Here is a 60,948-nt window from a genome sequence, read left to right on the forward strand (position 1 = left end):
AACGCTTCCATGGTCGTATCAGACAGAGTACGCCACATACTCAAAGGCATTGGGCCTTTCGCCTTCAATGCGTTGGCCATCAAGGATCCGGCTACCGTCGCTGACATTGTAGCTACGCTGCCAGCGCCTCGACGAACTCGAATCTGTCCGACTGCCGCCCCCGGACACCCCTGACAACAACCCTACCGCCGATCCTTCGTTGCAGCGCAATAGGTCCGCGCAATCATACGAGAAGAGCTGCAGTCTCTTGGCTTCTCGGCAGGTACCCATTCTGCCCACGCCCCCAGTACCACTTTGCGTGACGTTGTCAAGGAGGAGTTGACGTCTATGGCGGGTACTGCGTATACGGACCCTCTAGTCCCAAGGCCCCCACCAACGTACGCGCAGGTAGCCGCAGTTACCCCAGCCCTCGTGCCATCGATGCCTCCAAAACCAACGCAGACGCACTTGGCTTTGATGTCTACCAGCACACCAAACCAACCTTTCCACCATGGCGTCCAACGCGACCTATATGATACTACTGTGGATATCGTGGCCACATCGCACGTTTCTGTCACAAGCGGCAGCAAGACGAGCGGCGCGGATTTGACACCTACGAACGGGACGACTTTTGTGCTGGGGCCTCTTTTCAACGCCGTCCTTATGCGCGGCGTTCCGACCGCTCTCCATCGCCACCTGCAGCCTCCGCGACGGCTCCTAGCTACCGTCCTGCCAGACGCCGCTCGCCGTCACCCCTTCGTCGCTCTACCTCACCACTTCGACCAGCCTCTCCACTCGCCGACCGCCACCCGGAAAACTAAATTATACAGCTTTTGGAGGAAAAGCTGCATTGCTCGACGGGACAGAAATTCCTCCAGCGCGTCCGCATAACATGCTATCTGTTTTCGTAGAAGGAGTACACGTGGAAGCCTTAATAGACACTGGTGCAAGTTTATCAATTATTCACCGTGATTTGTGTTCACGCCTCAGGAAAGTTACCACTCCTTATGATGGCCCTACGCTACTCGCTGCTCAAGGGAACGCGATTCGACCTGCCGCAGTGTGCACTGTTCGTGTCTACATTGATGGAATTCTGCATTATGTACAATTCGCAGTCTCAGTTCGTGTACCCAGCAGCGGATATTAGGATGGGATTTTCTTTCTACGGCGTCCGCTTCTATCTGCTGTCGGAAACGTGTTCTCCACATGACCGACACCGCCTATTCGCTTCATACAGATGACGCACCACTTCGTTTGCTTGCTGCAGAAGACACCGAGCTACTTCCTTGCCATCAGAGAATGGTTGCAATCGCGCCGGATGTCATTGACCATGGTGACGTGTTCGTACAACCATCTGCGCACTGTCTCAGCAGAGGGATAGTCTTTGCATCAGGGCTGGTCCGGTTTGAGAATGGCTCCGCATTCGTCTGCGCTACCAACCCGTCATCCGAAAAACTTCTGATCCCTAAGGGCACTACGTTGGCCTGCGTCACTACATCCGAGCATCTCTCTGTTGTTTCTGTTGAAGTGGCTTCCTCTGAAGATACTTCTGTTGGACGTTCCGCATCTCTCTCTGCCCTTGAAGCTGCCATCAGTTCCGACCTGACCTCTTCACAGTCACAGCAGTTGCTTGCTTTGCTGAAAAAGTATGAAACTTCATTTGACGCACATTCCACTTCATTGGGACAGATTTCCGTCATCACGCATCGGATAGAAACAGATGGCGGGCCCATTGTTTGCCGTCGACCATATTGTCACGACGTCGAAAGCTCGAGGGACAAACGAACCGCACTTGTCGGCAAAGGCAGTAACAAGAACGGACGGTTTTAAAATACCGCGCGCTAGTCACTGCTTCTTCTTCTTCTTGCTATGTTTTTCATAAGTGCCGATGTGTGTTATGCCGTCGTCATCGCCGCGCCAGACACGTGGCATTTGCCTCCCTCCCAAGGGAAGCATCGTCCCGATGCGCAACTTGACTGTATGCATGTACGAGACACTAAAACGCGAGTCACGTGGAAAAGTACGGCTTCATGCGCACCACATGCACCACTTCGGGGGGTTGCTGGCGGCGCCGCGAACAAGCTTCACCATCGGGCATGACCTCTTAATTCACGTCGTTCAGTCGTCGGATAACTATGTATGGGCCAAAATATCGCCTTAGTAGTTTTTTAGAAAGTCCCCTACATCGAATGGGTATCCAAACCCACACTCTCTCGCCGGGTGTGTAGGCGACAAATTTGTGCTGACGATTGTACCACATTGCGTCCTGGTCTTGCTGGTGGTGGATGCGTACACGTGCAAGCTGTCTGGCTTCTTCGGCACGTTGACCAAATTCTTCAGCATCTGCATGGAAATCGTCGCACTCATGGGGCAGCATTGCATCCAAAGTTGTCGTGACTTCGCGACCGTGTACCAAGCTGAATGGTGTCATGCGAGTCGTTTCCTGTTGAGCGGTGTTATATGCGAAGGTTACATAAGGCAAAATCTCGTCCCAGTTCTTATGGTCCACGTCGACATACATGCAAAGCATGTCTGCGAGTGTCTTGTTCAAGCGATCCGTTAGGCCATTCGTCTGGGGATGATAGGCTGTCGTTTTCCGGTGGGCTGTGCCGCTGAGTTTGAGAACTGCTTCTAAAAGTTCGGCCGTGAACGCGGTGCCTCTGTCAGTAATTACAACCGCTGGGGCACCGTGCCTAAGCACGACGTTTTCGACGAAAAATCGAGCTGCTTCAGCTGCTGTTCCGCGCTGGGTAGCTTTTGTCGCCGCATAACGGGTGAGGTAGTCAGTGGCGACAATAATCCACCTGTTCCCTGTAGTTGAAGTTGGAAATGGTCCAAGCAAATCCATGCCAATTTTGGCAAAGGGCGTTCCCGGTACCTCTACAGGACGTAGGAGACCAGCTGGCTTGTCGGGTGGTGCTTTGCGTCTTTGGCAGTCAGGACAAGTGCGCACATGATGTTTAACATCGGCTGGGAGCTTCGGCCAATAATACTTCCGCCGCAGTCGGGACAATGTTTGTGTGGAGCCCAGATGATCTGCGGTGGCCTCATCATGACACGCTGTGAGAACTTCATTGCGAAGCGAAGCATGCACGACCAGTAAGTAGGTGCTGCCCGTCGGAGAAAAGTTCTTCTTCTAGAGAACATTGTCCTTCAAACAGAATGACGCCAGGCTGCGTCCAAACAGGCGAGGCACGTGTTTGCCCCGGCCTTCCAAGAAATCAATAAGCGGAAGCAGTTCTGGGTCGTCGCGCTGCTGCTGGGAAATGGTTAATGTATCGACGACTCCCAAGAATGCACCGTCTGTGTCCGGATCCTCGGTGACAGAAGGCTGTATAGGTGACCGAGAGAGGCAGTCGGCGTCGGTATGCTTTTTTCCCTGACCTGTATACGACGGACATGTTGAACTCCTGAAGCCTGAGGCTCCAGCACGCCAATCGACCGCAGAGGTCTTTTAATTTAGTCAGCCAACACAGAGAATGGTGGTCACTGACGACGGCGGTGAATGAGCGACCGTATAAATAAGGGCGAAATTTAATAACAGCCCACACAACGGCGAGGCATTCTTTCTCCGTAGTTGAATAGTTTTCTTCTGAGCGCGAAATAGTTCTGCTGGCGTAGGCGATCACTTTCTCGGAGCCGTCTTGCCATTGCACCAGCACGGCACACAGACCTACATTGCTCGCGTCAGTATGAAGTGCTGTCGGGGCGTCCTGGTCAAAGTGTGCCAGAACTGGGGGCATTTGCAGACGCTGACGTAATTCGTTAAATGCCATTTGCGCTCGTTCGCCCCAAACAAAGGGAACATCTTCTCGTGTTAGTCGCGTCAACGGTGAGGCAATACATGAAAAAAGTCCGCAATAAACCCGTGATAATAGGCGCACTGGCCCAAGAAGCGTCTCACTGCCTTCCTGTTAGATGGTGTGTGGAATTTTGTAACCGCGTCTATTTTGTCTGGGTCAGGCTGGACACCTTCGCTACTGACGACATGGCCCAGAAATTGGAGTTCGTTAAAGCCAAAATGACATTTTTCAGGCTTTAACGTGAGGCCTGCAGAGCGTACGGCTTGGAGAACAGCCTGCAGCCGGGTTAGATGCTCTTCAAATGTAGCCGAAAAAACGATCACATCGTCGAGGTATACCAAGCACGTTTGCCACTTTAGACCTGAAAGTATGGTGTCCATTAGACGCTGAAAAGTGGCTGGCGCTGTACACAAACCGAAAGGTAGCACCTTAAATTCGTAGAGACCGTCGGGCGTCACGAAGGCAGTTTTCTCCCGATCTCGCTCATCGACTTCTATTTGCCAATACCCGCTGCGTAGGTCCATGGAGGAAAAATAGCGTGCGTGGCGCAACCTGTCGAGTGAATCGTCGATGCGTGGTAACGGATAGACGTCTTTCTTTGTTACCTGATTTAACTTGCGGTAGTCAATACAGAAACGTAAGCTGCCGTATTTTTTCTTGACCAACACCACAAGGGACGCCCAAGGACTCTTCGAAGGCTGTATCACATCATCCTCGAGCATTTTCTTCACGTACTTTTGTATTACTTCGCGTTCCGTCGGGGCCACACGGTAGGGGTTCTGTCGAATCGGTCTAGTGGCATCGTCCGTAATTATCCGATGTTTGATCAGTGGTGTTTGCTTGACCTTGGACGTACACGAAAAGCAATCCTCAAACTGCTGTATTAGTTCCAGTAAGTGCTGCCTCTTAGCGGGCAACAGGGCCGATCAAACGTCGACGGACAATGTTGTCGGGGCCGGAATGGTCTTGTCACTCGTTCCTTGGTCGTGCACAGCGAAGCAGCCTTTTACTTGTACTATGTCATCACACAACGCAACTGCAGTGCCTTTCGGGACGTGGCGGAGTTCGTTGCTTAAGTTCGTAAGGAGCACTGATGCATGACCACGATTTAAAGCCAGAATGCCCCGTGCAATAGAAACGCCTTGTGTGAGCAATAATACGCTGATTTGTTCCGCTATCACATCACCGTGGTAAGGCCTCTCGGTAGAAACAGACACAAGGCAGCAGGTTCGCGGCGGCATCGTCACGTCCTCGGCTAGTCGCAAACGCCCGTGCTGTCTATAATAGTTGCAGTTTACATCTGGGTTCGCTGAAAATGTGACCAAACGCTCCGGGATGTTTATAATAGCTCCATAATCCCGCAGGAAATCCATCCCCAAGATGAGTTCTTTGCAGCACTCGGGGAGAATAACGAACGTGGCAACAAAGCTGGAATCACAGATGCGGAGTCTGGCGGTACATTTACCCGTTGGCGTCATTATTTGACCCCCGGTACTTCTTATGTGTGGCCCTGTCCATGGTGTTTACACCTTTTTAAGGCGGTCAACCAGCTCGTGACGCATAATCGAGAAATCAGCACCGGTGTCCACAAGGGCTGTTACGGGATGTCCGTCAACAAAAAGGCTGAGGTCGGCGCGAACACATTCGTCGCCATTACTCGTCGTCGGCATGTCGTCTTGTTGCGGCGGTTGGGGGGTCTTTTCGGCGTCTCGACAGTTGGCAACCTTCCCCCCGGAGGTCGCGGCCGTTAGTTTCCCTGGTGAGGACTGGGGGAACTGCCTCTGACGACGTCAGCGAAACTGGGACGGTTGGGGGAAGCAGAACGCCGTTGAGGTGACGGAGACTGCCAGCGACGACGTGGCGAAGTGGCTTGGGTGGTCGGCGAGTAACCCTCGTCCAGGGCACGGCGGTATTCAAAGCGCGTGGAAGCTGAACGTGGAAAGCCTCCAAACGCGACGTCTCGATGAGGGCAGTAACGGGCAATGTGGCCCGGTTCCCCACAGTAGAAGCAGAGTGGCCGACGGTCAGCACTGCGCCACAAGCCTGTTCGGAGATCTGATGGTCGTCTCCCAGGCTCCCGCTGCCACGATGGAGTGGTAACAGGTCGCTGATGGAACGGCGTGGTCGGGGGTGGAGGGGGAGGACGACGAACGGCATCGGCATAGCTCAACGGGCGTGATTCGGGGCACGGCGCGGGCCATGAAAAGGCTTGCCGCAGCTCCTGGAGGACGACTTCGGCAACAGAAACATTGCTGGCTCGGTAGAAGGAGCAACCAGGGTTTGTAGTTCCTCACGCTGTATTCTGCGAATCAGCTCTCGCAGAGACCTTTCGCTAGTGGTGACATTCTGAGCGGAGGCGCTCATCGGTGGCGTATTGGACAGGCGGTCAATGTGGCGGCATCGTTGCTGAAGCGCTCGCTCGATTATAGTGACCTCCTTGATGAATTCGTCTACCGTGGTTGGTGGGTTTCGTACCAGGCCTGCAAACAACTGTTCCTTAATTCCGCGCATGAGATGGCGCACTTTCTTAGCCTCGGGCATATCGGGGTCAGCTAGGCGAAATTGACGGTTCATATCCTCAGCATACATAGCGACGCTTTCGTTGGGTTTCTGGAAGCGCGCTTCGATTAGCCGTTGCGCGTAATCCCGCCGGTTGGAACAGGAGAACGTATCCAGGACTTGGCGTCGAAAGCCGTTACACGTTTGGAAGCACGCTTCCCGGTTCTGGAACCACGTGCGCGCACTGTCTTCTAGTGCGAAATAGGCGCGCTTTGTTCTGCGCTCCATTCGTTGACTTTGGCAACCCTCTCATACTGATCAAGCCAGTCCTCAACGTCTTCAAACGCATCGCCACGAAAGATATCCGGAACGAGAGGATGCTGAAGAGTCACCTGGGAAGGGCTTGTCGTTATCTGTGAAGGAGGAAGATTCGCCGATGTAGGAGTGTCCATGCTGGTCGGAGCTGGAACGCTGGTGAATTCTGGGCTCAGGCCTAACAGGCGGTGGCTGAATCGGTGCACTGGAGTAATGTCGAGAGGTTGATTCTCGGGACTGCGTGTACGGGTCCGAGCAGGCGTCCCGAGCATCAGGTACCCAGCACCTCCACCAGTGTCACGACGTCGAAAGCTCGAGGGACAAACGAAACGCACCTGTCGGCAGAGGCAGTAACAAGAACGGACGGTTTTAAAATACCGCGCGCTAGTCACTGCTCCTTCTTCTTCTTGCTATGTTTTTCATAAGTGCCGATGTGCCTTATATCGTCGTCATCGCCGCGCTAGACACGTGGCAATATCGTCTCTCTCTCGCCGAGCGGAAAGTCATTGAAGAAAACGTCGACGACATGCTGCAACGGAGGATAATACGCCCCTCCGCTACTCCTTGGTCATCCCCCGTCGTTCTAGTTCGGAAAAAAGACGGCTCTGTCCGGGTTTGCGTTGATTTGATTACCGGACACTCAACAAGATCACGCGCAAGGATGTGTACCCTATGCCGCGCATAGACGATTGCCTTGGATTCGCTGCAGAATGCCGAGTACTTCTCGAGTCTTGATCTGCGTTCAGGCTACTGGCAGATACCTATGCATGAGGACGATAAAGAAAAAACAGCGTTTTCAACACCAGATGGGCTCTACAAGTTCAATGTAATGCCATTCGGCCTCTGCAATGCACCCGCAACATTCGAGCGCATGATCGACACCGTTGTGCGTGGCCTAAAGTGGAAGACTTGCTTGTGTTATCTCGACGATATTGTTTTCTCTTCCACCTTCTCTCAACACCTGCAACGACTGGACGAAGTTCTCACGTGCCTTGCCAACGCTGGCCTACAGTTGAACACGAAAAAGTGCTGTTTTGCCAGCAAGACAATTGAAGGTCTTGGGTCACATTGTGAGCAAGGACGGCATTCGTCCTGATTCCGATAAGGTTTCAGCAGTTCTTCACTTCCCTCGCCCCGAACGGACCAAAGATTTCCGCAGTTTCCTTGGCCTCGCTTCTTATTTTCGCCGCTTCATACGTGACTTCGCCTCAATAGCTGCCCCGTTGCACAAACTACTCGGGTCGGGTGTTCCCTTTGAGTGGTCTCCCGAATGCGAATCAGCGTTTACCCATCTGAAAAGCTCCCTGACATCTGAACCAGTACTTTGACATATCGATGAAACCGCACCCACACTCCTACACACGGACGCTATTGGTCATGGCATCGGTGGTATTCTCGTATACAGCGAGATGAGTCTTTACGTGAGAGGGTCGTCGCCTACGCAAGCCGTGTACTAACGCACACCGAGAAGAATTATACCATCACTGAGAAGGAGTGTCTCGCTGTCGTTTGATCGGTACAGAAGTTTCGACCTTATCTTCACGGCCGCCATTTTACCATTGTTACGGACCACCATGCCTTATGTTGGCTTTCCACGCTCAAGAACTTGTCAGGACGCCTCCGTCGCTGGATTATCCGTCTTCAAGAATACGACTTCACTATTATCTACAAGTGTGGTAAAAAGCATCAGGACGCAGATGCGCTTTCTCGCTGCCTCCTTCCTACGACGCCATGCCATGGCTCTGCTCCTACCTTCCGCGACAAGCTTTCGGACCGTCCTTCCCCGCATGTGTTGTTTTTAACCGCTATTGACCAGACTCCTTCTGATGACCATGGATCGCTCATATCTCACCAACTCGCTGACTCCTACTGTCGACGCATCATAGACCGCCTTCAGGCAACTTCGCGCCCGCCCAACGCCCGCCTTCGTCGACAGCTGACGCAATTCAAGCTCGACAACTGCGCCCTGTACCGCCATATCTATCACCCTGATGGTCAACGCTGGGTGCCTGTTCTACCTCGCTCTCTTCGCGCGCATGTCCTAAAGCTTATCACGACGACATGACTGCTGGTCACCTTGGTTTCCAGAAAACGTACGACCGCATCGAAGGTCGCTTCTACTGGCCTGGCTTATCCACAAGTGTAGCGCGGTACGTCGCTTCCTGCGCCATTTGCCAGCTTCGAAAGCTACCAATATCTGGTCAAAGCGGCGAGCTCCAACCACTCCCGTGTCCGTCGGCACCATTCGAAGTCGTTGGAATTTACCTGTATGGTCCCCTTCCCACGACCCTCACCGGCAATCGATGGATAGTGACAGCTGTCGACCACTTGACACGTTACGCCGAAACAGCTTGCGTGACTTCGGCGTCGGCTTCTGAAGTGGCTGCGTTTATACTTCAAGCATTAATCCTGCGTCGCGGTGCTCCTCGTGTCATCCTTAGCGACCGTGGAAAGGCTTTCCTTTCACAAATTGTAGACGAATTGCTCCGAGCCTCCGGCACCACCCACAAGACAACCTCCAGTTACCACCGCTTGACTGAGCGCTGTCATCGCACGCTCTCCGACATGATAGCCATGTACATTCAACCAGACCACACAAACTGGGACGCAATTTTGCCATTCGTGACTTTTGCGTACAATACCGCCGTACAACGCACAGCTGGTTACTTGCCATTCTACCTCGTATATGGCCGTTTGCCCTTTTCTTTCTTGACGTCTCTTTCTTCTCCGCCCCGGTCACTCTAGCTGCATCCTCTAGTGAACAATATATATCACGCCTCCTCCACTGTCGCCAGCTCGCCCGCATCAACACTGAAGCAAGGGAACATGACCGCAAGAACCTCTATGAGGCTTCCCACCGCCCAGTGTTTTTCCGCCCGGGCGATGAAGTGCTACTGCGGACACCAGTTCGCACTCCTGGTTTATGCGAAAAGTTTCAGTTTCGGTTCATAAGCCTATACAGAGTCTTAGAGCAGACTTATCCCTTTAATTATCGCGTCCAACTTATTGTGGTTCCAAGTGACCGCCGCTGTCGCGCTGCCGAGATTGTCCACGTCTCTCGCATGAAGCCTTTCACAAGGCGTTCGCCGTCCCTTTAAGTTGCGGCCAGGCTGGCCGCTCGCACGTGGGGGAAATTAGTGTGAGCATTTCTTAGTGACTTCTTCGTTGGCTGCACATGTTCATCATCTCATCGGCTTCGTCGTCTTCATCGCTTGTGGGGACTCATCTTGAGACTGATCTGTGCCTCGAGTGTGATCGGTCCACCGGGTCTTCGGGGCATATTAAAGGTCGCGTAAACGCTACGCCGCAGTATGTATGTATGTATGTATGTATGTATGTATGTATGTATGTATGTATGTATGTATGTATGTATGTATGTATGTATGTATGTATGTATGTATGTATGTATGTATGTATGTATGTATGTATGTATGTATGTATGCATGTATGTATGTATGTATGTGCACAAAAAAGAGTGACGGAAGATGAGGACGGGAAGAAGGGGCGCATATATATGGTTTGCCTTGTGTCTAGTCCGGTGGTCTTCAAGTAGTCCAGGGTAGCCCTTGTTGCTATTGAGGCTACTGTACAGCCACAAATGGCGGACAAAATAGTACTTTCGGACAATGTATTTCTTCCAATGCCTGCTAACGTCGAAGCCAGTATCTTCCGCTGTGATGCGTAGAGAGGGCAGTCGCAAAGCAGATGTTGAAGAGTCTCCAACACTTGACAGCGATCACAGTTCGGGCTGTCCGTACGGCCTATCAGATGTGCATAGCGTCAAGTGAAGGCGACGCCCAGGCGAATCCGGTGAAGTATGCTTGCGTGGCATCGCTTGAATTTCGCTGGGAGGCGAAAAGTCCTCTCACAGTCTATTTCCTGCAGGCGCCTGTACGAATGGTCTGGTTGGGCCCAGTATTGTGCTGCGCAATCTCGTATGCGCGTGGTCAACAAAGAGTTTACATCGCTCCGCGGGTGAGGAATTTTTCTTCGACGGCTCTAGGAATAGCGGTTCTTGCTTCCGCCTCAGGTAGCTCGTTGCCTGCCAAGCCGCAGTCACCAGCTATCCAATTGGAAGGTAATTGAGTGACCGTTCCTGTCAGCAAGATCAAATATTTGAATGATGTCTAACGCTAGCATATATGTGTGTGTGTGTGTGTGTGTGTGTGCGTGTGTGTGTGTGTGTGTGTGTGTGTGTGTGTGCATGCATGCATGCGTGCATGTATGTGTGTGTGTAAAGACTTGCAAAGTTCATTCTTCGGCTTTTTAGAACTGCAATCTAGTCTATCTTAACCGAAAAAAAAAATGACTAGGCTCGAGCTGATGCCATCAAAATTGCACGATGGCAGTCTAACTGTTATGGGAACTTCAAGGTGGCGTTGATCGCCTCTCGTCTTTTGTTTTCGTGCTACTTAGGGCATACCGAGCGTCTTGTCACTGTATGAGTGTTCATTTTTTGGTAACTTACAGAAAGAGATAAAAACATCCGAGCACACCTAAGCACTTATGAGTTGTGAATGCGAAGGCATTAATCTCCAATTGAACTCCGCTAAGCGGTCCTTCGAGTTATAAGCTCCCCGTGGGTAAGCGAGCGCGTTGAGACCCTTGGTGCGTTTTGATTTGGCCTGACCTAGGTGCAGTTAGAACGCAGATGAGAGGTTGCGCGGACAGGGAACGAGCGGATAACACAGGCTTCCGAGAGCGAGGGTGACGTGGCGCCGCGGCGATGCCCTCTGCCCTCACGCAGCACCTGGCGCGCTATCGCGGCAGCAGGTGCTCCCTTGCTCCCGCTCTGCTCCGTCGAGGCCCGAGCTAGCAAGCGCGAGCCATCGTCACGAGGTGCGCTCGTGACGTGGCGTCGCAGTCAGTGGGAATTTAGGTGCCGTTTCTCTGCTCCAGATGCTGCCAGTTTTTTTTTTTTTGTTCAACGGGCCATCTGACGCTTTCGCATCAATAAGTTTTCTGTTTGCCCACCACGGCAGCTTTGTGGCTTTGCCGTTGCGCCGCTGACCATGATATATGGGGAGTCGATGGCGTTCTCTTTCAAAAATAAGATTATTAAAATTGAGCCATCAATGCATTACTCAGTATGATGCCTGCCTATGATGCCCGTTACTCAGTATGATGCCTGAACGTACATGAGCTCTGTAGATGTTTCCGCAGTTACGGCACTTTGCTTTTAGCGTAATGCCGTGGCGGATCAGCGTCAATGGCTTTGGACAGTTGAGCACAAGGTGGCTGGTTCGATTCCTGGCAGTTGCATTCTGATCAAAGTGGCAAGCGAAAGCGCTGTTGTACTGTGCAGTGGGCGCAGGTTTGAGAACCTCACGTGGTCAACGTTATTCCATAACCCTTCACTATGGCTTCCCTCATAACCCATTGCGAAGATTTGGTACATCGATGGCGTTCTCTTTCAAAAATAAGATTATTAAAATTGAGCCATCAATGCATTACTCAGTATGATGCCTGCCTATGATGCCCGTTACTCAGTATGATGCCTGAACGTGCATGAGCTCTGTAGATGTTTCCGCAGTTACGGCACTTTGCTTTTAGCGTAATGCCGTGGCGGATCAGCGTCAATGGCTTTGAACAGTTGAGCACAAGGTGGCTGGTTCGATTCCTGGCAGTTGCATTCTGATCAAAGTGGCAAGCGAAAGCGCTGTTGTACTGTGCAGTGGGCGCAGGTTTGAGAACCTCACGTGGTCAACGTTATTCCATAACCCTTCACTATGGCTTCCCTCATAACCCATTGCGAAGATTTGGTACAGCGAATTCCAGAATCGGCTAATCGTCGTGGTACAGACCTGGTACAAGGTTGGCACTAGGATGGACGCTTTTTCTTGCACGTAGGTCAAGATGTTTCTGTACTCGTAATCCGAGAGGTACAGCTCGAGGCGTGTGGGTGGGTTGGCGGCCATAACAGCGTGATGGTGCCTCAAGGCCACTACCAGGTTCTTCAAAAACGAGTCGGACTCGTCCAGCATCGGTGAGGGACCCTCATAGTTGACGCGCGAGATTTTGAAGCCTTCGCCGGCGACCACGTCCAGCGAGGTGTTGGACACCGCTTCCCTGGCCTTGACGGCGGTAGCGTTCTGCAGCGAGACAAGGTGACCATCGCAACGTTTTGTATATTTGAGGGGCTAGATGCAAACGACGATAAATTGTTTGTATAAAATGGTTTACGCCTGTGTTTTTTAACACAGGCGTAAACCATTTTATACAAACAATTTATCCTTTGTTTTATCCAATTTATCCAAACAACAGCATCCTTTGTTAAAAATTAAATTCTAGGGTTTTACTTGACAGAACCACGATCTGATTATCAGGCACGCCGTAGTGTGTGGACATGGGATTAATTACGACCACCTGGGGTCTCATAACGTGCTCACAATGCACGTTATTCGGGCGTTTTTGAATTACGTCTCCATTAAAGATGCGGCCACCACGGCCGCGATTCGCTCCCGCGACTTCGAGCTTAGCAGCGCATGCAACGCCAAAGCCAATGCGCCACCATGGTGGGTATCTTTTGTTTCACATTTGCAAGCTTATTACTTGACGTGACACCCAGTTTCAAACGGCATCAGCAGTGTCAAACAACTTAAAGAAGCTTTTGTTCCCTACGATACTTTCTTGTGCCAGAGGTTATGTCTCAGTAAATTAAAGTTAGCTTGCGAATGAGAAACAACACAGTGTGTATTTAGCACAACAATACAAAGTCACATAAGAGGCTCTCAAATTTGGTTTTCTACGTTACTTGTGGTTAACGCCATAAAATGAAAAAAAAAATCCTGGTAGATCCTATTGTCGATGAGAGTGACAGCATCTGACTTAGTTTGAATTACGATTACTCCGCCTTTTACTTCTCACTTTTCTTCTTAATTAGGGATGTCCGAATAGCAAAATTTTCTAATTGGATAGAATACGAATATTCGAGAAAGACGACCCTCGATTATGAAATCAAATATTCAATACTTGCAATGTCAAAATTGAGGTACCAAGGAGTCAAAAAATAAGATTTGCACGACCTCAAAGTTCTTGAGAAAGAAGCATATGTTGATCTTAAGCGATGTTTGTTTGCCACCCAATATGTCCTTTACACATTTTTAAATGTTCGTGTGCTCGACGTTAGCAACCGACAAAAGTTGAACAACCGGCGACGTAAACGTCGACTTGAATGATCGACATTTTGTTAAGTATATAGAGCTAAATATGATGCATACTGTACAAAGCCAACACAACGCGTATCATACCGGCTACCCGTTGTAGGTGAGGATGGAAAGCTGTTGGTGTCCCAGTAAAGCAAGTTTGGAGCCGGGCCACTCACATAGGTTTGCTACACAAAACACTACACAAAGGCATACTACATAAAATGTTCCTACCGGTTGCCCATATTCTTCAGCCTCCAATTTTTCCATTCGCTCGCCGCTTCACACACCGAATTCCGGATGAACGGACGCTGTAAAATATGGGCGAGCTCTTACAGTAGTTGGGTTATGGTCCTAAGACCTCGAAGCCATAGAAAAGAATACTAGCAAGCCTCAGAGTACTCTAAATAATTTATTATATTAGCTGCCCGATGTAGCAGCAGATGCGGCAGAGGCGACGGAGCCAGACGGAGTGAATGCGAAAACGTCCCGATGCTCCCAAGTGAATCCACACGTGCCTCCGTGATGTTCTGCGCCTGCGAATTCACAGCTTTACAGCGAAACTGTACATGGCTACCCTGGCAAATTTACTGCGTCCGTGTGCGCACACCGTCGCGTGGACCAAGAAAAATTTTCGTCTCCCGAGCTAGCGTAATTTTGAGTCTTTTTGTAACAGAATCGTGTATTCTCGTATGTTCAAATTACAATCCGATGCTACCATGTCCACAGGTTGTGTGTAAGTCGCACTTCACAAATTTTGGGACGAACTTTACTTTGAGAAATTAAATTAGTTCAATAACGCACTTGCGCCAGGCGGCGGGTCTACTAGAATGAGGAAATATGCTGCAGTCCGACACCTGCGTGCGCGAGTGACGAACGTGTGCACACGATGTATCCCTCCTTGATGAGTCGGCGCTCTACCCGTTGCACCGGTCGCGCAGTGTGTGCTGGGACCGTAATCGACATCAGGGCAATACTGCTGCAGTGACGTTCACTTCGTGAACTCGGGTTACGCGCAAGCGTGTGGACACCGCGAACGTGCACCGCCGCGTCGAAGCACCAACGAAAGGGGCGCGAACGAGGTCGTGGACGCTACAGGTGGCGCTTGCGTAACGTCGGCAACAGCTTCACTGTACATCCCTTTTCACAGGTTGCAATGGAGGCAGACATTTTTGCGTTCGTAAGAGATGTTATTCGTAAAGATGTCTTCGTTACTACGTGCAAGACCACGCGGAATCTGCTCTTACGAACAGGTTTAGCGTATGTACTATTGTGTGAATGCGGGCCGTCGTTTGTAGGAATGCTATTGTAAATAATTTAGAATTGGTTTGTTGGTTATGGTGTTTATTGCAGGTGGTGTTAGCCTGGCAGTCTGGGTTGGCACTTGCTCCGCCTGTTCTTCTATTTCGCTGCCTATGAGTTCACTGTGGCGTAGATATATGAGTAGAAGGTATGATCTTTCTTTACGAACTATCGTAGGTCCTTCCGGGGAACATTATCTGTTACGCACACTCGTTTGGAAATTCTCTTGTTTGCAGATTTCGAAGTAGAGTGTTCCTTTCAATTCTGAAGCGCTGGCAAGACCAAATGAAATGTTCCAAGTCACCAATTTACTGACATTCTGTGCAAAGCGGAGGGGTGCTTCGCCAAGTTCTGAACGATCATGCTGGAATGCAAGCCGGTAATCTTATTATTTTATAAATTAGAGTGGCTTCCCATCGGTTAAGCCTCTTGAGTACACACGGATCCTGTGGCGGGGTCTGAAGCAACAAGAAGCGGCTGCGAATTATGTCTTTTGACAGGTGATGGTTGATCGGCGCGCGGACTATCGGTTGCCTTGAGAGCGCTTCCTTAGCAATAGCCTCCGTTCTTTACTTCTCAGCAAAATCATCGTGGAAAGGTATTTAGTGGAAGACAACATTGCATCCGTTTGGAAGACAAGAATGCATCCATTGCTTCTCAAATTCTTGATGAAAGTCAGTGATTTGTGAGAAAATTTGTCTAGAGGATCGCCGCGGAAGAATTGTTAGAGTGCAAGTCGTGAGTCCGTTAAAACAACAGTTCCATTCGAGGCACCATTCGAGCCTTTATAGCTCCGCTGCAAAGCAGCACTCTTTGTAATTCTCGATAAGACCAGACAGTTTAACCGGCCTGATAATGCGACCACAAAAATGGTATCGAAAATGTAGCAGCGCAGGTGCTTTCAGCCGCGTTGACTGACCCGTCCGTGTACACTTGCAGATATAACCTTGATAAGTTCCGTCTAAGTGTTCATGCACCGAAGAGCGTGCCTCTGAAGAAGGCGTGAAGTTCGTGGAGGGTAACCCGGAGATGCTGATATAACAATTCATATAGCATCAACCATGACGAATCATTCGCTGCTCTCTATTTAAAATGATTGATACCGATGGTGCGTAGTGTGCGTAATGCCACATAAATGTAACGAGGTCTGTTGTTGATCCTCCGTAGAAGGGCTTTGCCAAAGATAGACTCGCTTAGACGAAGAAGCTTGGTCCACATTACTTAAGTCGCCAAAAGACGAAGTGAGATAGACTGAGCCTCATGCAGAACTTTTTTATATGACGCTGCATGGATGAGGGACATCCGAACATAAGCGCATGTCACTCCTGTGGAAAATATAAAGTCTTTCATACTGACTTTCCGATTAAGACAGCAGCGGCACTTGATGAAGTATGCGAGTGGTCAAAAGTGCAGCGCAAAATTTAAGCATAGAGTTTGGGTGGTTGCTAAAGCGCATGCTCATCATTCGTTAAAATGCGTGAAGCCTTTGCGATGCTGATATTGCAATACCGTCGACAGCTTGTCGCACGGGGAATCTCCTGTTTAACACAATGCCCAGGAAACAAACTCTGGTCGCTTGTCAAATTATATGGCCCCCAAAAGTCAGTTGCAGCCGTGTAGCTTTTCGTCTAACTCAGCGGAAACGAAAGAATCACAACTTCTCAGCTCATAAAGAGAGATCCAGTGTTGATAAGTAGGCTTGAAGAGAGGAAAGTTCCCCTGCACTATGTGGGCTAAGCGAGCGCGTTGGTACCAAGACAGCAATATGCAGATTTCGTCTGCCTAAATTGGCGTCATGACTTGTGAGCCCGCACACAAGTTATGACGTACAGCATGACCATCGATTTCGATGCCTTTCAGCTGGCCGATGATAGCTCCGTGAATAACGCAATAAGACACTTCCGAAATGTCCTGAAAAACTAAAGTTTCGGAAGGACCGTCATCTCTGAAGCACTCGACGCGACTTAAAAAGTCTAAGAGCTGTTTTAGGCGCACATTCTTTCCCAAAGCCCAGTAATACCAATTTGAAATTGACAAATGCGTCCTATAAACCAATTATATCTTGCGTAGAACAGTTTCTCCCGAATGTTCGCCATAGAAGATGTTAATGACACTGAGCGCACTAAAGCTTGCTCTAAGGCTGGCTAGGCCTTCGAGGTCCGTTAAACAAAGATCCTATAGGACCTTCATTAAAAAAAAATATCGGTACTCCTTTGAAAAGCTCACGCAGTGCAACGTTCGTTGTGAAGAGCACCGTCAACGCACTGATTGCGTACATTCATCCAACTGAACACGTGGTTCGTCTCCTCGACGATTTCCTTCGTGAACTTGAGTATGTTGAAGATGACGCCCGTGCTTTTGACGGGCGCAAGCAGCCGTGAGGCCAGGTAGGCCCAGGTGAGCGCCAGGCACTTGTGGGTGAAATGGATACAGTACAAGCCCTTGCTCACGTCGTGCGTGGAAATCCTACTGTGCAAGGAGAGCACGTAAACCACGTCGGCCTCAAGGATGGTAGCCAGGAAAAAGGTGGCATTCCGCAGGCCGTGCTCCACCACCACCTGCGTGGTGCGCGTGCGCGTTTTTAGAGAGAAGGCCTCACAATGAAATGGGCGCGCCTCTGATGCCGATTTGCTTATAATTTTGAAATCAGCCTCTGAATGCTGCTGTTGCAACCAAGACAAGCAAGTAAACGGAAGCCTTTAGCAGATATACAAACATTTACTAAGCCCACATCAGTGACAGCATTAATTGAGGGTACACTCCTTTTGTAAGGATTTGCAAACTGGGTAGTATGCTCCTTGCAACACTTTTAACTAAATCTGCGGATACATTTATCAGGGGTGTTGATTCTATGAAAAGTGGAAGGTATCAGTTCCCGACAATGGAAGTCCCACCTAACGGGAAAGTCTCCATCGCTCTCTGTTTCTGACGAGGAGCGCATTCGCGTCTTCGATTGCTAGCATGCAAGCGACGGATGATCCGTACCGAGAGCTGGCATCGAGATCTTCATTGGCATCGAGATTTTCGAAAGAAAATATTAGGCTAACCTCATTCGAAGCAGGGTGTTAAAAAAAAAAAAATACCGGTCGGGTGTGGGTTCAGGTTCGACGGGCTCCGATTTCTTTCCGGTGCAGTTGTAACGTTTTGGAATAATAAAAAATAATTACCGGCTCGCCGGTCGTTTGAACCTATGAACCGGTTCGAGAACCGGTTCAGATGAGTAAACTTGTACCTTGCCTTATGGCGACACGCTGCACAGTGCTATCAACTATCAGCACGGCGCATGCGCACGTTCTTTGAGGAGGTGGCAGATATGGGCTCACTGGCGCATGATAGAAGGCAGTCAATCGATGTTTTTGCATGGATATCAACGAACTTTAGTGTGGTACAGTTACTACAGGCATGCACATAAAGACATAAGTAGAAATATTTGAGAGAAACGAGCGTCGAATACCTGAATAGGATGCTGAATATTCCCAATTTCAAGCGAAATGAAAATTTCGTGCAGTCTGTTTACATAAAAAAGGACTATTTAAATTATTTTATACACGTACACCGATGCAATATGATCACGTTTGGTGCCCGATGAAAGAAAGTAATGAAAAAGTTGCAAGGGTGATTGAACGTCCAGTTGAAGTCTATAAAAGGCACCGTCTTTCTGAGCGAGTTGGGGGTGAAACAAGGGTGGGTGAATCAGGTAATTCATTGTGAGAGTCAATTGTCAACATTTTATTTAGGCGGTTGTAGATAATCGTGAAACACTTCAAAATGACATGACGTTTCCAGCAGAGTACACATCGCTTGCGTACTTTTTTCCTGCAAACAGAGAAAGCCCACGAAATATTAAAAAAAATACCACGTGACTTTACACCCGTGCGCGCTGAACAGCAGCGCAATAAAGCAGTCTCAGGGGAAAAAGCAAGCTGCTCAGGTCAGGCATTTCCGTGGTCCTAATGCGCAATAATTGCTGATAGCTGTTAGCACGTCGTGGAAGACTTTCTCTGTTTGGCGGGAAAAGTAGCATGCTACAAGCACCTTGCAGAAAACGTTCAATTTTTTTTACGCCTTCTACGATTTCTTTACCACCTCTTAACTGACATTTGGGCAGTTAGAACAACATCTGAGAAGCTAGCTAGCTTGCTGATTTTTAAAACTATTTGTATGTTCGTGACTAAAACAAATTACTGCCGGTAGCTGAAGAATCTAAAGAACATGCACTGGGTCTTATTCGCGTAGAATGATCGGCGCTTTTAAAAAATCTTCGTGCATGATAGCTGGGATACTCCGTATATCTTATTTGGTGTCAGAGATCTGACAACTCCAATCTTATAGTCAGAAGATGATAGCTGGGATACTCCGTATATTTTATTTGGTGTCGGAGATCTGACAACTCCAATCTTATAGTCAGAAGAAAAAGAAGCCAGCAGTTAACATTTCGCTCAGTTGTCTGCCCTTAAAAAATACGCGTGAGGACATTGATGCTTCCGACCATTGAACAATTACAGTTAGTGCTAAATACCGCGGCAATCTTTCTCACGCACGTGCGTGTGGCGTAGTCTTCTGCTAACTTAATCGCGGAAGAAACAGTCCGATCACGCACTGTGTGCACAGGGAATAATTTGTAAAAATCGAAGAGCGTCGTACTCTGCTTTGAGAAGCCCGACGTGTGCTGAACAATGGCAAGCAACAAAAGCCGATTCCTCGTGCTGTTTGCAGCCTTCCTTACCGCGCACTGAGAAGATGACGGCATTCATTAGCTACCGCAGTGTTCTTGTCACAAGCACAGCCACACGAACTCGTTGGTTTCTCTATTTTTCCATCTCTAGGACACCGTATTTTATTATTGCGACAGCAACTATATGGACGCTCCAAGTGCATTTCTGCCATCGCCGTCGCCGTCGTCATCGCCGTGATGTTCCGTATAAAGTCCATACACGATAGCATCGTCGCCGCGCGCCGTATACGTTGCATGTATGTACGAATGAAAGCTTGCGAGGGTCAGCCGACGATCGCGGCCCAATCTCGCGCGTGCGATCGAGGAAGGCGGGGCGGAAGCGCGCTGCCTTCTGTCTCGCGCGCGAGGCACGGGGGGGAGGGGGGTGAGGCTAGGGAGGAGGGCGTTCTACTCCGGCGGCTGCTGCTTGCAGCGCGTATCTTGAAAGCCATCTGCGACGTGGACAAAGTGCGCGCCGCGCGGACCTCATCATCAAAGCGATCTGCGATGTGGGCAAAGTGCGCCGAGTGCCCGTAGCTTCACATGCGCCGTGCTTTCGACATTTAGTTCGCGTTGAAGCGAGAGACAGCACGAATGCGAATTCGCTCGCTGCGGCCGCCGCGCTTCCTCCTCCAGAGCTTTGACAGCGAGTTTCCGCGGTCATCGAGCGAGATGTGTTCATGTTTACCAGTGCGCGCGTGACACCGTGCTTGCTAATTTAGTTAGTAAGCGAATGTTTGCAAGTTGTGTCATGCTTCGCCTTTCGGGCGAAACTGCGACTTCTTTTTCTCTCCATGTTTTGGCGTGTGCACCTTACACCTTATCTAGTAATAGCACCTAGCTGACTTAATGGCCGAATCAGGAGAGTCAACAGAACCGGTTATATTGCAGAGTCCTTGAAACAACGTTTCCGGGCTCCACAAAACTACCTTCTCCAGAGACGAGGAGTACACATATCCCTGCACGATACCGCGAAAATAAGAGACAATGACCATTATTCGGAAGCATTCGCTTCAAGAAACAATACTGCGTCATTTCGTTGGTAAACACCTCCGAACATAATGGATTTGCTTCAAGGCGTGTTTTTAACGTCTTGTCCACTAATGAGCTGCGGAATCCCTCTGGTATGGCAAATGTAATACCTCAAGGCCTTCTAAACATGCCTCAAGGAGCAATAGAAAGCAACAGAAATAAAGCAATAAAAGGAGCAGCCCCCATGTTCTTTGTTTTGTTGCCTAACCCAGAATAAAATTTATCAGTTTGCGCCATGGAAATTCGTGACTGGTAGTGTGAAACACAACGCCGGTAACAAAGACAGTGGTACTTGGCTCTGTCTTTGAGATTTGCTTTATTTTACCATTATGGCACATCAGTACATAACAAAAATGTACCTAAATGGTGAGGATAGCGAGAAAAAGCTGCATTTTAACAACTTGACTAGCCCCGCCACCTCTGCTTACAAAGGCAGCAACGGAAACGAGCTCACACAGAACAATTCAAAGCAATGATTTTTGAAGCTCATACAGAACAATTCAAAACAATTTTCATGTTTCAAAGTGCAAAATATTCAGGATATCATAATTAAAATAGCATTTTTCGATCACCTGCGTAAACTTTCTTCTGTTTGCTGAAACTTTTTTAATGTGCTCGTAAGACAACACTGTAATAGTTGCAGTCCATAATTAGTTCGCGGGTGGGGGATATACCAATGGTTGGTATGTCTTGTCAAGCGTCAGGAGGGATTAAGAGTTAAATTTGATAAAGTGCGAAGTGGCGGCATTTTTGAATTAATTCGGACCTAAAAGCTGTCAAAAGGCGGTATTCGGGTAGGGTTGTAACTTTTAAAACGATAAGTTTGGCAAATAATTCGGACGTGTGCACATTGTACGACAAACCGGCAATGCAACGCAAGAAATTTTATTGCAGTAGGATCAGGTTGTACAGAAATGCTTGGTATCAGTAGCCGAGACTAGACGACAGTATCGCAGTTGAGGAGCAAAGAGAGCATTATATAACATGTGCTTTTGCGGCTCTGGCAGTATGCACGGACATTTTCGCAGTATACCTACCAATTTGCTAAGTTTGTTTCTTATGTAGTCTGTGTGGTGTTCCTAGGACATATACTCGTGGAACACAACACCCAGTGTCTTTGTAGGCGACGAAATTTCTGTTTGAACATTATTTAAACTTAGGGAATTAAGCATTTTGCATTATGTAGATTTGGCCCCGAAAAGAACAGCTGTTGTTTTAGCACAGTTAATACATAGTGAACACTTTACTGTCCAAGTAATTATGAATTCTGTTCCAAGTCTGTTTAATGTGTCATTTACAGATGCTATGATGGTATCAACATTCGTGCCTGAAAAAAATAAACTCGTATCTGCATAAATTACGTATTGTGCTGAGGTGTCTATACATACAGTATCATTTATCAAAATATAACACAGAAGTGGACCGAGTATGCTGCCATGAGGTAAACCATATCGAACTTTTTCTAGTGCCGACAGTCCATAAAGGACTGTCGGCACTAGAAAACACACTTTGGTATCGATCGCTCAAGTAGCTTTCAATGAATTCTAGGACAACACCACAAATTCCGCAGCGATTTAATGTTTGTAATAACGTTGCATGATTTATGGTAGCGAAGGCCTTGTAAAAATTTACGTAAATTCCTAAAGTTATTCTTTTTTCTCTATGTTGTTCAGGATTGGCTTCTTTGTGATAATGTTACGCGCTTTTTGGCGAAAGACCAGGATCCTAAACCCGTACTGTGATGGTGTTATAAACGACTGTTTGTTGAGAAAATTTTCGATTACATATATATTCTAAGTACTTTTTTGAGAAAGCTCTACCAGCAACGTAGTGAACGGCACTTGCGGTCTGTGGTACACTCCCTCTATGGGTCAAGGCACCGATCTTCGCGGAATTCTGTAACTGATAAGCGCTAGCGTTTGAGAGTGCTGCGAGGCACCTCAAGGGACGGTGGGGATGATGTTGAGAACCTTCGATTGGGTATCCACTTCAAATATTTCTCTCCGAAGTTATCCGTGCGAAGAAGCGTTTGGGCAGCTAGATGACAACCAATCTCATGTGCTCAAATGACACTTGCTTCCAGGTTATCTTTTCAGACAGAATGCTAACTCAGACTCCGCAGCAGCATCTATGGTATCCTCAGTGCACGTGAAAGGCGATGCTGTGCGCCGTACGACATGCCGTATGAAATTGTAGTAGGATTTTAAAAAAATGAACCACCGGTCAATTGGGCACCTACAACGCAAGCTTGGGGTCGGCTTCACTTTCTTCAATAATCATGGTAAAAGTTTCAGAAGAACAAAAATAGTGCATCGCGCCTGTGACCTTACTCGGCTTCATTGCCCGTTGTACTGATATGACTGGCTAGTTAATTCTATGATGTACTGATTACGGCGTCAGCGTTCTGGTCACCTGCATAGCGGGCTTGTAAACATTCAAGCCGTGGGTCTTTATGTCGTCCATGGGCATGAACACGATTTTGTCGCGCTGTGAGTCGCGCACAGAGGTCACCCACTCTTCGACCGAGACTCCGGTGACCATGTCAGCGACCACATCGCGCAGTGGCAACTGCTGCTCTGCACTCTTCTTCATACTGAAGATTTTCCCAACTTTGGCGTCCATGTCCGCGAGAAGCTGCATGTGGTCATCGACGTTGGTGAGGTTCAGCCAAGCCTGGTCGAAAACAAACAAGATAGAAAGAAGGTAATCTATTTTCGCTCCCATCACTTTCGGCAGTAGAGCGGCGAACTTGTGTGTCAAGAACGCCTCATCCATCGTACGATTAGTCATAAAGGAACGAATGCCATGCAACAAGTAGGCTAATTGTAAGAGATTCCAACAGACTGAGCAGTCATTCGGTCTTGGTGACGTGAGGCAGATCGGATGATTTCAAACGCTCCACTTGTTTCCCACTTCAAGCACTATACAGGCATGGACAAGAACCATTCGCTTTCATCTATATAAGACAGTAGTAATTCCACTAACGCGTCCATCAAGTTTACGTCAAGCTTCCAATATATTCCAGCATTCCGAGCAGTCATCTTTCCTACGTTCCCAACACAGCCAAATTTTGAAGTAAGTTCTTTAATGAACATGCGAATGATAAGGGATATCAATTCAGCGGCTAGTCATACTCATAGCCGATGAATATACATAGCTGGGCTCCATAAACGAAGGAAAAAATGTCGCAGTTGCGCTCGAAAGGGGAAGCATCGATTGCGATAGCAAATTATGAGATAGCTATTCGAAGTAAGGATAGTAATTTCATCAGCCATATAAACTTGGAAACACGGCTTCAGGCCGTGTCCGCGGCGAGGCCTAACCGAGGCCTATGCTTTGAGGCCGCCTCTTGTTCGAGGTGGCACGTGAAGTTGTGGCGGTGGAAGCTACCCACCCGAAAGCTTATTAACTAAATTAACAAGCGTTATGTCACGCGCGCACAAGCAAACATGAACACAGCTCACTCGATGACCGCGGACACTCGTTGTCAGAACGCTATGAGCCCTCGGTGCATCTAGACTCTGTACTCATCGCAGATCGCTTGCAAGATGAGGCCTGCACGGCCACGCTGAGCCGAGGCATACGCAGCCGCCACTGGAGTAGAAAGCCTCCCCCCCCCCCCCCCCCTCGTGTCTTGCGTGCAATGGAAGATGGCGCCTGTCACCCCGCCTTCCTCCCTTGCGCGCGCGAGATCAAGGCCACCATCGTCAGAATACCCTCGCACGCTTTCCCTTGCACCTACAGGATACGGCGCTCCGCCAAGATGTTATCGCAGTTGGACTTTAAACTGAACATCCCGGTGACGACGACGGCGGAAATGCGCCCTGGAATATTCATAGAATTGCTATACCGCAATAAAACCTACCCAAACATTCACATAGAAAATATTAGGACGCAGGTGAAGCGCAATACAGCTACAAAATGTTAGAACCACTTAAGTCTCCTTACGTGCATCGAATGCGAAAGCATTCTGACTCTTCAGCGCGATACCTTTCACTTGGTAATGTGCTCAAATTGGGCAAAGTGAACTTTGTGAGTGGGCCATCCAAATTGTGAGGTTGAGCCAAGTCAACTATGGGCCGATCGGTTTGGAACGTGGGTCAACGCAATTTTCCAATTGGGCATAGTGAAACTTGGGATGTGGCCAAGTCAATTGTGGAAGTGGACCAGGGCATTGTTAACGCGATAGCGTTAAGGGCCTCGTGTCGCAGAAAATCGGGTGTGGCTGTCGGCGGCGTTGTCCATTAGAGAAAAATGGCGCCGGACCTCCGCGTGGCGCCGAGGCGCTACTGAACTCATTGAATTTTCCAAAGTAAAATCCGTCTGAAAATTCGTAAAGTACGCCTTACACATAACTTGCAGACATGAAAGTGTCGGATTGTAATTTGAATATACGAGAAATCGATTCTGTTGCGCGTAAACTAAAACACAAACCCCCTTTTCAGCTGCCATTTAAGGTCTGTGTTAGTGGGAGCGGAGCGCCCCGCTCAGTTCCTTGTAGCACCATACAGATGGCGCTCGCCGCTCATCCACGGTTTAATCCACGGCAGCGGTGGGTCCCGCCGTGAGGGGGAAAGCAAAAAAAAAAAAAAAAAAGAACCAGTCACCTTCGTGCATAGCGTTGGCCGCCAGCGTTTGCAGGTAAACATTTCGGTTACATAAGCTGCAGTTGCCGGGAAGCGTGAAAGGCAGTCAGACATCTTTGAATGCTATCGCGTTCCCTCTTCAAGGCGAAGCTGAAGCGTCCGCGAAGTTTTTGAAACGTGGGTCAACTCAATTTTTGAATTGGGCAAAGTCAATTTTTCGGGCGTGGGCCAACCAAATTTTGGCGGCTGGCCAACTCAATTCTGGGAGTGGACCAATTCGGCTTTCAACGTAGGTCGACTCAATTTACGAATTGGGTGAAGTAATTTTTTGGGGTATGAGCCACGGCGTCCGTTGTACGCTGAGGCTGTTCATCGTGCGATCCGCCGCAGGTCACAGTGCGAGCCGGAGCAGGTCCAGCGCCGGGCACGCGAGGTCATCATATGGTCACGTGGGTTTTCTTGCGATCGGATGTTAACGCCGGACGCTCACCGGATTTTTCGCTTCATGGGGCATATAATGCTTTTGCAATAATAAAACATAGGCGACGTTTGGGCTAGAATAAGTATGAGGTGGCCCACGCGTTCAGGAAAATAGTAATGCAGTTAGCGTTAACGTTCGCCAATGTCATTCTGTGCTTAAGGTAGAGTATGTTGGGTTGGGAAGTTCTTAGGCAGATTCACATTGGGGGTCCACTGTTAAACCACAAATTATGCATTGCAGAGCGACATAGATTGGGGCCTCTTTTAAAATCAGGAAAAAGCAGATAATGATAAGTTTTTGAAGAAATACTAAGGGGCAAGGCTGCAAAGAAATGGGTGACTAAAGAGCCCAAATATGTCTTTCTCCAAAGCATATATACACAGAATAGACTTAAATATCTAGAAAGTTAACATCCAGAAGCGGACAACTGAAAGTGCAAACAGACAAACCAGATTCATCACAACGAAACGGAGAAAAAGATACGAAAAATGAGGTGCAGAGGATGGAAACTAAGAAAAACTGTACGTAAATTCCCAAGTACAACACACTAGAAGTGAGCTGAGAAAACGTGTGCAATAACAAAGGCAGTACCTTGTAATTTGAGAACCGAAGTGGCTGCCTGATGAAAAAAAGAAAAAGAAAAAACACCGCATATCCACGAAGTGAATGATGATGAGTGGGCGAAGCACCGGGGGATCATTCGGGTAACCGTGAATCCCCCGACGCCGGCAAGCGGACCCAGAGGCGGCGAGAGCGCAGGAAGCGGCGGCAAAACGCCGGAAGCGTTCTCTACCTGAGGTTGGTGGCGCCGATGCTCGGTTCAAGCGCGAGCTTCGCGAGCCCTCAGCTCCGGGTCCGCTTGCCGGCGTTGCCGTACTGCTGCAGCTTTGCGAGCCCTCAGCTCCGGGCCCGCATGCCGGCGTCGCCATGCTGCAGCAGCTTTGCGAGCTCTCGACTGCGCTTGCAGTTGAGCGGCCACTCTCGCCTTTTCATCCATAGCGGGCGCGCCGTTATCAGAAGCGACCGTTATCATCCATTGCTGAAGAGAGAAAGAGAGCATGCGACGGGAACGAACGCCCTTGTGCACCGACCATTATCATCCATGGCTGAAGTTAGATAGCGCGCGTCGGGAACAAACGCCCTTGTGCACCGCAGCGCCCCTAGCGGACTCCATGCAAACCAGAGCTACAGACGACTACGAGGGGGCGGGGGAGGGGGGGATAAGGCTCGGCCCTAAGGTGCCTCGCCCCTAAAACATACTGGAGCAAATATTCCCAACAGAATAAGACATGTGCCTGCTGCAGAAAGACCTCGGAGGACTCGGCACATTGCAATAGAATGCCATGATACTTACCGAGCAAACAACTTAGGGCACGTCCATTTTCCGAAATGGCTGAGATTCAAAGCTGATGCGAGCACTAACTGATCAGTGGCCGAGATGAGCAAGAGATGTTTCGAGTATTGTTGGAAAGAAGGAAAAAGGTAATGGAGCTGGTGGTCAATACAGGCATAGCTAACTGTAATATAGAGATAATGACGACAGATGACGTTCTTCTGTGCAGCAACGATGGGGATCATTTACAACAAATGGCTGAGGACAGCCGAGAAAGTGTTAGAGTAGGGTTGAAGAGTAATGCGCCCAAGACAAAAATAATGTTTTATAGCCTGGCAATGGCAACGGAACAAGAATTCTTGATTGAGAGTGGGCGTCTATAGTCTGTGAAATAGTCCTTTTATCTATGTCACTTGCTCACATAGGACGCTGATCACGAGGAGATTTACGGAATAAAATGTCGCAGTTTCACCCGAAAGGCGAATGATCAATTGCGATAGCAACTTAGTAGAGAGCTATACGGAGTAAGGATAGTAGTTTTATCAGTTGTATAAACTTGGACATGCATCAGCACCAGCAACGCACAGAGCTGTTGTCGACGCCGTCGCCGTCTTGCCCGCGTTCGCACCGAACGTGCGCGGCGTTAGTGACTGTTGCCAGGACCTCTGGGGGCGGCTCGGAGGTTTTCGACGAGATCAGAACGGGAAACGCGTCGAGCAGCGTCGGAAGTCATTATACCGCATTCTCGCCTCGCAACGTTTTATTGCGATAGCAATTATATGGACACTCCAAAGCAGATTTCTGCCGTCGCGGTCGCCGTCGCCGTCGCCGTCGCCGTGAGGTTCCGTATGACGTCAATGGAGATGAAATCGTCGCCGCGCGTCGCCGAACGCTGTATGTGCGAGTGAAAGGGCGCGAGGGACGCGCGCTTTCACGGGGAGTGAACGAACGGCGGAGAACAAACGCGCGTTCTGTGCCGTGCTCCCTTAAGGGCTGCAGAAGTAGGCGTCTCTTTCCTCCTTTACAATCACCATATATGTAGAGCAAACGCGCCTTCTTCTGACGCACGAAAGGCCCTGGGGGGGGGGGGGGGGGGCAGGGAAGGGAGGCGACGTTTAGCTGCGGCACCAAGTGCCTATTTATATCAGAGGCTCCGGCAACAGTCACCAACGCCGCACGCATTTTGTGCGAACGCGGGCAAAACGCCGACGGCGTCGACAACAGTGCTGTGTGTTGCCGGTGCTGCTGCATGTCCAAGTTTGTACAGCAGATAAAACTACTATCCTTACTCCGTATAGCTCTCTACTAAGTTGCTATCGCAATTGATGCTTCGCCTTTCGGGTGAAACTGCGACAACTTTTTTTATATAAATACGCATTTGGTGCCGCAGCTAGCTAAACGTCGCCTCCCCTCACTCCCTCCTTCCCTCCCGTCCCCGCATGGCCGTTCGCGCGACGAAAGCAGTCGCGTTTGCTAACTTTCTCTCTCTCTCTCTCTCTCTCCCTATATATATATATATATATATATATATATATATATATATATGGTGATTGTAAAGGAGGAAAGAGACGCTTAATTCTGCAGCCCTTCAGGGAGCACGGCGCAGAGCGCGCGTTTTTTCTCGGCCGTGCGTTCGCTCCCCGTGAAAGCGCGCGTCCCTCTCGTCCTTTCACTCGCACATACAGCGTCCGGCGCGCGGCGACGATTTAATCGCCGTTGATGTCATACGGAACCTAACGGCGACGGCGACGCCGACGGCAGAAATCCTCTTTGAGTGTCCATATTATTGCTATCGCAATAAAAATGGGTTGGAGTTCATACGGCACCCTTTACCAAGTCGTGACCGGCATGTTACCGCTATCCTTGAAAAAAGTTGTCGCAGTTTCACCCGAAAGGCGAAGCATCAATTGCGATAGCAACTTAGTAGAGAGCTATACGGAGTAAGGATAGTAGTTTTATCCGCTGTACAAACTTGGACATGCAGCAGCACCGGCAACACACAGCACTGTTGTCGACGCCGTTGGCGTTTTGCCCGCGTTCGCACAAAATGCGTGCGGCGTTGGTGACTGTTGCCGGAGCCTCTGATATAAATAGGCACTTGGTGCCGCAGCTAAACGTCGCCTCCCTTCCCTGCCCCCCCCCCCCCCCCCCCGCGGCCTTTCGTGCGTCAGAAGAAGGCGCGTTTGCTCTACATATATGGTGATTGTAAAGGAGGAAAGAGACGCCTACTTCTGCAGCCCTTAAGGGAGCACGGCACAGAACGCGCGTTTGTTCTCCGCCGTGCGTTCACTCCCCGTGAAAGCGCGCGTCCCTCGCGCCCTTTCACTCGCACATGCAGCGTTCGGCGGCGCGCGGCGACGATTTCATCTCCATTGACGTCATACGGAACCTCACGGCGACGGCGACGGCGACGGCAACGGCGACGGCGACGCCGACGGCAGAAATCTGCTTTGGAGTGTCCATATAATTGCTATCGCAATAAAAAAAAAAGACGAGTGTACTGTAGGGGCGCGCCCTAAGCGCGCTCCCGATTGCAGCGCCAACACAGCGTTGCGCAAGACGCGCAAAATAAACACAGATTGCATCTCTGCGTTCGTTGTGTGCTGACGTGCGTCCCGCCGCTCGTATATAGGCGGCGTTCTATAGGCGTCGTATATCGTGACCACTATAGCTTGGTGACTCGGACGTGATACGGACGTGTCCGGTCCGTGTCTCCGGAGACACGGACCGGAGACAGCGGACGACGTGTGCGACTAGTCGACATCGCGGCGTCACTCCGAAGCCAAAGCAGCAGGACGACCACTATAGCTTGGTGACCCGGACGTGAGACGCTGGTCGCGGCAGCCTCCGCTCGGCTCGCCGCCTCTTGAGTAGGAACGACGGCACGGCTAGTTCGCCGCCGTCACGTTAATTCCTACATGTACAATCATTGTATTCTACCGCGACTAACATGCGTACCCAAATGCAACGTACCCAATAGGATACGTTGCAATTATTACTTTCAGGATTAGCTCGGCTACAATTAAGCAAAATATAGTCGCAACGTCAAAAACACAGGTCGCACAGCCCTGATCAAGAGGAATAGCAGCAGGTCGCTTTTTAATACAGCGCGCTACTGCGACTTCTTAACCGCGCCTGGATAGAAACGCGCATGCCTGCTCGCATAGTCCTCCTCTTCATCGGAGTACAGGCGCGGCATTTGCGTCCCTCCGAAGGAAGCATCGTCCCGATGCGCAACTTAAGCATATGATGGCGATGTACAAATGGCACAGAGCAACGCACGCAAAACAAAACCACAAAAAAGTGCAACAGAAAAGAATAAACGAAACTTAGTTCGACTGATACGGCTTCATCCGCACCACATGCACCATTTCGGGTAAGTGCTTGCGGCGACTGGAGCTACTGTCACTGTCAGGAACGACCTCGTAGGTCACGTCGCTCAGGCGTCGAATCACTTGGTACGGCCCAAAGTACCGTCTTAGCAGTTTTTCGGAAAGTCCACGACGGCGTATGGGAACCAAACCCATACTTTATCGCCGGGAGTGTAGAGAACGGACCTGCATGTGTCGAAGATCGTACAGTTTTGCATCTTGGCCTTGCTGATAGCAGATACGTACGCGGGCAAGCTGTCTGGTTTCTTCGACGCGCTGAGTAAATTTGACAACGTTGGTAGGTGTGTCGTCTCACTAGTGAGGCAGCATGGCATCCAACGTCGTCGTGGCTTCGCGACCGTGGACCGTCGGCACATGTTTGTACATGATGTTTCACAGGAGCGGGTAGCTTTGGCCAATAGTACTTGCGTCAGAGTCGAGACAGTGTTCTCGTGTAGCCTAGATGACCGGAGGTGGCTTCATTGTGGCATGCTGTTAGTATGTCTTGGCGAAGTGATGTCGGTACGACAATATGCAACTCCGACTTAAAGCCCGAAGCTTGGGGAAGTGTGTGAAAGGGGTTTAAGCACATTACTGCTGCAAGGCTTGCTCATCGGGCTGCTGTACTGACAGAACAGGGTTCAAGAAGCAACCGTCGGACCAATTTGAGTCACTGAGTATGTGGCAGTGTGTACGTATGTGCCACTCTTCAACGAATCTCTCTCCCGCCGACAAGGGTCACTGTAGATGCAGGACTGGGGTGTATGCACCGCTCTTTAACGAAACTATTTGACACCAACTTGGAGCACTGCGGATATGTGCAAATCGATTTGTGCTGGTCTTCAATAAACCTCTTCGACGCCAACTAAGGTCTCTGCGTAAGGTGTTTGCCGCTCTACATTGACCAAAGTTTTCCGATTCTGCGCGGAACCAAACCCACGCCACACGAGTACCTCAAGGACAGAAACCCGCTGCTTTGACACGCGGCTCCACACATACACAGGGTGTGTTCTCCTTTTCAATGAACGCCTTTTACAGCAACACTTTAACGAGCTGCGCTACGAATGAACTAGGAACGCTCTTCGATGAGCCTCTCGCCAATTTGGGACACTGGGTGTGCGGCAAGTGAGGGAACGATTCTCAGGGTCCACACATCGACGCACCGCGCTTCTCATCTCGGAGACCGCGCGCGGGCTTCTCAGCGGCGCCACTAGATGCCGAAGTGTGTTTAAACAGAATAAAGCCCCTGAAACTTCGTAAAGTAGCCGACTCTCTCCTGTTCCGCCTTCGCTCCTGCTCGTTTCTTCTCTCTTTCGTGCTCTTGCCTCGACCGTGGCGCCGCCTACCATGCTATAGAGCGTAAGAGACGACCTATCGCAAAGTGAATGCACGCATGACAGGGGAATGTGCGATAAGCTCTCCCAAGTAACAAAGGACCAAATAAGTAGGCAAGCTCTGCCAAGTAACAAAGGACGTAGTAAAAAAGCGACAAAGCATGAAAGTGTGAAACTCAAGAGATCAGATAGAATTCGCTGAACTGGCAAAACTGATCAACAAGAAGAAAGTAAAGGATATTCGAAATTATAACGTGGGAAAGATTGAGGAAGCCGTAAAATATGGACGCAGCATTAAATCAGTGAGAAGAAAACTTCTCACTGAGGACAAGGCAAGATGGATTGCACTGAAAGATAAGCAGTTTCGATGGCATAGTAAATGCAGAGAAAGAATTCTATACTAATCTGTACTATTGGCGTCAAATGAAAAGCGAACAGAGGAGCGCGTGGCCGAAGCATAACAGAGGGTACACAGTGCGTGCCATCCTGTCCTCACCACTCACAGGTGCGCACATCCGGTCTGACCGCACTGCGAGCTAATGCTGCCTCTTTTCGTTTCTGTTCTGGTTATCCTTTGTTATCTGGACGACATTGTCAATTTTTCATGCACATTTCCTCAGCCTCTGCAACGCTTGGATAAAGTTCTGACGTGCCTCGCCGGCGCTGGTCTTCAGCTGAACACCAAGAAATGCCGTTTCGCCAGCAAAGCCATTAACATCCTTCTTCTTTGTGGGGTTTAACGTGCCAAAACCAGTTCTGATTATGAGGCACGCCGTAGTGGAGGGCTCCGGATTAATTTTGACCACCTGGGGTTCTTTAACGCGCACTACAACGCAAGCACATGGGCGTTTTTGCATTTCACCTCCATCGAAATGTGGCCGCCGCGGCCGGGATTCGATCCCGCGATCTCGTGCTCAGCAGCGCAACGCCTTAGCTGACTGAGCCACCGCGGCGGGTACATTCCTGGGTCATGTCGGTAGCAGGGATGGCATTCAGCCGGACCCTGACAAGACTGCTGCAGTCCTTCGATTTCCTCGTCCTGACAGACCCAAAGACTTGCGCAGTTTCCTTGGCCTCGCCTCCTATTTCCGTCGCGTTATCCAGCACTCTGCTTCCATCGTAGCTCCATTACACAAGCTACTAGCTACCGGTGAACCCTTTCTGTGGTCCCAGTAATGCGAATTGGCGTTTGCACGCTTGAAGGACGCCCTCACGTCTGCACCTGTGCTTTGCCATTTTGATGAGGCCGCACTGACTCTCCTACACACAGATGGTAGGTGCTGTTCTTCTGCAACGCGACAACGCTTCGCGCGAGAGAGTCATTGCATACGCCAGCCGTGTACTCAGCGCTTCCGAAAAGAACTATACGATCACTGAGCAAGAGTTCCTGGCTGTTGTTTGGTAGATAAAGTTTCGCTCTTGTCTCCACGGCCGTCATTTCACCATCCTTACGGACCACCACGCCTTATGCTGGCTTTCCACGCTCAAGAACTTGTCTGAACGCCTGGGTCGCTGGATTTTATGCCTCCAAGAGTATGATTTCGAAATCATTTACAAGTCTGGAAGAAACACCAAGACGCCAACGCTCTTTCTCGCTGCCCGCTTCCTACGGCCCCGCTCGACGCCTCTGCAATCGCTTCCCACGTCGCCAATTCGACCGACACTGCTACGGTTTCCTCCCTGGCTTTAATGTAACAACTGCCTTTCGACGATGATCAGCCACTCGCCTCTCGTCAGCTGGCTGACCCGTACTGGCAACGCTTCATAGAGCACCTATCTGGGCTTCTCGTCCACCTAACGCACGCCTCCGTCGCCAACTCGCGCACTTTAAGCCAGCCGTATTTGCCATCCTGACGGGCAACGCTGGGTGCCAGTTCTACCAAGCTCTCTTCAACTCCGTGTCCTCAACGCCTTTCACGATGATTTGACAGATGGTCACCTTGGGTTATATAAAACCTATGACCGCATTCGAGGTCGTTTCTATTGGCCTGGCCTTTCTGCTAGCATCGCCAGATACGTCGGTTCCTGCTCTCCCTGCCAGCGTCGCAAACACATCTGTCCCTGTCGGCCAATTACAGCTGACTCCGTGCCCCGCAGCCCCGTTCGAGGTTGTTGGGATTGACCTTTACGGGCCCCTTCCGGTCACTACTGCTGGAAATCGATGGATAGTGACTGCCGTCGACCATCTGAAGCGCTACGCTGAGACAGCTTTTGTGCTTACTGGCTCTGCTTCGGAAGTTGCTCACTTCGTTCTTGAAGGCATTATTCTACGCCATGGTGCTCCTTGTATACTGCTCAGTGACCGTGGAAAGGCGTTCCTTTCACAACTGCTAAACGAAGTTCTTCGAGCCTCCGGCACTGCCCACAATACTGGTTCTAGCTATCACCCCCATTCTAATGGCCTGACCGAGCGGTTTCATCGCACAGTTGCCGACATGATCGCCGCTTATATTCAACCCGACCACAAAAATGGGATGTCCTTTTACCATTTCGCCTATAACACGGCCGTGCAGCGCACAATTGGTTACTCGCCATTGTACCTCGTTTATGGACGCTCCCCTATTTCCTTTCTGGACGTTTCATTCTTCAACTTCAAGGCTAATTAATCTCTATCATCGTGCGAAAAGTACGTTTCCCGACTCGACCACTGTCGCCAGCGTGCTCGCCTGAACACAGAGGCCAGACAAGACCGGAAAAATATTTACGACGAATGCCATCGCGTTGTATCTTTTTCACCTGGTGACGAGGTCCTGCTCCTGACTCCTGTTCGCACCCCTGGTTTGTGTGAAAAGTTCCAGCCACGGTTCATCGGGCCGTACACAGTCCTTGGACAGACTTCACCTGTCAACTATCGCGTAACTCCTCTTAACGCCCCCACAGACCACCGTTGCCGCAATACCAAGGTTGTCACCCGCATGAAGCCCTTCACACGGCGTGCCTCGACACCTTGATGGCCGGCCAGGATGGCCGCTTTCACGTGGGGGGGGGGGAGGGGGGATTAGTGTGGGCGTTTATTACGCACATCTTCCTCATCCTTATGTTATCATCATCATCCTCCTCCTCACACTTTTACCTATCCTCCTCTTCGCCTGCATATATGATGATCATCATCGCCTAGGTGCCTAGGGTTCGCTGACGAGCTCCCGGGCCTAATAAACGTCGTCCCAACCGAGACGTCAAAGTACAATCATTGCATTCTACCGATGCTAACATACGGGGCAGAAACTTGGAGGTTAACAAAGAAGCGATGTAATGAAGCGATGTAAGAAGCACAAACAGCGATGGAATGAAAAATCTTGGGCCTAACGCTAAGAGACAGGAAGAGAGCGGTGCGGCTCAGAGAGCAAACGGGGATAGCCGATATTCTAGTTCATATTAAGAGGAAAAAATGGAGCTGGGCAGGCCATGTAATGCGGAGGATGGATAACCCATGGACCATTAGAGTTACAGAATGGATACCAAGAGAAGGGAAGCGCAGTCGAAGACGGCAGAAAACTAGGTGGGGTGATGAAGTTAGGAATTTTGCAGGTGCAAGTTGGGATCAGCTAGCCCAAGACAGGGGTAATTGGAGATCGTAGGCAGAGGCATTCGTCCTGCAGTGGACATAAATATAGGCTGATGATGATGATATATTAGACAGGCCCACGTTTTCTGGAGACCCAGTTCTTGAGTGTGACCTTGGCTCCGGCTAGGCAAATAAATACTCCGTATGATTTTTTTGACAGCACAGTCCTGCTTAGACTCGCCGAAATTCTACTTACCAGGTATCACTTGGACTCGGATTCACGGTTCGGTGTGAGCCTGAATGACTTTGGAAAAGTTGAGTTGACGACCTAAGGTGCAGAGACTATCACACCCCGTCGTGCAGATTCGTTCAGTTGGACGACTAGCCTCTATCGAACGAGAAGGCTCATCGTTAAAGCAGCAGACCGTGCAACCGTTGTTGTAGTTTTTGTAATGTACTTCTTTATGTTATTGTCTATAATTGGAATACATTTCCATTTTTATCGCGCTCTTTCTGCTCTATTTCTAACGCCATCTTCCCGCATGACTGCGCAGGGTAGCAAACCGGAAACGCTCACTTGGTTAACCTTCCTGTCCCTCTTTTTTTCTCTCTGTCTCACTGCTCACGTGGGTACTTCGCGAGTGCTCCAGAGCAGCTTACCTTGAGGATTCTATCGAAGCTTTCGCGAGTCGCCCTGAACGGCTGTCCCAGCTTCCCCGACAAAGTCTGGCCCTCGGTTATGTACAGCATGGCGCGGCCATCCTCGAAGATTAACCGGATGTGGAACAGCGTGTGAACGCCAACCTGCGGCGGCATGACATAGATCGTTGAGCCAAAAGGGTGCCGTGAGTATACGTATATATCGACGGCAATTGAGATAGGCAACTCTGAAAGCTCAGCGTACTCCCCTATCGAAACAACAGTGGCAGAACGCATCTCACGATGACGGTCGACGGTCACGTGATTCACATTGAAGCAATACAGAGACCCAACATATGGCCCTCGTCGAAATGCTTCATGTGTGAGGCGAGTACTGCAGCAGGGCGACTCTCTCGGTCTTCCCTCTGAACACTGTGCAATCTAGCGGTGCCGCCGCGAATCCAGCGTGTGGCCTCCGAAATGCACGGCGCGGCTGCACGTGCCCTAAGGAAGGCACCCTCCGAGAACATACCCAGTGCATTCATTGCAAGCTCGCAAAGCATTGGTGGGAAAGACTTTCACTGAAAAGCGGCAATTACCCTGGGAATTTGTGGCGCAGCTTGCTGAAGCGTCGGGCGGCTGTCCTTGATGAATCCGCGTGAAGTGGGTTTAATTCTGCCCAGCGCGTAAGAAATTTCAGAGGTTTTTGTAACTGTACATTCGGCTGATCGAAATCGTGATTTGCCAAATTGTGTAGCTGGCCTGCTCTCCAGCTGCAGTGCTGCTATTGCATGCTGCTTCCTATTGCACATTCTGCGCCGTCTATTGGCGCCGCCGTAAAGTACGCGCTCGGTGCTGGCTCGACTCCACCGAGCATCGGATAAATTACTATGCGCGCGACGGCGAAACACCTGCTCTTAGACCACTTATTCTTACACCGTGTCTTAGACCCCTCGCCTCCTCCCTCGCCCCCGGCGCGCGCTCTGATTGGTCCCGACGGGACTGGCGCGCCCTCTGGTGGTGGGTTCCCGAACCTGCCCCTTCGTGACACCGCCGGGCAGACAGACAGCGAAGGGTCGACTTAAACCTGCTCCCCTGTTAAAAGCGGCACTTCGGTTCAGAGTGCCGTACACCCAGTGTCCCAAGTTGGGCGTATGGGCGTAAGTTGGGCGTATGGTAACAGAGGCAAACACCTTGTTTTTATAAACACCAGATGACACATTAAACAAAAGCAAATCAAATCGTCTAGTGAATTCAGCCGGTTGCATTCATTCCTGAGAATGATAGCATCCTTTCAAGTGCGGATGGTTATTGCACGTCCACAGCTTAATCTAGTCTGCAGACGTATCACGTGACATAATCCATGCCCAACAAGACAGAAGCAAAAGTGGTTATATGAGTTTGCATTTACATGTATTGCTGCGTAAACTTATATAACCATATCTGCTCATTACTGCCTCTATAAAATAAGTATCATGTAACTTGCATGATATACAAAGACAGATGGACATTTGTTGCTACACTTGCTTCCGGAGCATGCAGCCATCGAAAGCATTGCCTTCGAGATTTGTTTGTTAAAATGAGGAAGCGGTCGTTGGGCGCTGTACTTCGACACCACCTATATCAACGAAGCACTCAGTGGTCATTTCAGATTGCGGCAGCAGCTCTATTCGAACGCTTCAAGCAGCAACCTTAGGGAGGTTCCACAAGGGACAAGCTTGCGTACGCTCCGCCCACCCATGAATATGACCCTGTATATAGCTTCCAAATGGCTATATGCTACTACACAAGAAAAAAAATGGCTGAATTAAACAATGCGTCATTGTTCGTGAGTCTGCGGCCCGCAAAGCGGTGTCCCCTTTATAGACCCCCCCCCCCCCCCGCCTTTTCTGTCTTCCTTCCCCGCGCTCTGCACCGGTAGTCGAGCTCCCCTAGGCATGAACTCTCCGTGTCAGGCCTTGTGGCGAAACACCATAAAAAATAGGAGTGATTTAGTGGTAAATACGAGAGAAATGCATTCGCATTATGTCGCATCTCTTTGACGTACCGGTTCCGTGATTTAAACCGGCTGTGGGCAACTTACCCCCGTTTTTAGAAATGCATCTTAACGCCCATGCTTGACTTGGTCTAAATGAGGCCTGGCATGAACGTGCCCGCGACGCGCGTTGTGTTTCCTTCGGCGCGTTCCCGTGAGGCGTCATTTGTATCGAGTAAAGCTTGGGTTTCTAGTTAGGATGCATGTGGAATACGGGGGTTACAGTGGTCTGACGCAGACCATCGTCACATACATACATACATACATACATACATACATACATACATACATACATACATACATACATACATGCATGCATGCATGCATGCATACATACACACATACATACATACATACATACATACATACATACATACATGCATGCATGCATGCATACATACACACATACATACATACATACATACATACATACATATATACATACATACATACATGCATGAATGCATGCATGCATGCACACATACATACATACATACATACACACATACATACATACATACATACACACATACACACACACATACATACATACACACATACATACATACATACATACATACATACATACATACATACATACATACATACATACATACATACATACATACATACATGCATGCATGCATGCATACATACACACATACATACATACATACACACATACATACATACAGACATACATACATACACACATACATACACACATACATACATACATACATACACACATACATACATACATACATACATACATGCATGCATGCATGCATGCATGCATGCATACATACACATACATACATACATACATACATACATACATACATACATACATACACATACATACATACATACATACATACATACATACATACATACATACATACATACATACATACATACACGCTTTTCTAAGCTCTCCCATCACCTCTCACCTCTTCCACGTCACGAGCTTCCCACACTGCAGGCACATGCACTTTTTCTAATTTGACACTTCTAATCCTAACACATTATTAAACAACATCAGCTGCAGAAGTCGGATGGGAGGAATAGCATATAAAGTAGAGGTAGCGTCCGTTGCTATAGGCGACGGCTGGCTCAGCGGAGCATGCAGAGAGCGGGCGCATCTGGAACATACTGTAAAGAACACCTCCCAGCAGGCTGATATACGCACCTGCATAGACTGTCGCACGAGGTAGCGCACCACATCGAAGAACCGCGCTGCTTTCATCAGCTGCGCGATGTCGAGGTACTTCAGCGCTTCGCTCAGCGCGTCCTCCAGTATCACCGGCTCTGACATGAACTTGTAGCAGGCGCTGCGAGGGGGCAAGGAACGGGCGCAATAGGTTATATCGGATATTTGACGATTCACTTAAAACAGGAATAGAACCCCTATAGGGCGCCAGTTATTTATGCTTGTTGGAGATATAGTTTGAGCACATTCATTGCATCTTCAGAATCATTGAATACACACAAGACCAAAACAGGGGCCGAATTTACGAAGCTTTTCATTCGCAAGTGCTGCTTCCCATAAGCCGGGTTCCTACGCCAATACGTCCGTCATCCCGATTAGCTTTCATTTCCTTTGGCAGAAATCTTTGGCGTGCAAGTTTGTTTTTGTTGTTTTTTTTTGTGTGTGAATACGAGCGCAGATTTTCAATCACAAAATTTGTAAGCGTCTTTTTCTGCATCTGCGAATATAGACTCCACGCCTGAACATTAAGTGTGGAATAATTACCAGTTAATCGACGTGAACTGCATACTTGTACAACAGCAAGGCACTTTATGAATCTGCCATGCACAAACGATTACTGTCAAAAGCAAGAAGCGATCCCGCTACGTGACAACACACTGACGTCGCAGTAAAAAGCGGTCATTTATCTCGTAACTCTTTTGAATAGCGCACTTAGCAAGTGTTAATTTTATTATGGTTAACTGCCGGAATCGATATATAAATTCTAAGGCTCGAGGGCGCTTCTCACATGTCATCTGCAGGTCGCACGTGCGGACGTCCATTCGCCAAGCCAGCAACCAAGCTCCATTTCGGGGCGCGGGCCGCCGCCCCGGGCCGGCCGAAATAAAACGCGCCCTCCTCCCATTCCTACCTTCCCCCCGGAGCATTGCGGAGCCTTGTGTCCCAGGCGGGCGCGCGCGGCCACCCGGGCTGCCCAGATCGTGCGTTGTTAAAATATTATTAGCATCACTCAGAAGATGAATGGCATAATTAAAAGAATTACAAATGTATTTTTTTATTGGCGACGGCTGCGAGCAAATATTAGCACAAACGCTTGCAAAGGCTTGGAAATATTAAACGAAGTGCTGTCAGATTCCATGATTTCATCATTTATACGTCATCCCATGTGTCCTGTCACATGCGAATGCTCATCCATTACTCTGTAATTTATCGCACTGTAAGTAGCACCTCCAATCAAACGGCTCTGCACAAAGACCTCGCCAACGTACTAAAATGGTGTGACGATTGACTAATGATCATTAATGCAAGAAATGTAAAGTTGTGTAAATTACTCGCAGCAGTAATCCTTTTCAATGTCCTTACCAAATCGGAAGCATGCCTATGGAGCTAATACAGTCCTATAACTGCCTAGTTTTCAGTGTGTGCAATGATTGGTCCTGACATACACATACTTCTAGAAGATATCATCTGCTATAAGACACCATTTTTTTGAAGCGTAATCTCCGTCAGGCCCCACAAAACATAAAATTGCTTGCCTATAATCACTTTGTTCGATCAAAACTGGAACATGCATCTGCCACCTTCACCTTTCATGCGCCATACATCGTTCCCACGGCACGCATCTCTCACTGCACCAGTCAGCAAGTCGCACACCCGTGTCTCCGAACCACTAATTTTCCCGCCTCGTTCATTCCTCAAACTGCCAAATACTGGAACAGATTTCCTGTTGACATTGTTGACATCAATTTCCCGTCTTTGTTCCAACACCGTGTGATTGATAACTTTTCATATACCTAATAATGTGAACATAATGTGGAACTTATGTGAAACCTGCCCCTTGTGTAATACCCCCGCCGGCGGTGTGAACTGAACTTAGCTGTGCGCAATTGCCAGTTGTGTAAACTACTGCAGCTGTCGTTCTGTCACGCGGTCGCCTCACTGGCTAGCCGATCACGGGCATAATTTCCTGAAAACACTTGTGGCATTTGCCCTTTTCACTGCAACCAAAACATGATATTGCAATGACCGCGTTCCCGCATTGCGCGGTTAACCACGACGTTTCTCATCAGTTAGATTCTGCAGCGCGCTTCGTCCCGTCAAGGAGCCGCATTGAGTGAGCGCGCCTGTATACGTTGCTTATTAAAATCAATGGCTGTGTGCGTAAGGGCCACTCGATTTAGCAGACGACATGGATCGAAAGAAAGCATGCGGACAGAAAAATTAGCGATTTCACTCTGCACAGTGCGCGGCTTGTCTCATCTGCGAAATTCCCTGAAATATTTAGTTTCACGGGCTGCTACCAAGTGCTTCGTGTATTCAAGGTTGTTGCGGAACTGCATGACGCTGCAGTATATATCGTTCCAGACTTGCACAATAACGAGGTCGCACTTGGCATCGCGAAAACGCAACCGCCAGCGGCAAGCGTGCATGGGAGAACGGGCGCTCACGTGCTCCAATGCGAGGGGAACCAGGCCTGACGCGACCGCAAGCTTTCGTATCTCTTCGCTAGGGGATAAAATGACACTTGTGTTGCGGCGGAAACTTGAACTTGTCTTGCCTATTGCCAAGCACAAACATTCGGGCGCCACAGAGCTCACGCGTGAAATTTCCTTCGTCTGCACCTCTCGTGATGTCCACATCGTCCTCATGCAGCGAGGAATAGTAAGGAATCTCTAAGTACACGCTTTGATTTAAAGCAAACGACGCAAAAACCCGATGACGTGACGGGCGCCATGTTTTGGACATCACTTATGTAGAGGGGCCTTGACCAGAGAAAGTTAACATTTATATATAATTGTTCAATACCTGGCAACAAACAGCACATCGAACGGTCCCGGACAATAAAAAGGGATCTTTCTGCGAAATTTGTGCAACAGAGCAGACGTAAGCACAAGATCATTTTTCTGATGTGCAGGCAAAAGAATAATTATGGGGATTTACGTGCCAGAACCACGATCTGATTATGAGGCACGCCGTAGGGGGGGGAGGGGGGGGGGGACTCCGGAATAATTTGTATCCCCTGGGGTTCTTTAAAGTGCACCTAAATCAAAGTACACGGGTGTTTTCGCATTTCGCGCCCATCGAAATTCGGCCGCCGTGGCCGAGATTTGATCCCACGACCTCGTGCTTAGCAGCCCAACACCATAGCCACTAAGCAACCACGGCGGGTCGTGCAGGCAAAAATCACAAGTCTTGTAGTTTCCTAAGTGCTGTGCTTGGTAATCAACTGCTTAGCGTCATTTAGCGTGAGAGGAGTGCTCGCCTGTATATGGGCCTCAGGAGGTGCATGCCGTGGCGGGTCTCCTCAGCGCGCTTGATCTGCCGCATGTGGAACAGCGTCGCGTTGAGCCTGAAGAGCGCGTGCAGCTTTGCGTCGCCGAAAAAGCTGCCTCCTTTCTCGTGCCACGAGCCGCACACGTAGCCGTAAAAGTCGGTGCACGGATCCCTGGTGCGGTTCAGCAGATTGTCCAGATACTCCTTGGCGTCCACGCACTCTGCGCAAGCACCACGCAGAAAACAATTTCGCCTAATCGAAGCTAACCTAAGTCTATCAGAAGCCTACAAGAAGTCTCAAGAGGTGAGGTTTGAGACGACGTCTGGGACGACGTTTCAGAGAAGTGCATTTGAGCGGAACTTAAGGAAACCACCCATACGCTCAAAATAACGCATTATATATCATCAAAGGGTTTATCATGTCCTGCGATGGCAGTCTTTTTCTTTTTTTTTGCTCTAGGAAACGCAGTGTGAACGCACCCCGTGCAGGAGTAGTTCGTTACGTGCTATTCATTACAATGAAAAGGTTCATTTCAGGTAAAGAAACGTTTGGCGAGATAATGAAAGCTAATGAAAGCTCATTTAAGACGCGGCCAGTGCATAACTCCGCTGTTTTTTGCTAGCACGTTCGGTACGACTTCCAAAGCGTGAACCGCGGCCGGAACGCTTACCGGTTGAGTTGGGGACCCTAACAGGAGGCGCACTCGAAAAAAAAGTAGAGATAGATGGTTTTGCTTTTTTAGAAATTTCGGATGGCCCCTTTTCTCGAACCCAGATGTTCCTATACCACGAAGCGGTACAGTTGAACCCAGATTTTACAAAACCTCTTTTCACGTTTTCTTTATTTTACAAATTCGCATTCCCAAAATGTTTTTAAATGTGTTTAGTCTATTTACTAACTCAATTTTACAAAGTTGACCTAGAAGAGACAGTAAGTAAGTGAAATGCCTAAAAAGATCTGTGCGTATATGACGATCGGAGTAGTGACATGCAACCTTGTAGAAGGAAAGGCGTTCATAATCATAAATTGCTATAACCATGCGGTTTGCTAATGCTCCACAACGAAGCTAGCTCGTGTCTAGCGAGCCCCCCCGCACCAAGGTCGAACAGTCAGCTTTCAGCTTCCTGGGAACAGCTCAGCCGGCTTGACGTTATCCCGCCGAGCGGGAACTTGGCTGACTACGTAAGCACTGATGCCAGCGCAGACATGAGCGCCGCAGAGAACTTTGGAGACGGTGACCTCGTGAGGCGTGTTGCCGGCGCAGAACAAGTGTCGGGGCGATGACGACACTGACGGGAAGACGCAGAACGTGTCCCTTAAAGCTAGCGTGATCACGGACGCAGTCGACCTACTCAGGCGACATGCAGGGAGGAATCTAGGCTCGCGTCACCCTCGCGAGCTACGGCAGCTGCGTAACTCTTACTGAAAAGCCGTAGGCAAGCCAAAGTAGCACACTTTCGCTAATAAATTTGTGGTTTAACCGAGATAGTGGAGAATTTTGTTTACTTTCGTTCTGCGTCTTCCCGTCAGTGTCGTCATCGCCCTGACACTTGTTCTGCGTCGGCAACACGCCTCAAGAGGTCACCGTATTCCAAGTTCCAATTCCCAATTTTGCGAAAGTTTGATCATCCCTCGTCGATTTCGTGAAATCGTGCTTCCACTGTAATACAGAGGTCTGGTAAAGAGTTTAGCAGGGCAGATTGGCAGGCTACATTTGGCGCTGCATTTTCCTGCGCTGCAGTTTTCAACCGGCAAGGTTGAAAACAGCAGTTTGTCATGTCTTTGTCATGTGTCACCGCTGTTCTTTGGTGGCAGACTACTGCATTATCACTTCGCAGTCATGACCTCCGATATCGGAACACCAAGCTCGGAAAAAAAGGTGGACGACCGAAAGTAATGTGACGTGCATTGCTAGAACGACAGAAGCCCCCTCCACAACGTGACGCGCGCCCGAATCATCTCAAAGCGTTAGCTGCCAGGAAGGATCGAAGTAACGGTGCCAGTTATTCGCTCGCTCGGTGCCTGCGTCTGCGCCCCAATGGGTTGCACATCCCGCTATTGCGCTTGGGCACCCTGGTTCGAATCCCACCACCGGGGTCTTCTGCTTACTGAAGAGGCCCCCCACAAGCCGACAGAGCAACCTATACCTACCACGAAGCATAGAGTTTCCTACAAGAATTACAAGCCGGAACTATGACGTCAGTGTCCACAAGAGTTGCAAGTAGAGCGATTGAGACTTGGCCTTGCCTTAACTTCGTCCTTTTGGTTCCAGACGGTGTTGCGACTTTGTGACCGGAAATTAATTATACTCAAGAATATATAGCGACAGGTACGCAAAAGTTCGCCGTGACTATGCACACAAACTCGTTGCCTTCATGTATTTATTAAACTAAGATTTAAGATTTCTCGGAAAAATTGAAAGGCAAAGCGTACAAAATGACGCCACAAGAACGTCCGAAGCCGGAACTACAAGCATTAGACAAATCCCTATCTTACTCATAATTCCAACTACGGATGAACGCTGTCATTAGCGCTAGCGATCCATCTAGTAATTTTTTTAACTATTTGAAAATTAAGTTTAAATTCCCGGGATTTACGTACCAGTCACGTAGGCACGCCGTAGTGGAATTATGCGAATTTTCCGGATTGTCAGAAAGTGTTTGAGAAGAGGCAAAGAATACTTCGCAGTGAAGAAATTTGGGCAGGACCCATTTCACGATTACTGTCCACATTAATGCCATCAGTCTGCAAGCTATGCAGCGACACGCCGTATAACCACCCCCGAAACCCGTTATGTAAAAGCCATGTGCTCCAGTCGGGCTCCTATCTCGCGCTTATTCACTCTGGACACTCTGTGCCATCTAGAGCTAAAGTCGAATGTTAATCCGTGGGCATTCGTGGCGCCGCGTGCTATGGCGTAAAGCTGCTGTGCTTGAGGAACGGGTGTGACGCCGGTTTGTTTCCACTCAGCGGCGGAGGAATTTAAAGGACTCTATTCAATTAAAGAACGGCTTAAAGGAGGATAGACAGACACAAAGTGGCCGATGCAGGCTAAGGCTGCTAATAGCAAAGGATACAAAGGGTTAACAAGCCTGCTCATTATCGTAGACTGTATACGTTACAGTAATCGGGCACCAGGCAGCCTAATGTCTATCCCTGTGGCCGCACCATCGGTGATGCATGCGACGGCCTCGGGTATGGTGGTGCCGCCGAGGAAGAAAACGAAGATTAGGATGGCCATGAAGGCGAAGAGGAACCCGGTCACCGTCAGCACCACGAACAGGGACATCTGGTCCTTGCTGCTCAGCGTGGTCTCCGAGCTTTTAGAGCCGTCGCCGCCTTCTGGAATACGCGCGCGCTGTGTTACCGAGCGTCGTGCCAATTGCGCCAGGCTCTTTCGGGCATATCAGAGTCTTCTACAACGATTACTAGGAGGAACGCTTAATTGCGCTGGTGTCTGCGGGAGTTGCATGCGTGGCGGTTCGCCCAGCATGGGCTGCATCGAAGGCAGTACATACGTAATATTGACCTGGGGCGCGATAACGTAAAATGATTCCAAACTGTTTTGATTACAATTTCTGCAAGCAGCCTCCCCGATTGGTCAAAACATTTTCGGGCCAATCTCAACTTCGCCTGTCTGTCACTCAACGTTACGAAAACCGCGATAGCTCCCCATCTGATATAACATGTGTACACACTGAATATACATGATTAAACCGCACAATAGAAAAATCATCATTCCTGATTCGACGCCTTTTCACCATTAGCCCTCTGCTATTGGTCCAGTGTTTTCTGGCTGCGCCCACTTGGCCTGTATGTCACGCGACCTCGCAACACTGCGAAAACTCACCACGTCAAATGACGTGTACCGGAAAAAAAATGCATTATTATGCCGAACAAAACTGAAAATTTTTCTCAATAGCCCCAGACTGCACCGTTCCGAAAGGTATAGAAGGTGGCTGCCCGCCGATCGCTCAGGCCCTCGCTACTCGCACCTGCCGGTGAGCATGTATTTATATTTGCGCATGGTAAACCTTTTTCCGTGGCAGTAAAACGCTATAGAGCCCTTTCGGCATGCATACGACATCGCTCTGCCAACTCTTCTTGCTGAGGATCTGTTTAAGTGGCATTCTTCTCCTTCCGTTGCAAGCAGCCGCGATTTTCTACCAGCCAACGCAAGCTAAGTAATGTGAAGCGGACCAATTGGAGAAGCCGGCACCACCCTCTTCAAGCGGTTATCCATTTTCACTGTGCTGGATCGGCCCCATCGAAACCATCTCCACTAGAGCGTGCTTCTCCCCTCTTGTCAGAAAATTAGATAAGAAAAACCGCTGAGTGTAGACAATGTCATTGGTTTTGAAAGCGAACAAAGGTGACCTCCTATAAACGAGGAGAGTGTTTGATTGGGTTGTTCAGACAACGCTGCGGGTCACCGCCCGATGCTTGCGTCGGTGGTTAACGTAAATTTGACGTCAGCAGATTGGAATAAAAACAGTTTGGGGGGGGGGGGGACATCATTTTACGTTATAGCGCCGCAATGTGACCATTTTGTACAATATATTGTTATATAAATGCAACAGTGTGCTATGCATACGCATGAACGCAGAGGCCTATTGCCCTGCTGTGTTTAAGAAGAGTATAAGTGTTTGGTAATTTAGAAAGATCAAGCGTAATAACAACGTCACAGGAAGGTTTGAAACCACAAGCAGGAAGACCAGACAAATAGAGGCACTAATCATCGTAGAGCTCAATGATCGCAACGCCAGGGTTCCCTTTATTAGGGAATTGGCTGTGATAAAGTTTCTGTGCGCCTTTTCTTTCGCGATTTGTCGAACCACGTAAGCACCGACATTTATCTCGACGTAAAATGCATGGTAAAAGCGAACGATTTTTCTATGCCAAAAGGGAACGTCGACATCATCTGAAAGGTGGGCCGCGATCTTTTAGCGATGCTTTTCTGATTGAGTTCCTTTTCGCACATATCGCCCTTCGTCAGTGATCAGAGCAACACTATGCTCACGTTAGCAATAAAATTAGCCGGCGCGAACGGTATATAATAACTGTGGCATAGAACCGAGCGGAAAGCATCTTTACAAAACCGCGGCCTAGCCCGCAGCTACGAAAGAAACCTATATGGGCCCATTGGAAAGGAAGTTTCGCTGTTGAACTATGCATCCCGGTCTGAGGACTGGACCTGTTCATCGCCGCATTTCCTGTGCACTAGGTCCTACCCAGTGCTAAGGACCTAGTGCTAACCGGGAGGCTACCATATGGTAAGACGAGAGTGAACTAGGGCTGGGCAATTCCGGACGCTATCGAATTGCGCCATGTTGTCGAAGTCATTGTCATCTCTGATTAGCTCTCGGGTATGCCTATAAGCTTTCTTTTTTGCTCAAATCACGCGCTATGCTGTCGAATTGGCAATTCTGTCATCCTGATTGGCTCCCGGTATGACTAAGCTTTTTGAATTTGGCTCAAATTTTGCCATTTTGTCCAAATGGCCCTCCGGTCATCTTTGATTGGCTGCTGTGGTGGCCAAGCATTGTGTAATTGTCTCAACTTGGGCCATGTTGGGGAATTCTGCCATGTTGGCGTCTTGAGCCCACCGGAAAAAGCGCAGCTGGACCGTGAGTCAATCGAAGATGGCAAGATGTTAAACGCGAAAAAATGACGGCCTTTGACCGTGTCCAGCAGGGAGAATTGAAAGAATTATGAGATAGCATCGTGCAACCAAAGACAAACGTATCGGCAAAACACGGGTTCTCTTGTCAGAGTGAGTGGTATGTTCTAGTGTTTCAATTCTGCAGTCAATTCTGCAGTCAATTCTGCAGGGCGGCCAAACAAGTCCGCATTGATTAAAAACTACCAGAATCTAACATCCCCAGCCAATGTAATGAGTGTTCGAGGTCACGCGTTGGGCCAATACTGCGAGAGAAAAAGTAACAAGAATGGCTTCTCAGAGGGTTCGGCTTGCCAAGGCTGGCTATGTTGTGTAACACTCTCTCCTACTTTGTTTACTAGCTCCATGGTGTACAGAATAGCAACCCAGAAGGCTACGAGCCCTTGGACAGGAGCTACGTGTTGAGAGTCATGCGTCACTTCCGGTGAGTGGTAATGACGTTTGTTTCAGCTTCACTATCAAAACCCCCTGCTTTTTGCGGGCCTTTCATGACGCATTATGTGGTTTTCCAAGCGTAAACACTTGCACGGAAGCTACTTACTCTTTAGCTACACTATCTTAATATAGGCTCCTTATGCGGCCCAAAATTTGGCTGGGCTTCAGCTGTGGGCAGGTGCTCGATCGATAGCGTTATAGCGCTGTTACTCGCGAAGTTTCAAAGTGTCTTGAGCGAAAAATAGTCGACAGCGAGTTCACACTTGGTGGAAGTCGGTGGCATGCTAAGTATAACGCGTGGCATAAGTTTAATGTTTCTGGCTTATTTACCAGATCTGCCAAAAATAATTGAACCCTTGTTTTCTAATTATTTTCACGTGTTATGCGAGGTTCCCGCAGGATCCTCAGTGGATGAAACAAGGTGAATTTTTCATATTTCCCTGATATAAGTGGCAGTTAAAGGGTCATGCTTAGGCGAAGTGTGTGGGCTGATTGTAGATATTGCAACGGATTACTTAAGCTAGCGTTCCAGAGCGCTAAGAGCATTAAGTGTCGAGTAATTAGCCTGCTGCTCTCAAATAACTATAGCAGTCACCCAGATCAAATTTTGTAAAAATTGTACAAAAGCATTATGGCATATGTACTATCGACCAAAAAAAAACTTTAAGTACCAAGGGATCTGACAAAAAGCTGAATAGTTTTGCAGCATCAAAACGCAGCCTGGTATTCCCATTTCCAGCCTCCACTGGTATATGCGAACAACATTGCGATGAACGGTTTTACTGGGTACTTTTAAAGGAGGCTCGGATATTTAGCGTTTTCTGAGATCCCGTCGTCAGCAATCTTTTTTGGTGGATAGTACATGCAAAGTTAAATATGTGTGGCTAATGTATGGACTGTGCAAAAAATTTCTTAAACAAAAGCTTGAAAGCCTTATATGCGGACATTATTGTAAAAGTGGGTGTAAATAAGCGAGTTATGTATGGGCAACGCTTAAAAATGCGTTGTTTAGTCACAGGCTAATGAAATTCTTTAAGGGGTACCGACACGATTTTAGACTATTCATTTCATTTTGCCCTAAATGGGGGCGCTAGAACTCTAAACCTTAGAAAAAATAGTGACAAACCTCACAGCGCCGTAAATAATTTCACATAATAGCTTTTCGACGGCTAGTTTTGTTTCGTTTTCAACGAGCATAATGTATCGTGACGTCATGTGCTCACGTGCGAGCAGGACATTGCGACATTTCCACACTCGCTCCGGCTCGCGTGGTCGTCCACTATGCTGCTACATTGGCCCTTACGATGAATAGCAGCATACGAGGCGGCCAAGCGAGCCGGTGCGACTGTCACAACGTGCCCAATGTCCGGCTCCCACATGCTGGGTTGTGACGTCACCAATTATCTTCCTGTAAAGCAAGACCGCAACTGGCTATAGAATATATATATATATATATATATATATATATATAATTTTCGGTGCTATATGAGGCTTGACACCCTTTTCTTAGGGTTTAGAGGTCTAGGACCCTCATATAACAAAAACATTGAACAGCCGACAATATCATGGTAGCCGCTGGAAAGAAGCGCTTTTCCGGAAATTGGGATATGATAATGCAAGGTCGCACAAGTACACTTTTTCTTCCTTATGTTGTTTTTTCTCTATTTTTTGTTTATTTGAGCTGAATATTTCATGCTGTGGCTATATATATCTTGCCTAATACTAACGCCCCTGTGCGCACATTGGTTAGCCGCCACCATTGCGAAGCATAGTCGTGCGTGTGGGCGGCTTTAGGACGCGCATAGAAAGTTTATGGCCCACGCGTGGTGTGCTATGAGCTTTGGTGACTTTCCTGTAGTGTTTTGACGGAGTGTGTTAGTCGAATAATATGACCCTGCAAACGCAAATTTGGTTTCCCTCCACGGGATAGGTAGAATAACTGCGAAAGTGCTCCCGCGTTTGCCCCACGAATGCGTTGTTGACTACCCTAGTATACAAGGCAATAGCGATGATGCGGGGAGGCCTTGACTGCGGCAGCTACAACTTAGAGCAAACTACAGGAAAAGAAGGTGAAGTAAACCGAGAATCGTCACATGCTCCGACATCTTGTAACTGGTGTAGCAATCCCACGTGGTCTAACGATGCACATGGCGGCTTTAGGCTTTATGCTACACGGCTTTAGGCGGCTGACGCAGGTCATTAATCAAGATGGTGGGTGCTGAAGGTCATGAGTGTAAAAAAAAAAAAACGAATGAGTAGCCGTGTGTGTGCCGTACACATTCTTTAAATATATGTACTGTGTAATCGCTGAATGAAAGCTTGCTGCATTTAACTCTCAACTGTTACAATTTGTGCAGCATGTGGCCGAGTGTTCGGTACGGCCATTTAGCGGCCGAGTTAACAGATGAAGACGGTGCATTGAAAGCCGTATTGATTTCTTTGCACAGTATTTGCGTTACTGTCGGAACTGTACAGGTATGGCCACACTGCTTAAATCGCTGCACACAGCTGTAGGTTGGCACGTGCAATTTCTGTGAAGGAACGCTCGAGAAACGGGGTACTAAACAAGTGAATGCGGTGGGCAGGCGATCGGTTACTAAAGCGTGTCCGCGTGTATTCCTCAAAATGGTGGCCGACAACGAGTGTCCCCTGACTGCAGCACAAGGATGTCACCATTATGCGAGTCCCCTGTATGAATTCTAATAACCTAGTAACCGAAATTACATAATAAACTTGCCTCCATTTATTGTTTGACATACACGAATGCCTGCCTAGCATGTAGCTTATTTAACGCAATATTCCTAGTGCTGCACGAACAAACAGGTATTTCCAAACATGCGGCTACAACGTATATATGGCTTCAAGCCTTCAACCAAGTTGATATCAAGCAGCTACAGACTGCACAGCCTCCTTCGTTGCACTTTCATGTCTGTGCTTTCGTTTTACAGCAATTACTTTTTTTTCAATGCCGAAAGGCGAAAAGAATGCATATTGATCACTGGTTCGCATCCACAAAACTTTCTAAAATGATATAAATTCTTGGCGTTTATAGAGGCCAAGCCACGATCTAATTATGATGCACGCTGTAATGGGGGACTCGGGATTCATTTTTGAATACCTGGTTGGTGTTCTTTACCGTGCACCGAAGGCATTGGTACACGAACGTTCTTTCGTTCTACCGCAATCGGAATGCGGCCGCCACGAGCGGGATCGAATCCAAGACCTCGGGTTGGCTGGAGAACAGAAAACTTGCGAAAGCGTGTTTCCTAAAAGAATGGTCGACATTCTGGCTCTCGTCGCTGCCAATAACTATCAACACGTGATATACGTACGGTCGTCATGAGTACTGGCAATCGTAGCCCTCATTTACGCAAAAATTTCACGAACGAGAATCAATACTCGTTGCAAAATGCGGGTCCTTCTGTCGCCGACCGCTTTCTACAAATGGAGATGCGTTTAAGAGGAAGCTTTAGCTCTGTACTAACTCCGATATCCCTGTTTAAATGCATGTAAAACGCAAGGATGCTTTTCATGAGACAGTCGTTGGAGCGATCGATTTGAATGAAGTTTGTTGCATTTTAGAGAAAAAGTTAAATTGTAGTGACAGTAGCCTGGGAAATGTAGATTTATACTCGAAATTATTTTTAAAAAGTTGCCGTAAACTGACAAGCTCCAAAAAAATGGAAGCACGAACTTTTTAAATTCGTATCTCTACACCAAAAACAGATATCGCAGTTCGGTAAAATGCATTTGCTGAAGCATCTAACGCGGACATACTTAATATATTATTTTGCAGCTTGCGTGAATGTGTTACAACGTTTACAAAGGTTCTGAAAAAGTCCTACTCACAAGTTAGTGGCATATTTTGAAGGGACGTATATTACATCAATGTTTTTCGCTTTATTTGTATTAGTGGTGCAGACCACAGAATTGCGATTTCGTTTTTCATTGCCGGGTTAGTGCGTAGTAACCTTGATAGCATCGTTTTCTGAAAACATTCAACTTTCAATACATCGACATCGACGACCTAAATGAAATCTGCTTTTACAGTCCCTAGATTTCTACATTTTCTTTTAAATCTCACAAACCTAGCTCTTCCAGTTGGTTGCAGTGGCCATTGAGAAAAACGATTTCTCCTTTCCCATGTATTTAGATAAAAGGCCGAGGTAAAGCTTCATCATAGGCGGGTGCCAAGTTTGGTTTCCCCATTCAACTACACTGGTAAAGCATAAATGCGCTAAAGGTCTTATTTTACGCAACCAGTGAACCGGTTTGAGCGAGAGATGTAGTAGTTAAGAGAGAGGGAGCTCAATTCTATAGACTGTAGAAAGCAAAGTATTGAAGCTTCAAATAACACTGTACATCATCATCATACTTGTACACAAATAAGGGGTCTCACACAGTGTTACCATTTTAGTGATGTTGTTGCTAGCTTTATCGGATTACTTGTCTGTTTAGCAAGATAATTTTGTATTTAGTGACCAGGGACGTTTTTTAGCGACATTATCGACCAATTGGATACATTTTAGCGACTTTGAAGTTGAGAAAGTTGTTTCGAAAATGGCTTTCTGGGACGCATCTTGTTATTCATAAAAATTAAGGCACGCGGTCTCTATGACCACGATGAAGCAATGGCTGTCGTCAGATTCATGGTGTGCACACCATGCTTGTGCTTCACAGCATGGTGGGTCTTACCAGGCTTCAGACAGTGCTCACAAAATGCGTGTTTTTAATTTGTTTTTACAAAAGTGACTTGAATGGGTATTGCCGCTGCAGGTTTTATAGTTCCATTAATTGCAGTTCCATTCGTGTGGTGAACTTTCGCAACTGTAGAAGTAAATTAATATACAAAAACTAATTGCAATCCAGTGTATGTTGAGATTTAGAACGTCACAGATGCATAATCAGACAGACGAAGATAGTGGGAAATTTGGGCTTTTTGGTTCGTGATCTTCGGGTTGTATGGCGCAGAGCGAACGACCACAAAAATAAGGACAAGACGACACACAAATCGCAAGCTACCAACAAAGGTTTATTTTTCTAGTGCACCATATTATACGCTCGCACAAAGCCACACGGATGTACAAAATGACGGAAAGTTTAACAGATGGGGTGCTTATGCACTCAGGACCTAACTTCCAAAGATTTTCAGCCTCAATTATTTCTCTGTAAGCTTGTCATGCATAAATCTTACCACGGTGCATGCGCTGAACAATCGTTCACATCCATAGAACCTGCAATGAATAGCGAACCACCCACCACGTGAATTTCGACATTGTTATTCTATTATCTAAGTGTATCCTTAGGAGGTAATCATTTTTCCTTAGAAGGTAATCATTTGCGCATGCGTGGTGGATTTGTGCGAGCATTAAATTGTGCCCTGGAAAAATAAAGCTTTTTTGGTAGTTTGCGTTTTGTGTGTCGTCTTGTCCTTCTTTTTGTAGATCAACTGTAGTAAACATCGCAGCGACTGGGCTCGTTCACGCGAATATGAACTCACGTTTCTCATGGCTTTTGGAGATATCAATACTGCACGAAACTTCCCGGTGGGTCAAGGGACAGAAGCGTTATATTTGATTTGCCGTAGTCGGTCTGGGGCGCCTACATAATGATCACGTGATTGTCATCGCATTGTTAACATACGACCAAGCACGCGTCGAAGAATTTTGTTCTTTCACGAGCGCCGAGAACTACAAAATTATCATGCATAATGTGGTCCAAGTGCGTTAACTTTCATGCGAAGAAAATCACGTTACCCGTGTTTTTTTTAATAGTTCAAGCCTTGTAATCATGCAACCTCAAAGTGCACGCACTTTTTCCACTCATCCGTTGTTGCGTAGCTGTATTAGAAAATAAAAGCCGTATACACCTTCCCGGCCAATTTAGTGTTTATTACTTCCTTGCATGGACACTATAGGCAAACATGAAACACTTCAGCAGATGATTTGCGCCACTTCAGCTTATATTATAGTGTTCCAAAACGCGTACATGTCATTTTGAAACCCCTCAACTGTCTACTGACAATTTTAGTGACAGCGAGGCAAGATTTCGCGGAAATTTCGCGACTTCCTCGTGTCAGTTTAGCGACCTGTGCCAAACAAGAATGGCAACACACACTGGACTCAGGGTGGGTTAGAATAATAAAGCAATTCTTTCCGCTTCAGATCTCTGAATAGGAATTAGTGGTCCTCCTTTGCTACTTTTAAAGAGTTACTTGTGTAAGCGAATTCAAATCGTCAACGTTTCTGATGCTGCCTGGGATATGACTGATTTAGGTGTACCACATGGGTGCATTCATGGTCCTCTTGTGCTTCAAATTTTTATAAATGATATGACTAGCTGTTTTAAATACTCCCAATGCATGCTATGTGCCGATGACTCGACTATACCAAATTCTGCCTATTGCACTTCAGCACTTCAGCACTGGTAACTAGACTGAAATCTGACATTTGCAAACATTCAGGAATGGCGCAATAAAAACAAACTGCAAATAAACCCTCTGAAATCAAAATTCGCTGGTTTCAGCTCTGGACAACGTCTCATAAATAGAATACCTCCTGTATTAATTGGGCAGCATTATATTACTCCGATTGATTATGCCACATACTTGGTAGTCAAATTAGACCCCAATCTTAAATTCTATCATCATATTGCATGCGTAAAAAAGAGATTGGCTTACGGCATGCGAGTCCTCATCAGAGCACGGTGCCATTTGAACAATAACACACAATTGACGCTCTATTACGCATTAATTTATTCACATGCTGTGGGGTCTTGGGGAAACACCTATAATACTCATATCAGCTCGTTGCAAGTCATTCAACATCAAGCCATCAGGGTACTAACTTTGCTAATGCAAGAGAACTATGAATTTATGCGCCTTTGTGTTGCAATACATCTATGTGCTTTTTTAAAATGCGAAGCATTTCTTGCCGGCGGCTCTGTCCGTTTCTCCCGCGTCCCACACGCCCGCAGCGCATACGCGTCCCCTCCCCCTCTCTCTCCTCTCCTACGCTCCCCCTCCCCTTTCTCTCCTCTAGGAATCCTGTACGGAGCGGCGCCCGCGTGCCACACCCCCACAGCGCATGCGCGTCCCCTCCCCCTCTCTCTCCTTCAATCCGCCCTTTCTCTCCTCTACGAATCCGGAGCGGCGCGCACGACAGGTGGCGCGACAGCTGCATACTCCGCTGGGGGCGCCACGGTAGTTCCGCGGTATGAAAATGACGGAGCGCACGCGCCTCATTCTCTCTCCTCTGCAGCGCCGCGATGAGCGCTCGGGCCGCTGCCGTGAAACCATCTCCCGCTCAAGCTGCATACTCCGCTGGGGGCGCCACGGTAGTTCCGCGGTATGAAAATGACGGGGCGCGTGCGCCTCATTCTCTCTCTTGTGCAGCGCCGCGATGAGCGCTCGGGCCGCTGCCGCGAAACCATCTCCCGCTCAAGCTAACCATCTCCCCGCTGCTTCGCATCCACACATGGTTCCCTTTAGCGGGAGATGGAGTAATTTTTGTGCCTACTATTTGCACCTTGTTCACGTTTTAAATGCATCTGTCCATACTCGCGTACTTGACACCCGTAAAAAAATTTCGCAGTTTCACCCGAAAGGCGAAGCATCAATTGCGATAGCAAATTAGTCGAGAGCTATACAGAGTAAGGATAGTTGTTTTGTCAGCTGTATAAACTTGGACATGCAGCCCCACCAGCGACGCGCTGAACTGTTGTCGACGCCGTCGGCGTTTTGCCCATGTTCGCATCAAACGCGCGCGGCGTTGGTGACTGTCGCCGGTGCTATGGTGGCTAGCATACCGGTGCCTCTGGGGGCGGCTCGGAGGTTTTGGGCGAGATGAGAACGGGACACTCGTCGAGCAGCGTAGGAAGTCTTTACCACCTTCTCGCCTCGCAGCGTTTTTTAATAAATAGGCATTTGGTGCCGCAGCTAAATGTCGCCTCCCATCCCTTCTTCCCGTCTCACCATGGCCTTTCGCGCGACTGAAGAAGTCGCGTTTGCTCTCTCTCTATATATATATATATGGTGATTGTAAAGGAGGGAAGAGCCGCTTAATTCTGCAGCCCTTCAGGCAGCATGGCGCCGAACGCGCGTTTGCTCTCCGCCTTGCAGTCGCTCCCCGTGAAAGCGCGCGTCCCTCGTGCGCTTTCACTCGCACATACAGCATACGGCACGCGCCGACGATTTCATCGCCGTTGACGTCATACGGAACCTCACGGTGACGGCGATGGCTACGGAGATGCCGATGGCAGAAATCTGCTTTGGAGTGTCCATATAATTGCTATCGCAATAAAAGTGACTTGGCGCAAACACCTGGGAAATGGGCACTTATGGTTGTGTATCTGCTTGTAATCTTGTTGTGCGCGAGCACCCTTATATTCTGCCAGATGTATGGTTCGCACAGACACCCTTTTAGCACCCTGAATTTAATGAAGGGGTGCAGCAAGGGTTTTCTGCTAAGGAAGGCACCCATTTTCGATATTTTCCCGGAAAGTGAGGGTGAAAACGTTTGCACTCGGACGCGCAAAGCTTAGGCACAGCGAAGCTTACTGGCTGCTACTGCTAGGTATGAACTTGGTTGCTGCTAGGTCTTAACTTGGTTTAACTTAACTACGCATCTAGGAAGGTATTTTCGAGCGATCGTTTTCGGAGGCACCTTCCCTTTCGTGACATTTCGCGTGACTACCGCTGGACGCGTGGGCGCCTACGAGCGACAGCGCTCCTGCAGCATGCCACAAACGCAGGCAGGCTAACCAAGTTTGGTACAGTGCCAAGAACGCTTTCGCTTGCCGACGGCGAACAACTTGGTGACATTTCGCGTGACTAGCGCTGGACGCGTCGGCGCCTACGAGCGACAGCGTTCCTGGCATGCCACAAATGCAGGCACGTTAACCAAGGTTGGCACAGTGCCAAGAACGCTGCTGCTTGCCGACGCCGAACGCGTTGGAGGCTAGCCGCTCGATATCAATCGGCCAGCTTCACTGTGTCTTGAGCTTGCACACTGGCGACGACTGCCCCATACCCCTTACTGCTACATGCACGATACCCTGACCAATTCCCTCCTCATGCAAACTTTGCGGCAAACCAGGAGACTTCCTACACACCCTCCTCACATGCCCCACCTTCCCTCATCCCCCATCACAGACCGTGGGGAAGTCATACTGGGAGACTCTTTTGACCTGCACTTCCCGTCAAGACCAGTGCCGGATCATCTCCAGTGCTATGAGAAGGATTGCGCTCCAAGGGCTCTCCTTCGTTTTGTAAGGGTGCGCCCTAACAGTAAGGGAGCACCCAAGTAGGGGGCTTCGACCCCACCATCAATGGCAATCAAAGTTTCTAGCACCACCACCGGGTTTTGAGCTTTGCGCGGCCTAGTGCAAGCATTCGTTTTTTGTAGCGTTAGCTACACTGGCCTAGCCAAGCCCGTTTCGCGCGGCACATCAAGAGCCGTGCTGCGCATGCGCAAGGATCAGTGATGTCACACGGCTTGCGCACCGAAGCCGGCACTTCTCGCGCACTCCGCCGCCGCCGCGCGCGACTCACCGCCGCCGGTCTGCGCATTCCAGAGGAGTGACGTCGTAGCCGTGGTAGACGCACTGGCGCCGGCGCGCGCTCGCTGTGCAGTCGCCGTCTGACACTGCGCTGGAGCCGCTGCGCTTCTGACTGGCGTTTGTGTGTGTGTCATTGGAGCAGCAGTAAGTATGACAATCAAGCTAATCCTTGACAATCTAGACAACCAGGAAAGCTAAGAATAATCAGCTGAACCTTTGCTAACGCTACGTATATCCTGGCATAGCCGAGCTAAGCCACTGCAACATTTTTTTATTGCGATAGCAATTATATGGACACTCAAAAGCAGATTTCTGCCGTCGCCGTCGCCGTGAGGTTCCGTATGACGTCAATGGAGATGAAATCATCGCCGCGCGCCGAACGCTGTATGTGCGAGTGAAAGGGCGCGAGGGGCGCGCGCTTTCACGGGGAGTGAACGCACGGAGGAGAACAAACGCGCGTTCTGCGCCGTGCTCCCTTAAGGGCTGCAGAAGTAGGCGTCTCTTTCCTCCTTTACAATCACCATATATGTAGAGCAAACGCGCCTTCTTCCGATGCGCGAGAGGCCGTGGGGGAGGGGGGGGAGGGGGAATGAAGGGAGGCGACGTTTAGCTGCGGCACCAAGTGCCTATTTATATCAGAGGCTCCGGCAACAGTCACCAGCGCCGCACGCATTTTGAGCGAACGCGGGCAAAACGCCGACGGCGTCGACAACAGTTCTGCGTGTTGCCGGTGCTGCTGCATGACCAAGTTTATACAGCTGATAAAGCTACTATCATTACTCCGTATAGCTCTCTACAAATTTGCTATCGCAATTGATGCTTCGCCTTTCAGGTGAAACTGCGACAACTTTTTTTGTTCTCCTGGCTCAGCGCGCCGCGGAGACGAGAGAGGCAGGGATCGGGAAGGCAGAGAGCTGGCGAGGAGGAGACCGCGTGCGCATGCAGGCGGTCTCCTCCTCCTTCTCCTTCCGGTTTCCATGGCTACCACGGCTACGCACCACAAATTACGGCTGGCTTAAACAGCTTCACTATTAAAAAGGAGGTTTTGACATCCAGTTCACCCTACAGGGTGTAACTTTCCTGAGTGTGTACTTTGATTCCTGTAGGAATCACAATGTCGCACAAGATATACATCTAACACAGAAAACTAATGCCAGAAATACCAGTTCCAGTGATTCTCTTCAGATAATATACCTAGCTTTGTTGCCGCAGACCATTGACATTTCCTAAAGTTCCTGAAATTTCCAAACATTGTGCATGGCGCATTACGGCTAGGTCCTTGTGCATACCTCTGTAGATTATACATTCCAAAGCTGGATATGCATGACGTGGGGGGGGGGGGGGATGCAAGGAGTATTCAAGTAAGCTGCCATCGCAATTTCCACCCATCAAAATTTGAAGAACAATTGTGATCTCGCAAGCTGTCTACAATAAGCACAGTTCGATAATATACGGTGGTGTTTATTTATTCGTGTCGCATATCTGTACACGTGTACTTGCGTGATAGCGTTCCCTTGCTGTCACGCGGCCCATATAGCGATCACATCACCCTCGCCCACTATGTGTATATAATCTCTGGCTTCAAGGCTGGGTGTGCATTTTGTCCTTGTATTCCTTGGCTGTCATTCTGCCACTTTTAAGTTGCCACCATGCAATAAAGCATGTTCAAGTACAGTCTGCCTCTTCGTTCATGGAAGCCCCGGAACACGACAATTTGATCGTTCGTTTGCACCAGATATACATTTTTGACGTCGCAATATAAAACTAGAACTAGAGAGGCTGAAGTAGTGAACCCCGTCTATAAAATGGTGTGAAAGACAACTCACGCGTCTCAGGTTTGAGAGACCTGCGGAACTTGGCCAAGGCCGCCGCGACCATCGACTTGCGCCTGCTGTGACGGCGCTTGCTGACGGCCGTCACCTCGTCGTTTCGCCCGCCTTCGTCCTCGCCGGCGGCGACCGAGATAGACACGTGACCACGCACGTTTCTCTTGCCGCGCTTCTGCGAGGTCGGAAAGGAGCCAGCCTTGCGAGGACCGGTCACGCCGATAACAGCGGTGCTCCTCCCCGCCGTCTTTGGACTCGTGACGCCCTTCCCTGGACTGACGACGCCATGGCCCTCGGCACTCGTGACGGGACTCTTCGGACTTGCCGCGTTGCTCCTCACATTCACGCTTCCCGGCGACGTTCCGATGGACTCTGCCATCGAGTTCGGCTTGCCGGACTTCGCGACGGGAGGACTCAGGCTGGACGTTCGTGCACCCGATTGCTCGTGGTTCGCGTCAGTGCCGCCGGCTTTGGTGGGTTTCGGCCTCACTCCGCTGGCCTTTCCTCTCGCGGCGCCGGCGTCGGGTTTAGGGCTGGTGACGCTGCGCTTGGGCTTAAGCTGAGGCTTACCACCTTTCGGGCTCGCAACTGCGGTCATCGGGCTCGCAACTGCCGGTCCTCGGGCTCGCAACTGCGGTCCTCGGGCTCGAAACTGCGGTCCTCGGGCTCGCGACGCCCAACTTCGGCTTGCTAGGACTGCCGACCTTGTGTGGTTGGTGGGAGCTCGGCGAAGGCATAGTGCTATTGGCAGCGGTTTCAAAAGCTTTCGAACCGGTGATCCTGCATGGCCATGTGCGCAGAAGTACGAGAAACCTTCACTCCTTATAATCCCTGGTGCATGTATTTATTTTATTTATTTATTATACCCTCAGGGCCGGGCGTTTCAGCT

General features: G+C 49.0%; 1 protein-coding gene across 1 annotated transcript; it reads right to left on the minus strand.

The window, feature by feature from the left end:
* Positions 1-22,664: 22,664 nt before the first annotated feature.
* Positions 22,665-60,657, minus strand: LOC119459663 (uncharacterized). The gene is made up of 5 exons (XM_037721331.2): positions 60,060-60,657; positions 45,729-45,902; positions 42,549-42,780; positions 39,266-39,407; positions 22,665-23,462 (listed from the first exon to the last, which is right to left on the minus strand). Exons 1-5 carry the CDS (start codon positions 60,655-60,657, stop codon positions 23,178-23,180), a joined length of 1,431 nt encoding a protein of 476 aa, XP_037577259.2. The 3' UTR covers positions 22,665-23,177.
* Between the last annotated feature and the right edge of the window lie 291 nt (positions 60,658-60,948).

This window comes from Dermacentor silvarum, chromosome 7 (genome assembly GCF_013339745.2).
Source record: "Dermacentor silvarum isolate Dsil-2018 chromosome 7, BIME_Dsil_1.4, whole genome shotgun sequence".
Taxonomy (NCBI): Eukaryota; Metazoa; Arthropoda; class Arachnida; order Ixodida; family Ixodidae; genus Dermacentor; species Dermacentor silvarum.

Excerpts from the sequence above, each read along its gene's own strand:
- LOC119459663 (XM_037721331.2), bottom strand. The coding sequence starts at position 60,657 with ATGACCGCAGTTGCGAGCCCGAAAGGTGGTAAGCCTCAGCTTAAGCCC. Across the intron at positions 45,903-60,059 it reads GTCTCTCAAACCTGAGACGC|AAGGCGGCGACGGCTCTAAA; the intron begins GTGAGTTGTCTT and ends CGCGTATTCCAG. Across the intron at positions 39,408-42,548 it reads CTCCTGAGGCCCATATACAG|CGCCTGCTACAAGTTCATGT; the intron begins GCGAGCACTCCT and ends GCCCCCTCGCAG.